Source organism: Pleurodeles waltl, chromosome 8 (assembly GCF_031143425.1).
Source record: "Pleurodeles waltl isolate 20211129_DDA chromosome 8, aPleWal1.hap1.20221129, whole genome shotgun sequence".
Taxonomy (NCBI): Eukaryota; Metazoa; Chordata; class Amphibia; order Caudata; family Salamandridae; genus Pleurodeles; species Pleurodeles waltl.
The window spans coordinates 1,360,034,039-1,360,106,127 of record NC_090447.1 but is presented as its reverse complement, the minus strand read 5'-3'; positions in this window follow the sequence as shown (position 1 = coordinate 1,360,106,127).

The following is a 72,089-nucleotide window of genomic DNA, read 5'->3' as shown; positions in this document are numbered from 1 at the left end:
GTTTTTGATCACTCTGCAATGATGGTGCTATTAGAGTATCCACCCCTCAGGGAGTCCTAGATAAACAGATAACCGTGCCCTCCTCTCAAATATAGAAATTGAGCCTCCTGGGAGAAGGTCACTCAGGATTTTTTTCTTGATGATTTTGTGAATCTACCTGTGTGTGTGTCTATGGTGGGCATATGGCCAACTTTGAATGAGAGGCGTGGATCTCAGAGTAGAAAGAAGAGGATCTGTCCTGTGTTTCATCTGCCACCATGTTAAAGTCTCCTCCCATTATCAGTATTGCCCAGAGGAACTGTAAAAGCAGCACCCCTAAAGAGTTACATATTAGACATAAAACAATATAATTAATGTGAATGCATAACCCTTAGCAACAAGTGCACCAAGACAGATTGATCAAGGCAGATTCTTACAGTGAAACGTCTCATTTTGGTGCCAATAACATAGGGTCCGAAGTGGTGCTTCATCTTCATCTCACTTTCCATTACAATTTCTTACTCTGCCACATTTTATCCCTACAATAATTAATTTCCAGGGGTGCAATCCTTTGCCTATGCTTGCAGTAAAATACCCAGCCCCAATTTGACCAAGAAAGTCATGTACATTGAAAAAGGTGTCACTTCTAGGCTTTTCTTGTAGAAGTTAATAGGATGCATATTCTTGCAATCAGTGCTTGATATTTTCATCAATAAGAAATATCATTTGATATTCAAGTAGCTCAACCACACTATTAGTGATCCATAGAAAATATAGTCACCCAAGAAGAGGATGCTATGTATTAGCTAAACACGTTTTGCATAGCTGTAACCGGTTGCACATTTTAAGTGTGTGCAGTTTAGCCAGATATTTGCTCTCTATTGTTCATAGTATTTTTTTTAGTGTTTAGAACCTCAGCACCTAATCCATAGGGCTTAATTCACAAAGATAAACTTACACTTTTGTGCAAGTTTACAATGGTTTGGTATTCATAAAGGGATTTAAAGTAGTATCTTTATAGCACTGACCTATATTTTTATGTGCAGAGGCTCTACACTCATAAAGATACTACTGATAAATTTCCTTTGTGAATATCAAAGTGTAAGTGTACCTTTGTGAATCAGGCCCTTAGTTCTGAACACAATATTAAAAAAAGAGTCTAACACTGTTATACACCTCTGTATGTGGCAGCCAGTATCATTATGTCCTTGTAGCTGAATGTTCTTTCCAAGCCAATATATCCCACTTTTATAACAAAGGTAAATACACACCATCATGACCAAAGATTGTTCCTTGCACAGAATAATTTATTATGTAGTCCGTGTCACTTGATGTGAGTAATGTAACACCTTGGCTGAAGATAAATAGGGCTTTGCAGTTGCCAACAGGGAGAAAAAGATTGTAGATTCCATTGATTTGAGTTGTGAAGTCAGCCCTAAGGCTTTGGCCTTGACTCCAACTTACTAAAAAGAGAAATATGATGGTAGTGAAAACTGGATAACATCAAGTCCTAGAAGCTAAATGAAAGTATGGATCTTTCAATATTTTTTGGTAATGGTTAATTGAATTGTAATGTCACCAATATTATGTGGTAGGTGAACTTTTGAGCCCAGCAAGTTTAATGCTACTTTCGTTTGATTTGGATTTTTAAAAATATATTAGCCGTTTTATTTCTCTCCTTTATCTCTCTAATACTGTATTCGACTCATAACACAAGTGAAGCCTTGTGTTAGCTGATATTTTATCTGTTAAAAATGTGGTTCTGACAAAGATAATATATTCTACTAGTTATGTATAGGACGCATTGCCATATCGTCTAAGGATATAAATGTGATTGTATTCACCTGCCCTGACTTTTGTTTGTATCAAGCTTAGGAAATTAACTGCATACCTTTACTTTCAAATAAGATTATTGCTGGAGTTTTTACTCTCCTTTCGGACTTCTGCCACTGAACGCGGACTGTCATACTTTGTCCATCAGGAGTTGTTTCCATCAGCCACAGACCCTGATGTTTATGCAATGTAGTTATTTTACCTGCAATTCAGATTATTCTAGAATTTGATTTTTTTTTTAAAGGTTTGCTTACACCACTGCAGACCTTATTTTGTAAAGGTACTGGAACTCAAACTTAGAAGGAACAGTTTAAGTGGTAACTTGGCACAATAGTACTGTACCATGTAATAGCACAAAGAGGCAATTAGCTGAGCTCCCTATGCATCTAAGTCAAGATTGCAAACCAGGCATTGTGTTTTTGCACACTGATTGGTGTGACCTGGCTTTTATATTACAAGGCAACCGACTAACCAATTGCATCATAAAATTCACATCCGCTGCAGGTCACAAAGTCTCCTGCCTCATTAATAAGTCAGGAGATAATTTTGAGGCCTCTCGTGAATGTCTATTTAAACAGTTATGGAGACTTACCAGGAACAGCAGACTACAATCCCTGCACTGGCTTTCTGTGCATACAAATATCTTTTAAAGCATCTCCTGTCCATAAATGCCCTGAGACTGTCTTTATTTTTAGATAAAGTCACCATGTAGGCATGGATTTCAGAGGAAGAATTCAGTGGTCTACATTTTGGTCACTGGAGGCTGCCTGCGATCATCACAAGATGGAAGCTGTCGCAGAAGTAAAGCTTCCAATTTCTGAATGAGCTGGCCACCTTATGTTGGTGTTGGTACCTCTTTATGTTTTATGAGTGCATACCCCATCATTTTTGCATTTCAGATTGAGTCACAAAATGCACCTTGTGAGTTGGTGTGAAGTACTGAAAAAAGCCTGGTGAGTAAACTATTGTTCTGCTCTTTTTTCTGATAAAGAGAAATATTTATCTGAAACCTCTGTTTCCATAATATATCTTGGCAGTAAGAATACTCTCTCACAGCGGTGATGGAGTATGCTTATCACCAAGATTACGGTCCCTCCACCCGATTTAGATGAAGGCGGAAGATGGGTTTAATCACGTCAGAGACTACTTCCTCTCTGTAGTGATTAAACTCCTCCCATAGCTCAATAGAGTTTGGAACATCAGAGCCAGACTTGTAATTCCACCCACCTGATTTAGATGGGCAGAATTAGAGGTCTCTTTCTGTCAGTGCTTTATAAATGACCACAAGTTTGTCTGTCATTTATAAATCTGGAGGGCAGTCCATCCACAGGGACCACAGAGTAGTCTACTCCATTACCCTGAAGGAACAACGGGCTGTCTACCAAAAAATAAATCAGGCCCCAAGTTTGAAGAATGCTTTCTTTTTAATAATGCTTATGTTCTGTCCACTATTAAGCTTTACCACTAGGCTTTTTCTACAATCCTTTAGGTCCCGTTAATAGGCCCTCAATCCAGGCACAGGGAGGGCCCGGAGGATCACTGAGAACTATTACTATTCCCACTCAAAATGGCTTCGAGCCCCTTACTGACCTGAATAACATAGATTGACAATTCAGGAGAAAGGCACCATCAATTACTGGAGGGTGGGGGGGTGTTGATTTGACAATGTGAATTAGACACCCAGGGGAAAAGAAATGGTAACACCGTGATAGTAACGGTTGATCGTACGGGAGGTTTGAAGACTTTTAGGGGGTATTAGTAGAGTTTTATCTTGGAACGGAAAGTTGAATAACCCTGATTGGCTTACTTATGTTCGTGAACATGAAACGTGGATGATAAACCCCTTTCATATCAATGGATTTTGCATGTATTGTAGCTCCGCGACCCTGTCGCTTAGGGGTTGGGCTACACGGGGGTGGCTGTTTTGTGTTGTGTAAAATTTCCATTGGTACCAGAGATTTGTGAATCTCATGGTTCCAGATTTTGTGGTTGTCAGTCAGAGGATTTAAGAATTTGGCAATAGCTAATTACTATCACAATATATTTGATAATAGTATGACTGAGGTAGTGGAAGACTTAGATAAGGCTCTATCAAAAGTATTTTTTCAAACAAATAAGCAAATTCAACTTTTATGGTCAGTGGATTTTATCGTAAAACTTTGTGAATTCATCCACAGCCCTGTATGCGGTTTCACTGCCCCAACTGGGGAACAAATCACACACTTTTACATGCCACTTATGGGGAGGCTCTAAATAAGATTCTGGTAAAACATGATTTGCTTTTGAATTCAGATTTTTTCTTCAACCCACCCCTGACTTTTCATGGCCAGGGTGAGCCCAGCTCGATTGACCAAATTATTGTCAGGGAGCTCTCGATTGTGGGAAATTGTATGAGTGATCCTAGCCTGTTAGCAAAGTGTTGGGAGTAGATCTTGAAAAAGCTCCACTAAAATGGAAGGCAGATTAACTTTTTGTAGAAGGCTGGTCTGGTTTGTATTGAGTACCACAGTATTTACACTTTATACCAGGTCCAGTTATCCCTTATTAGTGAAACATAGTCAGTGTCTAGAAGTCAGACTCTCTAGGGGTAGTGTGGATGAGCAGCCAAGGCCTAACTAGGAGGCATGCAAAGCTCATGCAATAGCACTGTAGTCACACAGTACTCTCACACATGAAAGAAAATACTCAGTGTTACAAGAATAAAGGTACTTTATTTTGGTGACACAAATGCCAAGATACCTTAGATACTATGGGCCAGATGTATGAAAAGTTTTTGCACTCGCAAACGGTGCGAATCGCAAAAATCGGCTGTTTGCGAGTGCAAAAACGTGGTCTGCGATGCATGAAAGGCATTCGCAAACCAAATATAAGAAATCGCAAAATTTGCGTTTTTTTGCGGTGCGACCTGGTTTTGCGAGTCGCATTTTGCGATTCGGTATTTCCAGTAGGAAATTGTGAGGTGCAAAATGCGAATCGCAAAATCCAAATCGCAAATAGATGCATCAAAAAATCGCAATTAGCGATTTTTCGCAGAATGGCATTTTGCACATGCAAAATACCACTAAGTGAAAGCAGGTGGTAACCAGGTGCAACCTATATAAAGAGGCCCAGAATGCCTCAGACTCTCTACCACAATGGCTGCACTCTACGTCATGGCGAGGAGGATGAGGATCTTGGCAGGTTTGAGGAGAGGGAGGAGGAGACAGGAGCGCATTTTTAGAGTGCGCATTACACTTTTTGACCTGACAGAGGAGGAAATATTTGAGAGGTATAGGTTGAACTCAGCCATGATACTTGACCTGATAGCTGAGCTAGAACCCCTACTGTAGCGCAGAACACTAAGGACACATAGTATCCCCACCCATGTTCAGGTATTATGCTCCTTACACCTACTCGCCTCAGGGAGCTATCAAGGGGTCATAGCAGCGGCTGGGGGGGTGTCACAGAGCACCCTCTCCAGATTCTTCAATGCATGCATCAACACCATGCTAAGCAAACTCCAACAGTACATCAGATTCCCCCACACCCCACAGGAAATACAGCAGACAAAAATTGAGTTTTATCAGATAGCACAGTTCCCACACGTCCTAGGTGCCATAGATGGCACACATGTGGCAATATGTCCACCATCTGTCACAGAGTATGTGTACCGAAACCGTAAACAACAACATTCCATGAATATACAGGTGATATGCAATGCCTCCTACATCATAACTGATCTTGTGGCCAGGTACCCAGGGAGCACACATGATTCGTACATCTTTCGCCACAGCGGCATTCACACAAGACTGCTAGCTGGGGAGTTTGGTGAAGGATATCTACTAGGTAATGTCACTCATTACACTGGCGCATAGATAACAAACCCTTGTCAGATGGCTGAGGTACTCATCACACTTTCCTGTCCCTCCAGGAGACAGTGCCTACGCAGTGCGCACCTACATGATGACGCCCTACCTCAATCCCACAACACCAGCAGAATGGAGATACAATGCAGCACACAGGGCAACCCGCAACGTGGTGGAGCGCACATTTGGCCTCCTCAAGAGTCGCTTCCGTTGCCTCCACAAGAGTGGAGGGGCACTACAGTACAGTCCAGAAACCAAATGTAGAATAGTGGCTACTTGTGCAATCTTGCACAATATAGCTACAACCAGGGACATACCTTAGAAATCAGTGACACTGAATCAGATGAGGATGACGATCCCATACCACCTCTACAGCCAGCAGACAGGACCAGTGCAGCAGAGGGACGGCAAAGGCGTGCTGACATCACACACAACCATTTCAGACGTGAGTATGTATAACAAAACTACACTGACAACTGTACCTGTAGAGATAGGAATTTATTACCTTACGTCAGGTAATTAATTTTGAAAAATGAAGTAAACAGGTGAATAAGAAAACCAAAAATAAACAAAAGAACTGAGTCCCACACTATTACATCATAGTGGGAACACCAGTGTCAATGCGGCAAGAGTCACTTCCTCCTCCCTCGCACACCACTGGGGTGCACAGTTGACTCACTGACACCCTGAATGTCACCCTCAGTGGCAGTGCTGCGCCTGGCACTGCGCCATCTGGTGTCTGAAGCAGGTACTTGCACACTACTGAGGCTCGACGTGTCCTCCGTGTCCCCCAAGGCAACCTCACTGGGAGTGGCCGACCTCTGTCCCATGACTAGTTCAATCACATTGGTGATTTGGACAAGGCCCTATCCCTGCTGGTGTGTGCAGCCTCCACCTGGGCCGCCACAGCACGACGGGCGATGAGTGCGGTGGAGTTGGGCATCCTTTTTGAGGACCTGCAGTAATTCGCAAACATGGTTCTGAAGCAGTGTTCATGTCTGCGTCGACTCACCCTTTCGTGGCGCAGCTCCTCACACAGGTCACGCACTGCACTGGTAAGCTCCCTAGTGTCCTGAGAGGCCTGCACCTGTCCCTCACGCAGCTGGGTGATATTGTTGTTCAGGCTGTCAATTCGCCAATGCAGGCCAATCATATGTCTGTTGTGGACTCTAAGGTTTCTGTCCAGACTCAAAATACTCCTGTTTTGCAGGTGCTGGTGCTGCAACATAGCAGCCTCAAGTCCACCGAACAAGGATGTACCCTCAGCTGCCTCCTGCGGTTGCTGCTGGGACACTGTGGCACTTCTGCGATGTGCTGAATGACCCCTGTCCTCTGGCATCTGGCTGCGCCTATCGGGTGCAGATGGTGTGCTTGGCCCCTCCTGCTGCACATCGGAGTCACCACTGAGGTCTGGAAGTGGCAATGGCCTGGGCCTGCGGCGCACAGTGGAGACATTGACGGACCCACTGGTGTTGGTGTCAGAGGGCTGCTGTGTGTCCGTCTCCCCTACACACGGAATTTCTGTGGCTGCTGTGCCAGGCCCACCTGCAACAACAATATGCAGCATGTCAGTTCGGTATGTTACATTATCTGTCCAGAAATGGCAATAAAGCTATAGGTACTGCTCTACATGGTGTAGTGTGTGTTGTGTTACCTTCGGTGTCACTATGCTTGCTTACATTGTCATGGTACTGTCTGTACTAGTTTGTGGACCACGACTCCCATAATGCATTGTTGTGCTGCTACTAAGATGTGGACTGGACTACTTCACACACTACTTCACCTTACATGCTAATTCCTAAGGGGCTTTTATGCATGCACATATTGGGTTCACACGACAACATTGCACTTACCTTGGCTGGTACTTGGTTGAGCGGAGGTGTCTATATCTGTGACCCCTGTCACTGCTTCCGGTAGGAGTGTCGATTCCACCAGGTCCTCCAGTGGTGTGGCAGGTGGCTCGGTTGGTGGTCCTCCTCCTGTGCCCCTGGCCTCTGCAAGTCTTCTTGCCACCCTCTCCTTTGCCCGGGACCACAGGTCATACCAGCGTTTCTTGATCTCCTCAATGGAGCGCTGTGCCACTCCAATAGCGCAGATTTTACCTTGGATCTCAAGCTAGAGTCTTCTCTTCTCACTCTCAGGCACCTGGAGGGATGATTTGCCAAACAGGCGGTCATGGCTCCTCATCACCTCTTCTGTTAATACCTCCAGCTCCTGTTCACTGAACTTGAGTTTGCGCTTCCTCTCCTGCTTCTCCTGTGCTGCACCTTGGGGCTCCATTGTGGCTCAGGTGATGCTGCTCCTTCAGAATGCTGCTCAATGTGGCTGGGCTGCTCTCCCTCAGGATGCTGGTTTGGGTGTGGCACCTGAAACTGCCTGGGATGACTCATTTCCTGCTGGTGATGTCATCAGGCTCCTCCAGGTGTGCTTTCTCGAACTTTCTCGCATTTTGCAATTTTTTACCGAATCGCAAAAAAATCGCAAATTGCGAGAATGCGATTCGGAATATGGGCCTCGCAAAACACAAATAGCGAATTTTAAGAAATCGCTAATTCCGAATCGCAATTTTGTTACATGGCCAATTGCGACTCGGAAATAGCGATTTATTAAAAATGGGAGTATTAGAAAACAGAAAAGGTAAGTAATAGGTAAGTAATACAACCCACTCCAGAGCCAAGGAAAGCAGGAGTAAAACACAGTAACCTTCCTAGAATACACAAGAACAGGAGAAAGATTATGCAAGAACCAGAAGAGACTGCAAGACACCAACAATGGATTCCTGTACCTGAAGACCAGTGGAAGAAGGGGGCCAAGTCCAAGAAGCACTGAAGAGCCCAGGGAGAACAGGAGCCCCTGCTAACCACGATGAAGGTGCAAAAGAAGAACCACCGATGAGGAACAAGTCAGTATTGCACCCAAGAAGCCAGATGCGGGTCCTAGTTGGTGCAGATGTCCCATGCCGGATGATTGAATGCAGTCTGGTTTGCGTCACTGGATTCCGCCAACAAGCCTTGGCACACGCAAAGCTCACGGTTAGCTGAAAATGGCACTGCCCAGGATCAGGAGGGACCTGGTGGCCTCTACCCGGAAGAGGGAGACAAAGGGTGCTCTCAGCAACTCAAGGAGCCCTCAGAAGACCAGGCAGCATGCACAGGAGTCCCACAGCACGGGGACAAAGAAGGTGCAAAAGGAGGCCCATGCAGCACTACACAAAGGGAGAGTTCTGGGGGCCGGAGCTGCACGGTGCATGAAGAACTTTATGGAAGGATCCCAACAAGCCTTGGCAACTGCAAAACACACAGTGCATGGGGGTACTGTCTTACGTTGGGAGGAAAGCTCTTACCTCCACCAAAGTTGAACAGTTGGTCGTCTGGACCATCTGGACCACTCAGTCCACCACCTGTGTTGCTGGATCCACGCAGTTCTTCAGCAGAGGGGACCCAGGCCACCTGTTGTCATTGCAGAGCGGTGCCTGCTGAAGCAGGGAAGTGACTCCTTCACTTCAAGGAAGATTTCTTCCTTCTTCTGATGAAGACTGAAGACAGGCATGACCTGGAAACAGTTGTAGTTGCTTGCAGGAGCTGAAGTTACAATGTTGCACAAGTCAGCTTTGCTCCTTTGTTGCAGTTTGTAGAATTCTTGAATACTCCAGATGCAGTTCCGTCGGTAAGAAGTGAAGTAAAGAATGCAGAGGATTCCTGCTGGAGTCTTGCAATCCAAATCGGAAGCAGCACCCAAGAGAAAGACCCCAAATAGCTTTGAAAGGGGGATTGGTCAGCTACACAGGTAAGGACCTATCAGGGGAGGGCTCTAACGTCACCTGCTGGCACTGGTCACTCAGATGCTCCCAGAGTGCCCTGCCAACTTGGAATCCAAGATGTCAAAACCCAGGGACACTCTGGAGGAGCTCCGAGCACCACCTGGGGGTGGTAATGGACAGAGGATCACTCCCGTTTCCTTTGTCCAGTTTTGCACCAGAGCAGGGTGGCAGCAGTTAGGGCTGCCTGGAAAACCTCAGAAGGCTGTGATGGCAGTACCTGGGGTCCTCTAAGGAGTCCCCCAGAGTGCATTGAATCATACAACTAATGCTTGCAAAAGCCTTGGGGTATGATTCCAACATGTTTGATACCAAACATGGCCATATTCGGAGTTACGCGTAAAATGGCATCCCCACACTCACGAGGTCCGGGGAAATGGTCCTGGATGATGTGGGGGCACCTCTGCTAGTGCAGGGGTGCCCTCACACACAGGTACTCTGCACCTAGCCTCCAGGGTTGGAAAGCCTGACATATGGGTGACTTATAAGTGACCTAGTGCAGTGTACATGGCAGTGAAAGGGTGCATGCACCATTTCACACAGGCTGCAATGGCGGTCCTGTAGAAGCCTTTGCATGGGCTCCCTATGGGTGGCAAAAGAAACCCATAGGGATCCCCTGGAACCTTAATGCCCTGGGTACCTAAGTACCATGTACTAGGGACTTATAAGGGGTGACCAGTATGCCAATTCTGGATGAAATACTGGATTACCAGTATGCAGTGACAAAATTTAAAGGAGAGAGAGTATAAGCACTGGGGTCCTGGTTAGCAGGATCCCAGTGATACAGTCAAACACACTGACATCAGGCAGAAATTGGGGGTAAAATGCCAAAAAGAGGGTACTTTCTTATACGTTTGCACCCAACTCTGGAGGAAGAAGGAAGTAGGAACAGGTAACTGGTGAGAATCATTTATGCCATTTGTTTAATGAGGAGTGTCAGGCAATTTCCTTTTGTCTGACCCCAAAGGCCGAGCCGGAACAAATCATCTCTGGGTTTTCCATCATCTCTGTTAAGGTATCCACATTATTAGTGGTAAAACAGGGTAAGAGGGCAATTATGGCTGTAGTTGGTTTGGTAAGGCATGCAGTGCCGCGCACCGAAAATTACAGAGGGCAATTAAGTCTTCTCCGAGCATTAAGGCGCAGGTTTTGCATGTCAGGAATTCATATAAGGAAACCCTAGCTAAATGAAAGGGGATATTCGGAAAGCAGCTTGAGATGACCTACAAATGGCGTTCAATCAGAGGGATCAGCACCGTTTTTGGGAAATAGTAAATCGTCCTTTGTTTTCTTCCCGAAGTTCAGTTAAACTTGAGTCTGTGATCCTAGCAGAAACCTCAATAGCGCACTATGATGATTTATTTGGACATGGAGATGAAGTGCGGAGAAATGATATGGATGATCCTGGGCTGAATACTTAAGAACAAATTTTCAGGACAGCACTGAGCAATACTATCACCCTTAGGGAGGTAGAGCTTGCTACAATAAAAAACCCTTGCCCTAAAGCACCAGACCCAGATGGAGTGCCTATGGACTTCTTTATGGTTAATATAGAACTATGGGCTCCCCTTGTCACAAATATTCTTCATGCTGCATTGAGGGAATATTAGCCCCCCCTTCTCGGCAAGAGTCTATAATTGTTCCTATTTTTAAAAAGGGCAATAGGGCTGACTCGGGCTGTTATAGACCGATTTCCTTGTTGGACACTACTTCCAAAATTTTAGACCAGGTTCTCCTTGCACTCCTAGAGGTAAAGGCAGATTCAATTAACATTCTCTCACCCACACAATATGGTTTCCGGTGAGGAGAAGGCACAGTAGAACAGAGTTTAAATTTGGCACTCCTGGCAGGGAATTATGTTAATGCCAGGGGAGGGGCCCTACACTTAGGACCTTATTTCGAGTTTAGTGGTCGGAATAGCCTCTCCGCTAGACCCCAGACAGAGTGGGCGCCACCTATGCGGCGACCTCCCCATCGGTGTTATTAACAGTTTTCTACTAGGTCAGTGGCAGAAAACTGAGTTTCGGCCCACCGGCCTAGCAGGAAACAGGCTACAGCATTGTCTTCAAGGCTCGGAATCTAGCTGGTGGCAATGCTGTAGCCTGCAGGGTGCACAGCACCTTTGCAATATTCAATGCAGACAATTAATACTGTGATGGTGCTGGCCAGGGGGGCCCTGGACTGCACATGCCAAAGAAGTGGCGGAGAAGGGGGTCTAATCCCCAGGTCAGCACCACCGCCAGACATGTGGGATCCATGATCCTGGTGGAGCTGGTGGTTTCTTGGGGGCCCGACCACCAGGGTTGTAATGTGGTGATCAGGCAGCTGCATTGGCAGTGGTCTGACCACCACTGCAAGTCTTGCAGTCTAGTGACCGCCAGACTCGTAATGAGGCCCTTAGTGTTTATGGACCTCTCGTGTGCCTTTGACAAGGTAAATTGTGCAAAATTGTGGTCCATGTTGGATACCATGGGGGTAGAGCCATCTTTACTAGATCTGCTGAAGAGAATTCATGCAAACACCAATATTAGAGTTTTCTTTGACAAGAGGGGTCAGTCAGGGTTGCATTTTGGCCCCATTTCTCTTCCTGTTATATATTAATACGCTGGATAATTACTTAATTAAGGAAGGCAAAGACCTACCTGGGGTAGGGGGCTTCAGGTTTTGTGTCTGCTTTATGCAGATGATGCGGTACTCATAGCTCAGACAGTAAACAGGCTACACTGACTCTTGGAATCTTTCACTGAACTTATGGGAAATTTGGACCTCAAGGTAAATTTTGCAAAATCATTCAGGGTGATTGTGGGTCCAAGAACAACCAAATCAGGGCTGCATATAGAAGAAGGGGTGGCCATTAACAGAGTTCTGAATTTTAATTATTTGGGTTTTCCGTTAGATGTCACCCTTAACTGGACACATCTACTCAAGACCAGGATGCACCAATTCCAGGGTGCTGTGGAAGCAATTCTTTGCTTCACATTCTGGCTGGGTGCTAAATTGGTTAAAGAAACACTTCCCATATACAAGAGCAAATTTTCCCAGGTGGGGCTAAATGGATCAAGGGCGTGGGGATATGTAAAAAATAAATAGCTTACAGACCATTGAAAATAGATTTATCAGTCGTCCTTCATTAGCTGCCTCCATTGGTCACCAGGAACTGGGCTTAGGCTTTTTGACAGATGTGATTCGATAGGCAACTTTACTTTGTGGACCAAGGTTTGGTCCACGCCAGAAGCAGCCTTTTCTAGACTGATTCTGACAGATTGCTTTTGATTAGACGGTATGGAGAGACCCCCTGGCTGTGGTCCATTAAATAGTGTCTGGAGGGAATAGGTTTGGGAGATTTGTTTGCTAACCCTCCAATATGTACACCTTACTCTAAATAGAGGGTTAAGACACTTTTCCAAGAAAGTGTAGAAACACAAAGATTCTCAACCGAAATAAATATGTGCACTGTAAGGGCTTATCAAGAGCGAGCCCCATCTGGTGGCGTGGAGCCGTATCTTGTGTTCATTAGGAACCCACAATACAGATTTTATTTGACCAGGTTTAGGTTGAGCACTATTAATTTTCTATGTGCTTTTCCCAACCCAGGAACCTGGTTTAAATCAATGTCCAAATGCCCCTGTGATAGTTGTACTGTACAGAGCACTATGCACTTTACTATTTTTTGTCCATTATATACCAACCCGAAAAGGAGGTTTTTATTACCAGTGTTGAAAAAAGGAACACTAGGCAATTCCAAAATGCCCCTATTTTCCTGCAACACTTGGAATTGCCAGAGGCATGTTTTGCAGTATTAAATTTTACCAAAACCGCTCGGGCATTAGAGCCAGATATGCGCTGCAATTATAAAATTGTTACTATAGGGTCATTTGAGAAAATTGTGATTATTGAGTAGCCCTATCCATGTAAACATCGTAAAATAACAAGTGATTATTTTAATTTTAGATGTGTGGGGGGACATAACACTCGTGGAAAAGAGAATACTAATATCGTGCCTCTTTTTTAGAGCTATCATGAAGATTTCTTGCTGTCCTTTAGTATGTTTAGCTTGTGTATTGAGTGAATGAGCTCTTTCTTACTATGTTTTTAACCTTTTTATTGATATTGTGTTTTGACTGTATTTTTATGGTCACACAAGGCAACCGAAACAAAGTTATTTGTTATTGCGTATAGTCTGTCCAATATTCAAGTTAGATATGTTTACAACTGCCACATTTTTCCTAATAGAATTTTGTAAGACATGTATTTATACTCACATTCTATCATACAAAATGTAATAGATACACAATATAAAATAGTGACAACTTCCACATTGCTCAAATACCAACAGAGCTGAAAAACAATCATAGTGATTGTGCTAATGCATGTGTATTACACTCAGTGCATGTGATGAACAATCCATGAAATTGGGTTGTCCAATCAGGAAAAATTGCAAAACATTGACAAGCATGTCCATGTCACCTCTTTAGGTACATAGTAAAATAGGGTTGATGCACAAGATTGCAACTGTCTGAATCTTTATAGGATTTATTCCAAGGTTAATAAACAAACCTTTGTGAGACAAGATTCCAAGTTAAACCCTAAAAGGCTTACTCAAAAGCATGGTGATTACAGAAAGTCACAAGTGCAGTCAGAATGTAATTTTTACAGTCAATTAAAACCATAAAATTACACACAAAAAAATCAACCAAAACCCTTAAAAACAAACAGAACATAGAAAACATTAAAAACATTAAAAATAAAAAAAAAGCACCTACGGAATAATTTATTTGACTAAACACAGAAAAAGACCTAATGTAAAGTCTGGCAAAACAGTATAAAATGTATTTCAACTAAAAGCTAATCTGTGATAATAATCCTACCACCCACACCTTTTCCTGTATCTAGTGGCAGTTACCTATAAACTAGCCACATGAAAGCAATTCAGGGGTCTAAATCGCATCTGAAGATACATCAGGGCCAGTTTAGCTTGTACTAAAGCCCTTCCCTTTTAGGAATGGCAACATAAAGTGTCATCATGGTAAGCAAAATTGATTGCAAAACAACAGAAAATGGAGGGTGTCCTTGGTGGCAAAGTTATTGCAGGTGCAGGGGACCAAAGTCTCCACCTGCTGCCTCCCCCAGGGTACCACAAGCAGTCAATGCACAAGATTTAAACTGAACCTAGTTAACTTGAAGCTAAGAAAAGCCTCCAGTAGATATGATTCTGTCAGAGGTCAAGTTTTTAACAGAATATACACCCTTGCAGTGCGTTTAGTAAGCTCCCTTACTTGCTGCTCTGCATACATAATAAATACATAGTAGATAAACATTGCCTTGACCCAGTTCAGGTCAATCTTGGTAAGCTTCTCAGGAAATGCAAAGAAATCAGGGCAACCCAATTTCTGTGTCAAGGTCTCAATGTGGCACAACCAGGAGATACTATTTACAAAATCTAAAGATCTTTGACAACTTTCGTGTTTAGGTCCATGCCTGCTGTAATCCAGGTCCTAATTCAAAGCAAAAGGGAAAAAAACTGCCACCAGGTCCATGATACACCCCACCCCCAGGTCCTCATGTACAATATAAGCAGCTATGAATTGAGGGACTGAAAGTGAATTCCGAAGGAACTTATTTGTGGGTCACCAGGATCCTTACATCCCCAGATCTCACTCCCATTGCAGGCAATAGAGATATATTTAGCCCTATATAGCTTCAGCAGGGCCTGAACTGGTTTGGCCCCCAGTCTTTTAGCAAAGTCAAGAACTGCTGCCGTAGTTCTTGACATGGAGTTTCTTTTTGTTTTTCCTAAAGGGACCCGTGAACCACTAATCTAACAGTATTTTCCATATAGGAAAATGTTGGGACCGTAGTATTTCAATTGCCTTCTTTGGGTTCTTTTCCTATGGTCCGGCACAATTATATGGGACTAAGCAAAGTTGGTACTCGGGTCAGGGGAGTTCATAAACTCTACAAAGGAATTCCATAGACTTTGGAGCTTGACTGCTGTCCTGGCAAGCAGGACAGCATTTTCCGCATAGAGGAGCACAGGTATAAGCTGTGGCCCTGCCCGGGGAACATCTCTACGGGCAGAACTTATGTTGAGATGGGCCCAAGTCATTAATATATATATAGAGGAATTGTTAAATGATGAAGAGAGGCTCCCCTTATGGTTATATCTTACTTTAGCAGAAAGATCCAAGTGAAGCTCATGAACAGAATAAATAATATTATGATCCATCCCTATACTGATCAACAATGGCCACAGTTTAGTTCTGTTTACTATATTAAATGCAGACGTTAAGTCCATGAAGGCCAGATGTAGTATGGCTCACTTGAATACAATGGAGAGACAGGGTGATTTCAAAATGGTCCAGTGCACATCCTCCAAAAGTTAGAATACAAATAAATAAGGAGCACTGATCCAAAGGGATGACCACAGGTCGAAAAGGCACTACTAAAAGTGGAAGTCTAAATACAATGAGCTTGGTATCTTACCCTCCTATTTTAGGGACTGGGACCCTTGAGATAATGCGTGCTACGGTAGTCCCTCGGCTCGCATTATCCTAAGGGGCCCATTCCCTAATATAGGAGGGTACGGTACTGAGCTCATTGTATTTAAACTTTCAAGTTTTTAAGTCAATAGGATTATTTACACATGGCGTGGTAGGTCTATGAAGAGTCAAAACAGTACTTTGACTCACAACATATGTGCATGCTATCACTGACTGTCATTGCACTACTTGGATGTCAGTATTTTTGATACATGTAACTGTATGTTTTTATCTCCTTCTTTACTTCTGTTTCCCCAGGTCCATACCTATTCAGATCCTTGTGTATCTTTTCATGTAAGTTGTACATTCACTCTCATTCATTTTACGCACCATATACTCACTTGAGTTCCCTAGTGAGACTTAGGAGTTTTTTTGAAATTGCTTTTGGTCCTGAAGAAACGCCGACTGATCCGTAGAGACAATGTAGGCGTGAAACATGTCGACAATCAATTAGGGCTAAATAATACATTTTCCTTTTCCCCACTTCTCTTTTATTCCCTGGTAGAGTGGAGGAACATTATTTCCTTGATCACTCCCCTTGTTTTTAACCTTGGCCTAGACCCCTCGCCAAGAATAAACACACTGATAGTAGGGTCTAGAGCCAATTTTAGTATACCCTCTCCAGCTTTTCACTTCCTCGTGGTCTGAATCTACTCCTACGTCTAAACACAGCATGCATTTAAAAGAACTCTGGCAAAGAGCCCCCTAGAGGAGCCCGTCGGACATTGCAGCACCAGCCTGACAAGGAGTAGGCCCTATGATGAAGCATGACACCTATTGGGTATGTGAGGTTCCTGACTTCTAATTTTAGTAGTGCTTTTTCGACCTGTGGTCATCCCTTTGGAACAGTGCACCTAATTTATTTATATGCCTCTCTGGGCCACCACATATTTCCCTATAATCAACTGTAGGTTTAGGCATTGATAAGGCATTGATCAATAGTACTTTTCCTAGGCCTAAACCCAAATTGCAGGTTAGAGATGATATTGTGTTGCGCTAACCACTCAGTCAATCTGGACAGGACCGCTCTCCCTAGGACTTTAACCGCCAAGTCAATAAGGGATATGGGTCTGTAGCATCTTGGATTTGTACACGCCCATTTCTTTAATACTGGTACAATAACAGATTGGGACCACAAGGTTGGATCTCCTGCTTTGCAGGCTGCATTAAACACATGAGTAAGAATGTTTGCCCATAAAGATGGATTTGACTTATATAGGTCTGCTGGCACTCCATCCAGGCCTGGCGCTTTATCCTTTGACATTTAATTCATTTAATATTAGGAAATAACTAGCATGATGATAATAGATGATTTTAACTTTTTTACCGGCATTTTATATTCAAATTGGTGGAGGATGTATGTAGAGTATTATATTGATTTATATTTTATTTGTTTATATAGTTTTATAGCCCTAAAAAAGTCCGTGAGGACGAAACGCGTTGGCTATGGCTATGGCTATGGATTAGTTATTGTCATTGTGGATGAAGAAAGAACAAAAAGTTTTCATAAGAACTTTATTGAATTATGGGATTTGTGGAGAAATGGGACAATAGTTCTGTGGACATTAATGGACACTTGGATGTGCTGGGTCTTCCTTTCAAAGTTATGAGCCCTTGGCTATTTGAGGTCTAGGGGGTTGGCCCTCACGACCCGTGCACCAAAAAGTGTCATAAATCGTGCGTATAGAATAAAAGAAGAAGGTGTAGTATCAATTCACCTTGACCCCCAATTTTTTCATTTTTAAGAATTTCATCATTGGGTGTTTACCGCTCTTCTGTTTGTGATTCTTGCAATATAGTGCAAACAAAATGGAGTTTGATGATAATCGTGAAGAATTATTGGGTGATCTTTTTTCAAAGAATACAACTAGATCTAAAACGCAGCTTACAAATATAACCAATAAGGATGGACTAAAAGTTAAATTCATGACTTTTGAAAAAGCAAGAGTTAGCAAAGTGGTGGGATGGAGCCACCCTTAAGAAATATATGGAGAATAAACGTATACCAAGAGGTTTGCACATTTTTATTTTTCTGAATTTTGAGGATTTGGAGGCAGATTTGTTACAGGAATGGGAAGAAGGTTTGCATGAGGCATCCTATAAAATGATGAATATTCTGATAACAAATTCAGAAAGGAAAGTGAAGAAGTTGAGAGAAGAGATCAACTGTTTAGAGAAAGAAATTAAAGAACTTAATTTGGTGGATGCTACACAGAAAAACTATGAGATTCTGAAGAAAGAATGATCATGTTATCAGTTATATTTGAAGGATAAAAAACAGAAGAAAATCAATCGGGACGACAGTGACTATGCCAGAGGACGAATTTTTACTTTTGCCCGACGTTATGATGATGTATTTGTTAATAAGGATCCTGAACAAAATGATTGTATAAGAAATACAAGTACTTCTTCAAGTAGTATATTATCTCGCTCTTCATGTGATAGTGATCCAGGAGAAGCCACAAGCAATAACTTCAATACGAATTCAAGTTTTTTATGCGAAGTACAAAGATTCAGGTTAGGAAACAAAAAGAGAGCGATCAGGACAAAGGACATCGGACCAGAAGAGGCGGAAAAAAACATAAAAACAGGTGTACAAACAAGACTACAGGCCAAAAGCTCAAACGGGGTGAAAATGTAAATACGGAAGTTACAAATAATAACGAAGGAAATCTGTTGAAATGTTCTGATGAAAATTTAAGCGATCTAAAGATTATTAGTTTATCCTCCAGGGTATTGAGTCAGGAAGAAATGCAGGTGTTAAATAAAGGATTAAGAGAATTGTAAACACAACAGAGGTATCCAGTACATCAAATCTGAGTATTGCAGATTTGAGAGATATTCACACGATTGTGACTATTGATAATACCGAGGAGATAAGAGACTTAATTCATATGGCAATTGACTTAGATATTCAAGAGCATTTAAGAACACATAGGTGGTCATTACAACCCTGGCGGAAGGTGTTAAAGCGGCGGTAAGACTGGCAACAGGGCGGCGGTAAAAAAATTGGAATTACGACCGTGGCGGAAACCGCCGACAAAGACAGCCACTTTAACACTCCGACCACCACAGCGGTACAAACAAACAGCACGGCGGCCACCGCAACCAGACAGGCGGAAGACAAAGTACCGCCCACAGTATCACAACCTACCAATCCGCCACCTTTTCCGGGGCGGATTCACCGCGGACAAAAACACGGCAAAAACAGGACTTCGAAGGGAAAACGCTCACCTCTACACACCCCACGAGGAATCCGGACGGCATGGAACCAGAGCTGCAGATCCTGCCAGCCCTTATCTTCTTGCTCCTCTACCAGGAGCACAAACGCCAGCAGCGAAGACAATGGTGAGTACTGCACCTACGACACAGGGGTGGGGGGAGGGAAAAAACAGGGATACAGACACACAACACGCAACACCCCCACCCTTATCCACGACAACACACACACCAATACAGCATGATACATTACAGTTACACCCCCCCAATCCCCCCGGAAGAATGCAAAGACAAAAGAAAATGAGTGTAACCATTGTAATATATTAAAAGCAAGTACGCAAAAATATATATATACACTATAAACAAAATATACACCAAGCTTAGTAGTCCAGGTAGTGCTCCAATGAAGTCCGTGGAACACTGGGCCCACACGGTATGGGCGAGGCCCACACAATATCCCCGACCATGACGGAGAGAACATTGCAGGGGCATCAGATACCAATAAAACAGGCACCTCAGGGGGAGGGAAAGGGGGGGCACCTCAGCCGGTTAAGTGCACAACGCCAAATACGCGAGAGGGCCACATGCCCACTGTACCATCCTAGGGAGTGCAAAGCCACAGTCTCTCAAGTCTCTCCAGTGGGTGGGTTGCCCACTGTTCCATCCTGGGGAGTGCAAAGCCACAGTCTCTCAAGTCTCTCCAGTGGGTGGGTTGCCCACTGTTCCATCCTGGGGAGTGCAAAGCCACAGTCTCTCAAGTCTCTACAGTGGGTGGGATGCCCACTGTTCCATCCTGGGGAGTGCAAAGCCACAGTCTCTCAAGTGGATAACAGTCTCCACTGGTTCTGGAGGGGGCATGGTGCCCAGAGTGATTAATCCTGCTAAGGACAGAGGTAGTGGATGATAGTCTCCACTGGTTCAGGAGGGGGCATTGTGCCCAGAGTGCTTCATCTTGCTAAGGACAGAGGTAGTGGATGATAGTCTCCACTGGTTCTGGAGGGGGCATGGTGCCCAGAGTGCTTCATCCTGCTCGTGATGGACTCAGTAGCGTCAGTGCCCTTGGCGCTCATGGGCCACCGGTGCTTGTGGCAGCGGTGCCCTGTTCAGTGGGACTTGTAGCAGCGGTGCCCTGTTCAGCGGTGCTTGAGGCGGCGGTGCCCTGTTCAGCGGTGCTTGGGGCAGCGGTGCCCTGTTCAGCGGTGCTTGAGGCGGCGGTGCCCTGTTTAGCGGTGCTTGAGGCGGTGGTGCCGTGTTCAGCGGTGCTTGAGGCGGTGGTGCCCTGTTCAGTGGTGCTTGAGGCGGCGGTGCCCTGTTCAGCAGTGCTTGTGGCGGCGGTGCCCTGTTCAGTGGTGCTTGTGGCGGCGGGTTCCTCTGCAATGACTCAGCTGCTGGCGGTCCTCTCTAGCCCAGAGGGGCTTGTGCTGGCGGTCCTCTCTAGCTCAACGGGGCTTGTGCTGGCGGTCCTCTCAAGCCCAGCGGGGCTTGTGCTGGCGGTCCTCTCTAGCCCAGTGGGGCTTGTGTTGGCAGTCCTCTCTAGCCCAGCGGGGCTTGTGCTGGCGGTCCTCTCTAGCTCAGCGGGACTTGTGCTGGCGGTCCTCTCTAGCCAAGCAGGGCTTGTGCTGGCGGTGGCCTCTTGGGCAGCAGGGCAGGTGCTGGCGGTGGCCTCCTGGGCAGCAGGGATGATGGTGGTTGCCTCCTGGGCAGCGGGGATGATGGCGGTGGCCTCCTGGGCAGCGGGGATGATGGCGGTCTCCTCGCCGTGCTGCTCTTCCCAGACTTTCCGGGTTTCTTGTGGCCCTTCCCCACCTTGGAAGGTGTTGCAGCTGACTCCACAATCCCACCGGGACCCCTGGGAGCGGCTTTGGTGGCTGGAGTCTTCCCCCTCTCCCGCCGGGCACTGGACAACTTTTGATGTTTGACAGGTGGGGGACTGTCCGTGCTGTGGCTCCGTGCCACACTGGCTGCCTGGTGGCCGGTACACTCCAGATTCCGGTGACTACAGGCACCACTGGTCCCAGAGATGTTGTGGCTGAGGTGCTAGGTTGGGACCTTCGGGACCTAGGAGACGGTCAGGGTGGGGGAGGTGTGGGAAAGAGGTCAAGGTTGGACAGGAAAAGTTTTTGGGAGACACTGGGATGGGTAGCTGGAGGGGGTTTGGGAGTTGAGGAAGAGGTTGTGGTTGTAGGAGGTGTTTGTTTGGTGACTTTGGGTGAAGGTGCATGCGCTGGATGCTGTCGTGAGGTGGATGGCTGTTGGGTGGGTGTGTGCCTGCGTTTGTGTATCTTGGGAGGTGGACTCACAGACACACTGGAAGAGGACACAGGGGACGTGTGAATGGTAGTGGGGGTGGTGACTGCACGTGAGCGGGGTGTGGTGGTGTGTGTGCTGGTGATGGCAGTAGTGGCTGTAGATGTAGTGCATGCAGGTGTGAGTGTAGATGAGACTGGGAGGGAGGATGGAGACGAGGAGGAGGGGACACAGTGGAGGCAGTGGATGTTGGTGTGTCTGCATGTGTGTGATGCTTGCGTGAGGGCCTGTGGGATGTGTGGTGCTTATGTTTGCCTGAGCTTCCCTAGTGTGTTGACGTGTGCGCATGCTGGTCTGAAGGTGTGCTTGGGATAGGCTGGGGTACAGGGGATTGGGTCTGGGTGGAGGAAGTTGGAGGAGGGAGGCTAGAGACGGGGACAATGGCTGCCATCAGTGCTATGGCCAGAGTCTGAAAGCTTGCTGAAGGGCCGCCTGACCAGAATGAATGCCCTCCAGGAATGCATTTGTTTGTTGCAACTGCCTTTCTACACCCTGGATGGCATTCAAAATGGTAGACTGCCCAACAGTGAGGGACCTGAGGAGGTCAATGGCCTCCTCACTGAGGGCAGCAGGGGTGACTGGGGCAGGGCCTGAGGTGCCTGGGGCGAAGGTGATGCCCACCCTCCTGGGTGAGCGGGTACGGGGAAAAGGCTGAGGGGCTGCTAGGAGGGCGGTTCTGGTAGGGGGGGTGGCGGCTTTACCTGTAGATGCGGGGGGCACAGATGTTACCGCCACCACAAGGGAGCTCCCATCAGAGGACGAGTCTATGTCACTGGTGTCAGCTCCTGATCCCGCCATGGAGCTCTCCTCACCCTCCGTCCCACTGGTGAACTCCGAGTCCGTAGTGTCGCTCTCCAGGGCCATGTGGGATGCAGCTCCCTCCTGCTCCGGTGCCACTGCTCCTCCGCCTGATGATGCTAATGCACACAAGAACAGGGAGACCACAAAAAGGGGGGGGGGCGACAGAAGATAGACATGTTGAGTGCATGCATTACCACTACAGTTGGCGGACACGACAGACACAAAAGCCCACTGCCCTACGCCGCGCTCTTGGGCTCCACTGTTCAATCCCTGGGACATGGCCTACAAGGCTATGGACGACATCTGCACACATGGATGACACAGGGGCATGACTAGGTGTATTCAAAGAAAGAATGGAGCACACAGATAGCAATGTTATTCTATAAGTGATGTTTGGATGGTTATGGCTCATTGAGTATGTGAAAGAAACATGGTGTACAATCCCATCAAGGTGGTATCAGTGTAATGAGTATTCATTTAAAAATTGCAAAAGAGAATCATAGTTAAGTAATTGAATAGTTCATAAACATAGGATTTAATGTGGACATAGAAAATTGTCATACAATGATTTCTAAAAAAAAGGTCTTGAACAATAGAACTCTAATTCCATAACAACAGCCTATTTGTAAATGAAATAGATGCACCAACACAAATAGATGTCACATCACCCATCGGGTGATTATCCCCTAAAAAGGGAACATATACAGTCCCATAGATTGATGAAATAAATGAAATTGTCCACTTGGAAGATTGAAAAACTGAAAGATAGTGTCTTCATCCAATTGAAGGAGAATAGTTCAGTTCATCCGAGTTCAGCCGACACGTGTTCCGTCCTCTAAGGGACTTTATCAAGGCTGATAAGAGACAAAAATTCAAACAGTTTGTTTCTACCCCTAATATCATTAGAGTCAAAGATGGTATAAATATACATATAAGAAGTGTCTCAAAATAGATAGAAATAGTAGTGACAGTATTTATGTCTTAAGAGTGTGAGAACCACCATGATATTATCCATAGATATTTTCAAATCCTGGGTGTGTGACACAAACAGAAACCGAGATTCCAAAGATTAGTATTTAGTGTCTTAAAGTTTGTATACGTCAAAAGGAATGATGGAGGAAAATGAGAAACAGTGAGAATCCCAAGTTTATGATGAGGGAGACACCAATAAGCAGATGAAGGTTAGTATATGTCGTTTGTACTATATTGTAAAAAGCCGAGAATAGGTGATAGTTACCCCAATATATTCGTGATAGTGCCTAATAGTTCATTAAATTTCAAACTATGTGCCCAGATACATATATTGACGACTGAAAAGATATACTGGATTCTATACCTTATGGTTTCCAATGGTTTTTCAATGTCTTAATAGCCTTCATAGTTTGAGGTAGGGAATGTAGGTCAAAGGTTGTTGAGAAATCACCGAGAATCTGTGAAGGGGGAAATCAAAAATGTTCCTAAATTCAAAAAACAAGTGAAAGTCCTATAGGAAATGAGTTACTGAAAAGTAGTGTGTCCAATCAATGACTGACCTGTGATAAAATTCTCTTACGTTGAGAGTCATATGGTATGGTTTCAAGGTAGTCCCGGCATCCTAGAATGTGGTGCCTAGCGCAAAACGAAGAAAAGAAGGGTTTCACTAAATATTTCGTAGAGAAGAGAAATGAAAAAAAGACTCCACAAAAGTGTGGCTATAAGTGGAGTCTCTAAGTAGGGACGACGGATGAGAGTCCTAAATATCATGGGAACTGGCAGTATCTATGGGAGAATTCCCATGTGGCGCCTAGCCCCCCTCGTTGTTTATAGATATTGTTTGCTGTCCCATAATGATCATTCCGTAGTGCTTAAAACCAAAGCCCAGCTACTTGTTATATTGTTGTTACGACGTGAGGGAAAAATAAAACAAGAGGACTCTTATCTTTAAGTCAGCATCCCCATGTATAAAAAAAGAAAGTCAAGTGAAAGTTTCATAGGTAAGTTTGTACGATTGTGACAGCCGATATAAGTCGTAAAACTCCTATAGTAGTGCCCGGAGGGTGCCTGTATAACGTCAACCCCCCTCGTTACCTGTATAAACGGTGCGCTGTCCTGCAGTTAGTCCTTCGGTGGCAGTAATCACAGATCCGTTATCTGTGAGAGTCGTTTTTAAACGTAAAGGAAAGCAAAGAAGGACTCATCTTTTTAAAACAGCACTTCCACGTATGGATAGCCATCGTGAAGGAGACGGCCATCTTAGAATCAGCAATTGCTTAAGTAAGTCAATAAAGTGGTTTACAAAGTATTGGTTGCAATCCTTCTATGGAGCCCAGAATGCATAAAGAACGGAGTAATTTGTAAATTGTCTATCTTAAGAGGAGTTGTCACAGGCAAAAACAATACGTGCCAAAAGGCTCGTACGCTACCCCGCGGCAAGAGAGTAATAGCGAAATCAGGCGATTTGTTCAAACCCAAACTCCCCAATGGACAATGTGGTTATTAGTTAGAGAAGGAGTCTGTGCTCCTATAAAGGGCGATGTATGCCCAAAGTCAGTAAAACTAGGGAAGTGTGGAAGGAAAGAATAGAACGCGCTCACTAAGACATGGAATAAGTAGATGCCATCTTGAATGCTTTATAGAGAACGATCGTCGTAGGGATTGCCAAAAAGTATAATATGGCTAGAAAAAGTATGATCACGGAAGGGTTCTTAAAAATACCTCTCAAGTCATGGTAAAAAAAGAAAAAAATGTCATAAAATATCATGACATGAATCACTAATCATTGAGGGGAAAGGAGTTTAGTATCCAATGTATCTAGTCCTAGTCGTCAATAAGACATAATCATATAGTATGTGCGTGGAGAAATCAGGGATTCATGTAGTGTAATGTTGTCCCCTGATTTAATGAGGGGTTGGTTTTGATTTCCTGTGTGATAAGGAGAATATCATATGTAACCAAGATCATGCAGCATTGGGTGACGCATTGTATACGTGAAGTAATGTATGTGGATATTTAGAGAGAATCAATCAAATGATTATTTACAAGTATATCCATAAATACGTAGAACATTTAGCAACACAGTTTTGACAAAAATCATTTTTGGAAGCATAAACAGTCATAGAAAATAGTGCAATTCATGATCAATATTTATCCCCATTCTTATGCTCTTAAGCCTAAGTAGCCATTTAGCCTCGTTTCTTCTGAGTTCCAACTCCCTGTTTCCTCCTCTCGGATGTAGCTGTGTTTGACTAATACCCATGTATTTAAGCAACGGAATTTCTGTGCCAGAGTGTTCTTTGTTAACATGACGTACTATGGGTGACAAAGGATCATTATTTCTTAGGGCACGTACGTGTTCTTGAATCCTTTCTTTAAGGGGTCTAATCGTACTCCCGACATAGATTTTTTCACAGTCGCATATAAGTATATAGACTACGTATTTGGAATTACAGTTAATGAACTCTTATATTTTGTATACTTTGCTGCCATTAAAATTGAAGCTACAAGTCCTGTGCAAGGCAAGATTGAATACATTGCATCTACTACAACTGAAGAATCCCTTAGGTTTGTTGGGTAACCAGGTAGTGGGTTTGTCCGTAGACGGTGGTAGATAGCTCTTACATACAAGATCTCGAATTGTGGTCCCCCTTTTGTGAATCATTGTGGGTTTGGTCAATAGTAGATGTTTGAGAGTATTGTCAGTGTGTAATATCCCCAGTTCCTGCAGAGGATTTTGTAAATGTCCTGGCTGTTTTGACTGAAAGGGGTACAGAATGTCACCGATCCTTTTGGTGATCGATTCTTGTTCTCACTCTTTTTGAGGAGAGAAGATCTTTGAATTTTGTTTACTTTCTTTCTGGCATTGTTTATAGTTTGTGCAGAGTATCCTCTCTGAAGAAATCTGTTTTCTAGTTTGTTAAGTTCATGTTCACATAGTTTGTTATCACTACAGTTTCTTTTGACCCGAATCATTTCTCCAAAAGGGATGGCATTCTTTTGAGAAGTGGGGTGAGAGCTTCCTGCATGTAGTAATGCATTGCAGGCAGTGGATTTACGGTAAAGGTTAGAATGTACATAATTATTTTTAACATATATCTCCAGATCTAAGAATTGGATGCGATCCTTATTATGTTCATAGGTCATCCTGATGTTAAAATCATTTGTATTATTGTGATCTATGAATTCCAGTAAGTGTGGCTCGTCGCCAGTCCAAATCATGAGTACATCGTCAATGTACCGTCCCCAAAAGAGTATGTGTTCTGTCAAATGGGGGGGACCATTTAACCACACATGTGTTTTTTCAAATAAGCCCATGTATAGATTAGCATAGGAAGGCGAAAAACGTGAGCCCATTGCAACTCCCTGTGCCTGTCTGTACCATTTGCCTTCAGGTATAGAATCCAATATATCTTTTCAGTCGTCAATATATGTATCTGGGCACATAGTTTGAAATTTAATGAACTATTAGGCACTATCACGAATATATTGGGGTAACTATCACCTATTCTCGGCTTTTTACAATATAGTACAACGGACATATACTAACCTTCATCTGCTTATTGGTGTCTCCCTCATCATAAACTTGGGATTCTCACTGTTTCTCATTTTCCTCCATCATTCCTTTTGACGTATACAAACTTTAAGACACTAAATACTAATCTTTGGAATCTCGGTTTCTGTTTGTGTCACACACCCAGGATTTGAAAATATCTATGGATAATATCATGGTGGTTCTCACACTCTTAAGACATAAATACTGTCACTACTATTTCTATCTATTTTGAGACACTTCTTATATGTATAGTTATACCATCTTTGACTCTAATGATATTAGGGGTAGAAACAAACTGTTTGAATTTTTGTCTCTTATCAGCCTTGATAAAGTCCCTTAGAGGACGAAACACGTGTCGGCTGAACTCGGATGAACTGAACTATTCTCCTTCAATTGGATGAAGACACTATCTTTCAGTTTTTCAATCTTCCAAGTGGACAATTTCATTTATTTCATCAATCTATGGGACTGTATATGTTCCCTTTTTAGGGGATAATCACCCGATGGTTGATGTGACATCTATTTGTGTTGGTGCATCTATTTCATTTACAAATAGGCTGTTGTTATGGAATTAGAGTGCTATTGTTCAAGACCTTTTTTTTAGAAATCATTGTATGACAATTTTCTATGTCCACATTAAATCCTATGTTTATGAACTATTCAATTACTTAACTATGATTCTCTTTTGCAATTTTTAAATGAATACTCATTACACTGATACCACCTTGATGGGATTGTACACCATGTTTCTTTCACATACTCAATGAGCCATAACCATCCAAACATCACTTATAGAATAACATTACTATCTGTGTGCTCCATTCTTTCTTTGAATAGAACTAACTTGCTGGTACAAGGTTTCTTGTTCCAATACACATGCATGACAACGGACATGTTTTGAATGTTTGAGCACCCCAACAATACTCTAAAATATAGGAATGTGTGGTAGTCTTTTGGTTTTTCTGTTGTCAGCTTATTCAAAAAGATTAATTTCACAAAACCAACCGGCACTTCCTAAATAGATCTTAATAAAATCAAAAACTGAGGACCAACAATTTTTAGAAAAATTCCGAAATGGCCCAATTTAACAATGATAGAGAACAAATATTTTCAATGATGTTTAATCAGCAAACAGAACCAACTTCGAGTGCAGTAATTAGAAATAACCAATCTGAAGGAATGAGGAGAAAATATATCAGACTAGAGAGACTACGCAAACAGGAACTATCTCGTTGGTGGGATGCCACAGTGCTAAAGAAATACATCTCGGACAAAAGGGTACCACGAGGGCTCAGAATAGTGATTTTCCCTTCCTTCGATGACCTGTCTTTACATTTACAGGAATGGGAACAACTATTATTTGAAGCTTCAAAGGGGATGATGATGATACTTATAGAACATGCCGAACAGAAAAGGGAGATGCTACTCAAGGAAATCCAAGAGTTAGAATTGGAAATACTCAACTTAAACTTACCTGAGGCTAAAGAAAAAAATGCCAAGATATTAAAAGACATACTAGATAGACACCAATCTTACATCAAGGACAAAAAAATGATAAAAATCAAGAGAGATGAAAGGGACTACAGAGAAGGCCGTATCTATACATTTGCAAAGAAGTTCGATGACATCTCGGTAAAATCAACAACAAAGGATACCAGTAGGCAAATATCGGAAAGCGAATCCGAAGTCTCCATTACATCTGGAGAACAGGAAAGGGAAACACCGAGTGACAGTTCGAGCTTAGCTTCAGACATAGATCACACCACTGACTCAGGTTTTTTAAGGGAGGCCAGAAGATATCGACTGGGCAACAGAAGAAAATTTCCCCAAATAGTACAACCAAACGCAAGACACGTAGAGGCAAAAGAAAGAGAGCCAGTAGGGCCCTCCAATACAACAGGAGTACAGACCAGGGCAGCAAGGAACAAACATCCAAACACCTAAAAATTTCAGAAACAAATGTTGCCAACACACACAATGATGGTATTTCAATCATTAATTTGTCTGACTATGTGCTGTCTGAAGAACAAATAAATGCATTAAGTAAAGGTTTGGGCTTCTGCCTGGCTAATTATTGTAACATGACGGAGGTACACATAGATCTATACAAATTCACTAGACAACTTAAACTCAAAAAACATTTTGCAGAAAAGGTCCATAGTAAACCAACAATGGAACCGGAGACGCTACCCAGCGCTCACACAATAAAAGACTTAGAGGACATTCAAACTCTACTTTCACTAAATACTGTGGAGGATGACACCACGGATATGCGACAAGTTCTAACTGACTTGAATATCATACAAGATCTGTCGCTTAACAGTGGATTCAAACCCAAATCCATTTTTACTCCAACGTTACCAGGCGACAATGTCATAGACACTTTTCATAGGTTAGTTGTAGATGAATTGGATAAATTAGATAAAAAGATTCATGAAGGAAAATCACACATTTCTTACAACTTGACCAAAATGGAAAGGCAGGCCTTAAAAAATCTAGGTGAAAACCTGGATATAATCATAAAGGAGGCAGACAAAGGCGGCAATATAGTCATTCTTAACAGACTGGACTATATCCATGAAATCGATCGCCAATTGGCAGACAATATGTCATACATGCCCCTAAAAGACAATCCCTTACCTCGAATTGTCCAGGATCTTGATACATTACTACGTGTGGTTGGACCAATGTCTTATTTCTGATTTGGAGTACAAATATATTTTCAACACACATCCAAGGGCTCCGTGCATATATACACTTCCCAAAATTCACAAACACAAGACTTCGCCACCGGGAAGACCTATCATATCAGGCATAGGCTCACCCACTGAAACACTTTCGGAATACATAGATAGTTTCTTACAATCCTTTGTTAAAAATCTTCCTGCATATGTACAAGATACACGGGATGTTCTGACGAAACTAGAAGACATTGTATGGTCCTCCGATATGAGCTGGGTAACCTTAGACGTTAGTTCCCTATATACTTGCATACCTAAAAACAAAGGTCTAGAAGCAATTCGACATTTTCTTGCAAACAGATGAACTTCATACACAGAACATACTAATATGCTAGTGGATATGATCGAGTTTATACTGGACAACAATGTATTTACCCATGAAGGCAAATGGTACAGACAGGCACAGGGAGTTGCAATGGGCTCACGTTTTTCGCCTTCCTATGCTAATCTAAACATGGGCTTATTTGAAAAAACACATGTGTGGTTAAATGGTCCCCCCCATTTGACAGAACACATACTCTTTTGGGGACGGTACATTGACGATGTACTCATGATTTGGACTGGCGACGAGCCACACTTACTGTAATTCATAGATCACATTAATACAAATGATTTTAACATCAGGATGACCTATGAACATAATAAGGATCGCATCCAATTCTTAGATCTGGAAATATATGTTAAAAATAATTATGTACATTCTAACCTTTACCGTAAATCCACTGCCTGCAATGCATTACTACATGCAGGAAGCTCTCACCCCACTTCTCAAAAGAATGCCATCCCTTTTGGAGAAATGATTCGGGTCAAAAGAAACTGTAGTGATAACAAACTATGTGAACATGAACTTAACAAACTAGAAAACAGATTTCTTCAGAGAGGATACTCTGCACAAACTATAAACAATGCCAGAAAGAAAGTAAACAAAATTCAAAGATCTTCTCTCCTCAAAAAGAGTGAGAACAAGAATCGATCACCAAAAGGATCGGTGACATTCTGTACCCCTTTCAGTCAAAACAGCCAGGACATTTACAAAATCCTCTGCAGGAACTGGGGCATATTACACACTGACAATACTCTCAAACATCTACTATTGACCAAACCCACAATGATTCACAAAAGGGGGACCACAATTCGAGATCTTGTATGTAAGAGCTATCTACCACCGTCTAAGGACAAACCCACTACCTGGTTACCCAACAAACCTAAGGGATTCTTCAGTTGTAGTAGATGCAATGTATGCAATCTTGCCTTGCACAGGACTTGTAGCTTCAATTTTAATGGCAGCAAAGTATACAAAATACAAGAGTTCATTAACTGTAATTCCAAATACGTAGTCTATATACTTATATGCGACTGTGAAAAAATCTATGTCGGGAGTACGATTAGACCCCTTAAAGAAAGGATTCAAGAACACGTACGTGCCCTAAGAAATAATGATCCTTTGTCACCCATAGTACGTCATGTTAACAAAGAACACTCTGGCACAGAAATTCCGTTGCTTAAATACATGGGTATTAGTCAAACACAGCTACATCCGAGAGGAGGAAACAGGGAGTTGGAACTCAGAAGAAACGAGGCTAAATGGATACTTAGGCTTAAGAGCATAAGAATGGGGATAAATATTGATCATGAATTCCACTATTTTCTATGACTGTTTATGCTTCCAAAAATGATTTTTGTCAAAACTGTGTTGCTAAATGTTCTAGGTATTTATGGATATACTTGTAAATAATCATTTGATTGATTCTCTCTAAATATCCACATACATTACTTCACGTATACAATGCGTCACCCAATGCTGCATGATCTTGGTTACATATGATATTCTCCTTATCACACAGGGAATCAAAACCAACCCCTCATTAAATCAGGGGACAACATTACACTACATGAATCCCTGATTTCTCCACTCACATACTATATGATTATGTCTTATTGACGACTAGGACTAGATACATTGGATACTAAACTCCTTTCCCCTCAATGATTAGTGATTCATGTCATGATATTTTATGACATTTTTTTCTTTTTTTACCATTACTTGAGAGGTATTTTTAAGAACCCTTCTGTGATCATACTTTTTCTAGCCATATTATACTTTTTGGCAATCCCTACGATGATCGTTCTCTATAAAGCATTCAAGATGGCTTCTACTTATTCCATGACTTAGTGAGCGCGTTCTATTCTTTCCTTCCACACTTCCCTAGTTTTACTGACTTTGGGCATACATCGCCCTTTATAGGAGCACAGACTCCTTCTCTAACTAATAACCACATTGTCCATTGGGGAGTTTGGGTTTAAACAAATCGCCTGATTTCGCTATTACTCTCTTGCCGCGGGGTAGCGTATGAGCCTTTTGGCAAGTATTGTTTTTGCCTGTGACAACTCCTCTTAAGATAGACAATTTACAAATTACTCCATTCTTCATGCATTCTGGGCTCCATAGAAGGATTGCAACCAATACTTTGTAAACCACTTTATTGACTTACTTAAGCAATTGCTGATTCTAAGATGGCCGTCTCCTTCACGATGGCTATCCATACGTGGAAGTGCCGTTTTAAAAAGATGAGTCCTTCTTTGCTTTCCTTTACGTTTAAAAACGACACTCACAGATAACGGATCTGTGATTACTGCCACCGAAGGACTAACTGCAGGACAGCGCACCGTTTATACAGGTAACGAGGGGGGTTGACGTTATACAGGCACCCTCCGGGCACTACTATAGGAGTTTTACGACTTATATCGGCTGTCACAATCGTACAAACTTACCTATGAAACTTTCACTTGACTTTCTTTTTTTATACATGGGGACGCTGACTTAAAGATAAGAGTCCAATTGTTTTATTTTTCTCTCACGTCGTAACAACAATATAACAAGTAGCTGGGCTTTGGTTTTAAGCACTACGGAATGATCATTATGGGACAGCAAACAATATCTATAAACAACGAGGGGGGCTAGGCGCCACATGGGAATTCTCCCATAGATACTGCCAGTTCCCATGATATTTAGGACTCTCATCCGTCGTCCCTACTTAGAGACTCCACTTATTGCCACATTTTTGTGGAGTCTTTTTTTCATTTCTCTTCTCTACGAAATATTTAGTGAAACCCTTCTTTTCTTCATTTTGCGCTAGGCACCACATTCTAGGATGCCGGGACTACCTTGAAACCTTACCATATGACTCTCAACGTAAGAGAATTTTATCACAGGTCAGTCATTGATTGGACACACTACTTTTCAGTAACTCATTTCCTATAGGACTTTCACTTGTTTTTTGAATTTAGGAACATTTTTGATTTCCCCCTTCACAGATTCTCGGTGATTTCTCAACAACCTTTGACCTACATTCTCTACCTCAAACTATGAAGGCTATTAAGACATTGAAAAACCATTGGAAACCATAAGGTATAGAATCCAATATATATTTTCAGTCGTCAATATATGTATCTGGGCACATAGTTTGAAATTTAATGAACTATTAGGCACTATCACGAATATATTGGGGTAACTATCACCTATTCTCGGCTTTTTACAATATAGTACAAAGGACATATACTAACCTTTATCTGCTTATTGGTGTCTCCCTCATCATAAACTTGGGATTCTCACTGTTTCTCATTTTCCTCCATCATTCCTTTTGACGTATACAAACTTTAAGACACTAAATACTAATCTTTGGAATCTCGGTTTCTGTTTGTGTCACACACCCAGGATTTGAAAATATCTATGGTTAATATCATGGTGGTTCTCACACTCTTAAGACATAAATACTGTCACTACTATTTCTATCTATTTTGAGACACTTCTTATATGTATAGTTATACCATCTTTGACTCTAATGATATTAGGGGTAGAAACAAACTGTTTGAATTTTTGTCTCTTATCAGCCTTGATAAAGTCCCTTAGAGGACGAAACATGTGTCGGCTGAACTCGGATGAACTGAACTATTCTCCTTCAATTGGATGAAGACACTATCTTTCAGTTTTTCAATCTTCCAAGTGTACAATTTCATTTATTTCATCAATCTATGGGACTGTATATGTTCCCTTTTTAGGGGATAATCACCCGATGGTTGATGTGACATCTATTTGTGTTGGTGCATCTATTTCATTTACAAATAGGCTGTTGTTATGGAATTAGAGTTCTATTGTTCAAGACCTTTTTTTTAGAAATCATTGTATGACAATTTTCTATGTCCACATTAAATCCTATGTTTATGAACTATTCAATTACTTAACTATGATTCTCTTTTGCAATTTTTAAATGAATACTCATTACACTGATACCACCTTGATGGGATTGTACACCATGTTTCTTTCACATACTCAATGAGCCATAACCATCCAAACATCACTTATAGAATAACATTACTATCTGTGTGCTCCATTCTTTCTTTGAATAGAACTAACTTGCTGGTACAAGGTTTCTTGTTCCAATACACATGCCTGACAACGGACATGTTTTGAATGTTTGAGCACCCCAACAATACTCTAAAATATAGGAATGTGCGGTAGTCTTTTGGTTTTTCTGTTGTCAGCTTATTCAAAAAGCATGATTAGGTGTACTTGGCACTCTACAGAGGTGGGGTGGGGTGCCACTTGGCCTGCCTTACGGAGGGACCTTGCCTACTAAACTCGCCCTGGCCTATGGAAACCCACAGCCCACCGCCCCCACCCAGACACCTCCACTGCGTGCAAAATCAGCAGGATGAGAGTGTACTCACCCCCTTGTGGCTGCTGTGATGTCCTCAAGTGCCCATTCAACTCCGGGTACGCCACCGCCAGGATCCTGAACATCAGGGGTGTCATGGTGCGATGGGCACCCCTCCCACATTGGGAGGCCATTCCCAGCTGAGCCTCCGCCGTCTTCTTGCTCCAGCGGCGAATGTGCTCCCATCTTTTCCGGCAGTGGGTGCTCTGACTGTGGTAGACCCCAAGGGTCCGGACGTCATTGGCGATGGCACGCCAAATATCTTTTTTCTGGTGGATGCTGACCTACATGAATTGTACAGGGGGAAGAGAAATGTTATTACCAACTGCACCGTCACAGTCATTGGCCCCCATCCCTACCCTTGCCATGTGGCACATGCATTCTTCGTCGTTTCATGCACGCCTCTATCTCCCCCCCCCCCATCTTTCATCCACCCCACTCCACACAGGCATGGCCCATACAGCATGCTCCCAGTGTACTTACTTGTTTGTCTGGAGGACTGTACAGTAGCATGTACTGGGGGAGGACCCCATCCACGAGTTTCTCCAACTCCTCCAATGTGAAGGCAGGGGCCCTTTCCCCAGACCCTCGAGCCATTGTCTCTTCCAGACCGAGGTCACAGCAGCACTTGCAGTGTAGGTCCTCTCCTGTCGAAGATTAGGTATCGAGTGATTGAACAGATAGAAAATGGCGGTCACGTCCGCAGCGGTGCGTACCGTCACCGCCGGCGTACATCGTCTTTGTCTCCTGGGACCCATAGGGTCCAATGTTAACCAATACAGCATTGCGCCGCAGTCTTCGACCGCCTACCGCGACGGTGTACAACGCCAGCGGTTACCTCACATCCCATTGTCTCACTTTAGAGGTCAGGCAGCCGCCATTTCAGGGGCCCACATGGCTTAATTTTTAACTGCGTCACACATACCTAGGCCTAGCCTCAACACACACAGAGGCCACTTTTCTGATTATGATTCGTGTTCTGTGTAAGCTGTGGGTACGTACCTCTAAGTTGGTTGACTCTGTGCTCGCTGTTGTCCTTCATAGGCACCGTCTGCTGGGACATGTGAGGGGATGGTGGCATCCTCCGGTGTACAGACTGCTGGTGGACCTGTCGACAATGGAGGAAAGACATGTGATCATCACCTACAGGCTTGACCGTGCCACAATCCATGAACTGTATACCCAGCTGGAGCCAGACCTGATGTAAGCTATCCGCCATCCCACAGGAATCGCCCCTCAAGTGCAGGTGCTGTCAGTACTCCATTTCCTTGTAAGTGGGTCATTTCAAACAACAGTGGCCATAGCATCAGGGATGTCCCAGCCTATGTTTTCCAACGTGTTGTCCAGAGTGTTGTCTGCCCTGCTGAAACACATGCGGAGCTACATCATTTTCCCTCAGGTGGAGGATTTGCCTACAGTGAAAGGTGATTTCTATGACCTGGAACATATCCCCAACATCATAGCTGCCATTGATGGGAAACATGTGGCTTTGGTCCCCCCCGCAGGAGTGAACAGGTGTACAGAAACCGGAAGAGTTATCATTCCATGAATGTGCAGATGGTGTGTTTGGCAGACCAGTACATCTCCCATGTGAATGCCAAGTTCCCTGGCTCAGTGCATGACGCCTACATCCGGCGCAATAGCAACATCCCTTATGTGATGGGTCAACTCCAGAGGCACTGGGTGTGGTTATTAGGTGAGCACCTGGAAGCAAGACAGTGGGAATGGTTGTCTGGGTCTGGGGATATCCCTACAGGTTAGTGTGTGCCTAACAGTTGTCCCTCGCCATTTGCAGGTGACTCTGGTTACCCCAACCTGTCATGGCTACTGACCCCAGTGAGGAATCCCAGGACAAGGGCAGAGAATGCTACAATGAGGCCCATGGGCGAATTCGGCGGATTATAGAATGGACTTTCAGCCTCTTGAAGGCCAGGTTCCGGTGCCTCCATATGACAGGTGGATCCCTATTCTATTCACCAAAGAAGGTGTGCCAGATCATCGTGGCCTGCTGTATGTTTCACAACTTAGCTTTGCGACAACAGGTGCCTTTTCTGCAGGAGGATGGTCCAGATGGCGGTGTTGTTGCAGCTGTGGAGCCTGTGGATAGTGAAGACGAGGAAGCAGAAGAAGAGGACATGGACAACAGGAACTCGGTGATCCTGCAATATTTCCAGTGAGACACAGGTAAGAGTACAGACCTGCCTACTACATGTACTTTAGCACTACTACCTCTCTACTGTCTGTCCTTTTCACCCAGTGTATGGTCACTGAGTTGTCACTTTCCCTTACGATTTCACAGATGTGGGTCCCACTGTGTGACATCTGCTTTGTTTCCTCATGGACTAGAGCTGTGTGACCTAGGTATGTTGCCATTACAATTAAAAGAGCATTTTGTCACTGTAATTGCTAATACACAATTTTGAAATCACAGACTGACTCCAGATTGTTTTGTGCTTCAAGGCTGTTTATTTAAGTGCTCAATATTGGAGGGGGTCGTAAAATGGTGAGGGGGGATGGTGGAGGAATGTCCATGGCAGAGTCCAGTCTATTAGTCTCACAGGTGCATTGCACAAATGGGCATAGGAAGTGGAGCTGGGGCAGTTTGAGGATGGACAGGGCGACAAAGTGGGACAGAAAGATGACATTCAGGGTGGTCTCATTTCTTGGCGGGGGTCTTGGCATCTTTCTCTGTCTTTATCCTGGAACTCAGGGACCGTTTGCGGGGTGGTTTTACCTCTGCAAGGGGTGGGGTGCTGGTGTGGTGGTCCTGTTGTGGGGCGTCCTGTCCACTAGCGCCGGCGTAGGTCTTGGGCAGTTCATCGTCCATGCTAGTGTCAGTGGCCCCTTGTTGTGCCACAGTGTCCCTCCTGGTGTTGAGGACTTCCTTCAGCACCCCTACAATGGTGCACAGGGTGGAATTGATGGTTCTGAGTTCCTCCCTGAAGCCCAAATACTATGCCTCCTGCAGCCTCTGGGTCTCCTGAAACTTGGCCAGTACCGTTGCCATCGTCTCCTGGGAGTGGTGGTAGGCTCCCATGATGGAGGAGAGGGCCTCATGGAGAGTGGGTTCCCTTGGCCTGTCCTCCCACTGTCGCACAGCAGCCATCCCAGTTTCCCTGTGTTCCTGGGCTTCCGTCCCCTGGACTGTGTGCGCACTGCCACTGCCACAGGTCCCTGTTGTTGTTGGGGTGGTGGGTTAGCCTGGATTCCCTGTAGTGGTGGACATAATAATGAAATTCACTATTAATATTCAACCCTTCCTTCAGTGTTCGTAATCTACTTATCCATTTTGCCTCAGCTTTTCTTAATGACAATTCCCTGTTACCTCCCCTTTCATCATGAGGTACATGTTCTAAGCCATGAAACCAAATCTGAGTGTTGGTAGGATGAGAAGACTGTACATGTGTAGCCACAGGATATCTTATATCTCTGTTTTTATAGCTCTTATATGTTCCATCACTCTTATCTTTAAACTCCGTATACTGCTACCAATATACAATTTGCCACATGAGCATCCCAAAACGTAAACCACAAATGTTGTATTACAATTAATGAACAAATAGATGGTATATTCCTTCGGAGTATTGTATTTGAACTTTTTTATTTTATTAACTCCTATTTTACATACGGAGCAACCCCCACATGTATTATAATTAATAACTGTTTAGCCTTTTTCCCTCTATGTTTGTTTCTATGATTAAATCACTAGTTCATTTAATATTAAGAAATAACTATGATGATGATAATAGATGATTTTAACTTTTTTCACGGCATTTTATATTCAAATTGGTGGAGGATGTATGTAGAGTATTATATTGATTTATATTGTATATGTTTATATATTTTTATAGCCCTGAAGAAGTCCGTGAGGACGAAACGCGTTGGCTATGGCTATGGATTAGTTATTGTCATTGTGGATGAATAAAGAACAAAACATTTTCATAAGAACTTTATTGAATTATGTGATTGTGGAGAAATGGGACAATAGTTCTGTGGACATTAATGGACACTTGGATGTGCTGGGTCTTCCTTTCAATGTTATGAGCCCTTGGCTATTTGAGTTCTAGGGGGTTGGCCCTCACGACCCGTGCACCAAAAAGTGCCATAAATCATGCGTATAGAATAAAAGAAGAAGGTGTGGTATCAATTCCCCAATTTTTTCATTTTTAAGAATTTCATCGTTGGGTGTTTACCGCTCTTCTGTTTGTGATTCTTGCAATATAGTGCAAACAAAATGGAGTTTGATGATAATCGTGAAGCATTATTGGGTGATCTTTTATTGAAGAATACAACTAGATCTAAAACGCAGCCTACAAATATAACCAATAAGGATGGACTAAAAGTTAAATTCATGACTTTGGAAAAATTGAAAAAGCAAGAGTTAGCAAAGTGGTGGGATGGAGCCACCCTTAAGAAATATATGGAGAATAAACGTATACCAAGAGGTTTGCACATTTTTATTTTTCCGAATTTTGAGGATTTGGAGGCAGATTTGTTACAGGAATCGGAAGAAGGTTTGCATGAGGCATCCTATAAAATGATGAATATTCTGGTAACAAATTCAGAAAGGAAAGTGAAGAAGTTGAGAGAAGAGATCAACCGTTTAGAGAAGGAGATTAAAGAACTTAATTTGGTGGAGGCTACACAGAAAAACTATGATATTCTGAAGAAAGAATTATCATGTTATCAGTTATATTTGGATAAAAAACAGAAAAAAATCAATCAGGACGACAATGACTATGCCAGAGGACGAATTTTTACTTTTGCGAGACGTTATGATGATGTATTTGTTAATAAGGATCCTGTACAAAATGATCGTATTTGAAATACAAGTACTTCTTCAAGTAGTATATTTCTCTCTTCATGTGATAGTGATCCAGGAGAAGGCACAAGCAATACCTTCAATACGAATTCAAGTTTTTTATGCAAAGTACAAAGATTCAGGTTAGGCAACAAAAAGAGAGCGATCAGGACAAAGGACATCGGACCAGAAGAAGAAGAAAAAAACATAAAAACAGGTGGACAAACAAGACTACAGTCCAAAAGCTCAAACGGGGTGAAAATGTAAATACGGAAGTTCCAAATAATAACAAAGGAAATCTGTTAAAATGTTCTGATGAAAATGTAAGCAATCTAAAGATTATTAATTTATCCTCAAGGGTATTGAGTCAAGAAGAAATACAGGTGTTAAATAAAGGATTAAGAGAATTGTAAACACAACAGAGGTATCCAGTACATCAAATCTGAGTATTGCAGATTTGAGAGATATTCACACAATTGTGACTATTGATAATACGGAGGAGATAAGAGACTTAGGCCCTCATTCTGACCCTGGCGGTCGGCGGAGAGACGGCGGTCGGACCGCGAACAGACCGGCGGTATTAAAAATGGCATTCTGACCGCGGCGGTCCCCGCCGCGACCGACCGCTACTTCTCCGCTCCGACCGCCGCGGCGGTCATGACCGCGGGGCTGGAGTTTGCGCACTCCGGCCCCGCGGTCGTCCCAAGACCGCCAAGGGTATTATGACCCTGCCTACCGCCGCGGTTTCTTGCGGGCGGGAACCGCCGTGCGAACCATGGCGGTAAGCACTATCGGGGCCAGGGAATTCCTTCCCTGGCACTGATAGGGGTCTCCCCCACCCCCCACTACCCACCCGAGTCCTCCCCCCACACCCTCCACCCCCCTGCCACCCCCCAGAGGTGGTACGAACCCCCTCCCCACCCCCACCCCGACATGTACATACATGTACCCCGACATGCACACACCCCCAACATGCACATATACACACCCCCTACACACACATACACAACGGGGACACATACCCGCACACATACATGCCGACATGCGCACCTGCCGAACAGCACACATTACCCATAGACACAACAGCACCCCTCTACACACTCACACGCACACCCCCATGCACGCACACATCACACAACACCCCCCTACCCCCTCCCCTCACGGACGATCAACTTACCTTGTGCGTTGGTCCTCCGGGAGGCGACGGGAGCCATAGGGACGTGACCGCCAACAGAAGACCGCCAACAGAAGACCGCCACACAGAAATGTGGGTCGTAATTCTGGGGGCGGTGTTCTGCTGGCGTGGCGGTGGAGGTTGACCAGTCTCCACTTTTCCGCCGACCGCCAGTGTGGCTGCTGGCGGTTTTCCGGCGGAACGCTCCCAGCGGTCAGAATGCGCACAGCGGCACACCGCCGCGGTCGGCGGTCTTCACCGCGGCGGTAACTCGGCGGTCTTGCGAAAAGACCGCCAAGGTCAGAATGAGGGCCTTAATTCATTGGCGATTGACTTAGATATTCAAGAGCATTTAAGAACACATAGGTGGTCATTACAACTCTGGCGGACGGTGTTAAACCGGCGGTAAGACCGCCAACAGGCCGGCAGTAAAAAAAATTGAATTACGACTGTGGTGGAAACCGCCAACAAAGACAGCCACTTTAACACTCCGACCGCCACGGCGGCACAAACAAACAGCGCGGCGGTCACCGCCAACAGACAGGCGGAAGACAAAGTACCGCCCACAGTATCACAACCTACCAATCCTCCACCTTTTCCGGGGCGGATTCACCGCAGAAAAAAACACAGTGGAAACAGGACTTTGAGGGGAAAACACTCACCTCTACACACCCCACGAGGAATCCTGACGCCCTGGAACCAGAGCTGCAGATCCTGCCAGACCTTATCTTCTTGCTCCTCTACCAGGAGCACGAGCGCCGGCGGCAAAGACAATGGTGAGTACTGCACCTACGACACAGGGGAGGGCAAAAACAGGAACACACACACGCAACACGCAACACCCCCACCCTCATCCACGACAACACACACACCAATACAGCATGATACATTACAGTTACACCCCCCAACCTCCCCGGAAGAATGCAAAGACAAAAGAAAATGAGTGTAACCATTGTAATATATTAAAAGCAAGCACGCAAAAATATATATATACACTATAAACAAAATATACACCAAGCTTAGTAGTCCAGGTAGTGCTCCAATGAAGTCCGTGGAACACTGGGCCCATACGGTATGGGCGAGGCCCACACAAGATCCCCGACCATGACGGAGAGAACACTGCAGGGGCATCAGATACCAATAAAACAGGCACCTCAGGGGGAGGGAAAGGGGGGGCACCTCAGCCGGTTGAGTGCATGATGCCAAATCCAGGAGAGGGCCACATGCCCACTGTACCATCCTGGGGAGTGCAAAGCCACAGTCTCTCAAGTCTCTCCAGTGGGTGGGTTGCCCACTGTTCCATCCTGGGGAGTGCAAAGCCACAGTCTCTCAAGTCTCTACAGTGGGTGGGTTGCCCACTGTTCCATCCTGGGGAGTGCAAAGCCACAGTCTCTCAAGTGGATAACAGTCTCCACTGGTTCTGGAGGGGGCATTGTGCCCAGAGTGCTTCATCCTGCTAAGGACAGAGGTAGTTGATGATAGTCTCCACTGGTTCTGGAGGGGGCATTGTGCCCAGAGTGCTTCATCCTGCTAAGGACAGAGGTAATGGATGATAGTCTCCACTGGTTCTGGAGGGGGCATGGTGCCCACAGTGCTTGATCCTGCTAAGGACAGAGGTAGTGGATGATAGTCTCCACTGGTTCTGGAGGGGGCATGGTGCCCAGAGTGCTTCATCCTGCTCGTAACGGACTCAGTAAAGTCAGTGCCCTTGGTGCTCATGGGCCAGCGGTGCTTGAGGCGGTGGTGCCCTGTTCAGCGGTGCTTGTGGCGGCGGTGCCCTGTTCAGCGGTGCTTGAGGTGGCGGTGCCCTGTTCAGTGGTGCTTGAGGCGGCAGTGCCCTGTTCAGCGGTGCTTGAGGCGGCGGTGCCCTGTTCAGCGGTGCTTGAGGCGGTGGTGCCCTGTTCAGCGGTGCTTGAGGTGGCGGTGCCCTGTTCAGCGGGGCTTGAGGCGGCGGTGCCCTATTCAGTGGTGCTTGTGGCGGCGGTGCCCTGTTCAGCGGTGCTTGTGGCGGCGGGTTCCTCTGCAATGACTCGGCTGCTGGTGGTCCTCTCTAGCCCAGCGGGGCTTGTGCTGGCGGTCCTCTCTAGCTCAGCGGGGCTCGTGCTGGCAGTCCTCTCTAGCCCAGCGGGGCTTGTGCTGGTGGTCCTCTCTAGCTCAGCGGGGCTTGTGCTGGCGGTCCTCTCTAGCTCAGAGGGGCTTGTCCTGGCGGTCCTCTCTAGCTCAGCGGGGCTTGTGCTGGCGGTCCTCTCTAGCTCAGCAGAGCTTGTGCTGGCGGTCCTCTCTAGCCCAGCGGGAGAGCTAGAGCTTGTGCTGGTGGTCCTCTCTAGCTCAGCGATGCTTGTGCTGGCAGTTCTCTCTAGCCCAGCGGGGCTTGTGCTGGCAGTCCTCTGTAGCTCAGCCGGGCTTGTGCTGGCGGTCCTCTCTAGCCCAGCGGGGCGTGTGCTGGCGGTGGCCTCTTGGGCAGCAGGGCAGGTGCTGGCGGTGGCCTCCTGGGCAGCGGGGATGATGGCGGTGGCCTCCTGGGCAGCGGGGATGATGGTGTTGACCTCCTGGGCAGTGGGGATGATGGCGGTGGCCTCCTGGACAGCGGGGATGATGGCGGTCTTCTCCGCCGTGCTGCTCTTCCCAGACTTGGAGGGTTTCTTGTGGCCCTTCCCCACCTTGGAAGGTATTGCAGCTGACTCCACACTCCCACCGGGACCCCTGGGAGCGGCTTTGGTGGCAGGAGTCTTCCCCCTCTCCCGCTGGGCACTGGCCAACTTCTGATGCTTGACAGGTGGGGGACTGTCCGTGCTGTGGCTCCGTGCCACACTGGCTGCCCTGGTGGCCGGTGCACTCCAGATTCCGGTGACTACAGGCACCACTGGTCCCAGAGATGTTGTGGCTGAGGTGCTAGGTTGGGACCTGGAGAGTCGGGACCTAGGAGACGGACGGGGTGGGGGAGGTGTGGGAAAGAGGTCAAGGTTGGACAGGAAAAGTTTTTGGGAGACACTGGGATGGGTAGCTGGAGGGGGTTTGGCAGTGGAGGAAGAGGTTGTGGTTGTAGGAGGTGTTCGTTTGCTGACTTTGGGTGAAGGTGCATGCGCTGGAGGCTGTCATGAGGTGGATGGCTGTTGGGTGGGTGTGTGCCTGCGTTTGTGTATCTTCGGATGGGGTGTCACAGACACACTGGGAGAGGACACAGGGGACGAGTGAATGGTAGTGGGGGTGGTTACTGCACGTGAGTGGGGTGTGGTGGTGGGTGTGCTGGAGAGGGACGTAGTGGCTGTAGAGGTAGTGCATGCAGGTGTGAGTGTATGCGAGACAGGGAGGGAGGAGGGAGACGAGGAGGAGGGGCACACAGTGGAGGCAGTGGATGTTGGTGTGCCTGCATGTGTGTGATGCTTGCGTGAGTGCCTGTGGGATGTGTGGTGCTTATGTTTGCCTGAGCTTCCCTTGTGTGATGACGTGTGTGCATGCTGGTCTGAAGGTGTGCTTGGGATAGGCTGGGGTACAGGGGATTGGGTCTGGGTGGAGGAGGTTGGAGGGGGGAGGCTAGAGACGGGGAAAATGGCTGAAAAACTTGCTGAAGGGCCGCCGGACCAGAATGAATGCCCTCCAGGAATGCATTTGTTTGTTGCAACTGCCTTTCTACACCCTGGATGGCATTCAAAATGGTAGACTGCCCAACAGTGAGGGACCTGAGGAGGTCAATGGCCTCCTCACTGAGGGCAGCAGGGGTGACTGGGGCAGGGCCTGAGGTGCCTGGGGCGAAGGTGATGCCCACCCTCCTGGGTGAGCGGGCACACGGCAAAGGCTGAGGGGCTGCTAGGAGGGCGGTTCTGGTAGGGTGGCGGCTGTACCTGTAGATGCGGGGGCACAGGTGGAGCTCCCATCAGAGGACGAGTCTGTGTCACTGGTGTCAGCTACTGTCCCCGCCATGGAGCTCCCCTGACCCTCTGTCCCACTGGTGAACTTCGAGTCCGTAGTGTCGCCCTCCAGGGCCATGTGGGATGCAGCTCCCTCCTGCTCCTGTGCCACTGCTCCTCCACCTGATGATGCTAATGCACACAAGAAAAGGGAGACCACAAAAAGGGGGGGGGCACCAGAAGAAAGACATGTTGAGTGCATTCAATACCGCTACCGTTGACGGACACGACAGACACAGAAGTCCCCTGCACTACGCCGCGCTCTTGGGCTCCACTGTTCAATCCCTGGGACATGGCCTACAAGGCTTTGGACGACATCTGCACACATGGATGACACAGGGGCATGACTAGGTGTACTTGGCACTCTACAGAGGTGGGGTGGGGTGCCACATGGCCTGCCTTACGGAGGGACCTTGCCTACTGAACTCGCCCTGGCCTATGGAAACCCACAGCCCACCTCCCCCACCCAGACACCTCCACTACGCGCAAAATCAGCAGGATGAGAGTGTACTCACCCCCTTGTGGCTGCTGTGATGCCCTCAAGCGCCCATCCAACTCCGGGTACGCCACCGCCAGGATCCTGAACATCAGGGGGGTCATGGTGAGACAGGCACCCCTCCCACATTGGGAGGCCATCCCCAGCTGAGCCTCCGCCGTCTTCTTGCTCCAGTGGCGAATGTCCTCCCATCTTTTCCGGCAGTGGGTGCTCTGTCTGTGGTAGACCCCAAGGGTCCGGACGTCCTTGGCGATGGCACGCCAATTATCTTTTCTCTGGTGGGCGCTGACCTACATGAATTGTACAGGGGGAAGATACATTTTATTACCAACTGCACCATCACAGTCATTGGCCCCCATCCCTACCCTTGCCATGTGGCACATGCATTCTTCGTCGTTTCATGCACGCCTCTATCTCCCCCCCCCATCTTTCATCCACCCCACTCCACACAGGCATAGCCCATACAGCATGCTCCCAGTGTACTTACCTTTTTGTCTGGAGGACCGTAGAGTAGCGTGTACTGGGGGAGGACCCCATCCACGAGTTTCTCCAACTCCTCTGATGTGAAGGCAGGGGCCCTTTCCCCAGACACTCGAGCCACTGTCTCTTCCAGACCGAGGTCACAGCAGCACTTGCAGTGTAGGTCCTCTCCTGTCGAAGATTAGGTATCGAGTGATTGAACAGATAGAAAATGGCGGTCACGTCCGCGGCGGTGCGTACCATCACCGCCGGCGTACATCGTCATTGGCTCCTGGAACCCATAGGGTCCAATGTTAACCAATGCAGCAATGCGCGCGGTCTTCGACTGCCTACCACGACGGTGTAAAACACCAGCGGTTACCTCACATCCCATTGTCCCACTTTAGAGGTCAGGCAGCCGCCATTTCAGGGGCCCAAATGGCTTAATTTTGAACTGTGTCACACATACCGAGGCCTAGCCTCAACACACATACAGGCCACTTTTCTGATTATGATTTGTGTTCTGTGTAAGCTGTGGGTACGTACCTCTAAGTTGGTTGACTCTGTGCTCGCTGTTGTACTTCATAGGCACAGTCCGTTGGGACATGTGAGGAGATGGCGGCATCCTCCGGTGTACAGACCGCTGGTGGACCTGTCGACAATGGAGGAAAGACATGTGATCATCACCTACAGGCTTCACCGTGCCACAATCCATGAACTATGTACCCAGCTGGAGCCAGACCTGATGTCAGCTATCCGCCATCCCACAGGAATCCCCCCTCAAGTGCAGGTGCTGTCAGTACTCCATTTCCTTGCAAGTGGGTCATTTCAAACAACAGTGGCCATAGCATCAGGGATGTCCCAGCCTATGTTTTCCAATGTGTTCTCCAAAGTGTTGTCTTCCCTGATGAAACACATGCAGAGCTAAATCGTTTTCCCTCAGGTGGAGAATTTGCCTACAGTGAAAAGTGATTTCTACGCCCTGGGACATATCCCCAACATCATAGGTGCCATTGATGGGACACATGTGGCTTTGGTCCCCCCGCAGGAGTGAACAGGTGTACAGAAACCGGAAGAGATATCATTCCATGAATGTGCAGATGGTGTGTTTGGCAGACCAGTACATCTCCCATGTGAATGCCAAGTTCCCTGGCTCAGTGCATGACACCTACATTCGGCGGAATAGCAGCATACCTTATGTGATGGGTCAACTCCAGAGGCACCGAGTGTGGCTATTAGGTGAGCACCTGGAAGCAAGACAGTGGGAATGGTTGTCTGGGTCTGGGGATATCCCTACAGGTTAGTGTCTGCCTAACAGTTGTCCCTCGCCATTTGCAGGTGACTCTGGTTACCCCAACCTGTCATGGCTACTGACCCCAGTGAGGAATCCCAGGACAAGGGCAGAGGAACGCTACAATGAGGCCCATGGGTGAACTTGGTGGATTATAGAACGGACCTTCGGCCTCTTGAAGGCCAGGTTCCGGTGTCTCCATATGACAGGTGGATCCCTATTCTACTCACCAAAGAAGGGGTGCCAGATCATCGTGGCCTGCTGTATGCTTCACAACTTAGCTTTGCGACGACAGGTGCCTTTTCTGCAGGAGGATGGTCCAGATGGCGGTGTTGTGGCAGCTGTGGAGCCTGTGGACAGTGAAGACGAGGAAGCAGAAGAAGAGGACATGGACAACAGGAACTCGGTGATCCTGCAATATTTCCAATGAGACACAGGTAAGAGTACAGACCTGACTACTACATGTACTTTAGCACTACTACCTCTCTACTGTCTGTCCTTTTCACCCAGTGTATGGTCACTGAGTTGTCACTTTCCCTTACGATTTCACAGATGTGGGTCCCACTGTGTGACATCTGCTTTGTTTCCTCATGGACTAGAGCTGTGTGACCTAGGTATGTTGCCATTACAATTGAAAGAGCATTTTGTCACTGCAATTGCTAAAACGCAATTTCGAAATCACAGACTGACTCCAGATTGTTTTCTGCTTCAAGGGTGTTTATTGAAGTGCTCAATATTGGAGGGGGTTGTAAAATGGTGAGGGGGGATAGTGTAGGAATGTCCATGGCAGAGTCCAGTCTATTAGTCTCACAGGTGCTTTGCCCAAATGGGCATAGGAAGTGGAGCTGGGGCAGTTTGAGGATGGACAGGGCGACAAAGTGAGACAGAAAGATGACATTCAGGGTGGTCTCATTTCTTGGCGGGGGTCTTGGCATCGTTCTCTGTCTTTGTCCTGGATCTCAGGGACCGTTTGTGGGGTGGTTCTCCCTTTGCATGGGGTGGGGTGCTGGTGTGGTGGTCATGTGGCGTGGTGTCCTGTCCACTTCCGCCGGCAGTGGTGGTGGGCAGATCATCGTCCATGCTAGTGTCAGTGGCCCCTTGTTGTTCCACAGTGTCCCTGCTGGTGTTGAGGACTTCCTTCAGCACCCCCACAATGGTGCCCAGGGTGGAATTGATGGTTCTGAGTTCCTCCCTGAAGCCCAAATACTGTGCCTCCTGCAGCCGCTGGGTCTCCTGAAACTTGGCCAGTACCGTTGCCATCGTCTCCCGGGAGTGGTGGTGGGCTCCTATGATGGAGGAGAGGGCCTCGTGGAGAGTGGGTTGCCTTGGCCTGTCCTCCCACTGTCGCACAGCAGCCCTCCCAGTTCCCCTGTGTTCCTGGGCCTCCGTCCCCTGGACTGTGTGCCCACTGCCACTGCCCCCAGGTCCCTGTTGTTGTTGGGGTGGTGGGTTAGCCTGGGTTCCCTGTAGTGGTGGACTCACTGCTGCTTGACGTGTCCTGGGGACAGAGGCATGGGCCTGCAGGGTGGGTGCTGTGCTGGTGTTTCCAGAGGGAGGAAGCTCTGTAGTGGCATGTGACTGTGTGAGGGGAACCGACTGTCCAGAGGTCCCCGATGGGCCGGGCTGGTCATCTAGATCCAGACGGACAGAGGTGCTGTCATCACTGTGGGCCTCTTCTGTAGGTGGTGTGGACATGTGTGGACCCTCCTGTCCTGTGACATTGGGTAGGGGTCTTGGAGGGGTATAAAAGGATGTTTATTACATCTGTGTGTGGCATGGTGTGCAATGAGTGGGTGACGGTGTACCCCAGTGCTTGCATTCCTGTGCGGGACCTTGGGTGATGATGGTTTAGGGGGGTGTATGGGTATGTGCAGTGGCCATGCTTTGGTGATGGGTGTCCATGCTTTGTTGTTGCATGCAGGGCTTGGTGTTGGATGGGTGGTTTGTGATATTGGGACATTTGTGAGGAGTTGGAGTGATGGGGTGAGGGTGAGGGTGGAGGTATGTGATGGCATGCAGGTAGGGTGGGGGATGTAATGGTAAAGCTTTGACTTACCAGAGTCCATTCCTCCATCTACTCCTGCGAGGCCCTCAGGATGCAGAATCACCAAGACCTGCTCCTCCCATGTTGTTATTTGTGGGGGAGGAGGTGGGGGTCCGCCGCCAGTCCGCTGAACCGCAAGGTGGTGTCTTGAGACCACGGAATGCACCTTCCCCTGTAGGTCGTTCCACCTCTTCCTGATGTCATCCCGATTTCTTGGGTGCTGTCCCACTGCGTTGACCCTGTCCACTATTCTTCGCAATAGCTCCATCTTCATAGCTATGGAGGTGTGCTGCACCTGTGCTCCGAATAGCTGTGGCGCTACCTGTACAATTTCCTCCACCATGACTCTGGGCTCCTCCTCAGAGAACCTGGGGTGTCTTTGCTGTACCATGGGGTGGCGTTGGTGATGTGTGGGGTGGTGTGTGTGGTGATAGGTGTGATGATATGTAGTGGTGTGTTGTGTGAGGTGCATGGAAGTTCTGTTGGTGATGGTATATTGTGCCTGTGGATGCTTGGTTGTGGATTGTAGTGTCTCTCTCTGGCCTTCTCTCGGTAATGTTGTCGTAAGGGTTTGTGGGTGATGTGGGTGTGTGTTTTATATTGTATTGGGTGTGTGGGAGTGGTGTGTGTATGTGTATCAGGTGTGTGTATTTCGATTTGTCCAATGTGATAGTGTTTTGTAAATGTGTGTGTATTTTGAGCGCGGCAGTGTGTACCGCCAATGGAATACCGCGGTTGAAAGACCGCCGTGTGGATTAGTGTGTTGTGATAGTGTGGGCGTATTTCTGTTGGCATGACGGTGGAGGATTTGTTTTCGCCAGTTTATCACTGACCTTTGGTGTGGCTGGACTTGTGTGTGTGTCTGAATTTTGGCGGATTCCGTGCTGTGGGTCATAATAGCTGTGGTGCATTTCCGTGGCTGCGGCGGTGTGTTGGCAGTCTTCTGCACGGCGGTAAGCAGCTTTTACCACCAATGTTGTATTGACCGCCATAGTCACCTAAAGTTACCATCGAAATTTATACCACCCAGTACACAAGACAGTTTGATAGATGAATTTCATCGTAAAATGACCATGGATCTGTATAAAATGGAAGATCTACATCATACAAATAGGAAGTGTACACACAAGTTTAATCTAACCATTGAAGAAAAGGGTATCTTGACAAATTTAAAAAATGACCATGATTTGGTCATACGTGAAGCAGATAAAGGTGGTAATATTGTTCTGATGAACAAGGTGGATTATTTGAAAGAGATCGAAAGACAACTATCTGATAAAAATTGTTATGAAAGATTGGACAATAATCCAACTGCCGAGATACAACAGCAGATCAATGCTCAAATATCCATGTATTTACATTTTACCTAAAATACATTAACAAGGTAATTTTCCACCTGGAAGACCTATTATTTCTAGTATAGGATCCCCTACTGAACATGTGTCAGAATATGTAGATGTTTTTTTACAGCCTTTTGTAGAAAATTTACCTTCCTGTTTAAGAGATACTAAGGATTTGTTAAACAAATTAGAAGATTTTGTTTGGGACAATACAGATCTTACTTTTGTGACTATGGATGTGGAGAGTTTATATACCATATACAAACAGATTGTGGTTTGGAAGCACTAAAGTTTTTTCTTTTTAAACGTAATGCTAGTTTTTTAGTACACACATTCATGCTATTAGACATGGCTAAGATAATCATAACTAACAATGCGTTTCTTTATAATGGAACTTGGTTCATACAGAAACAGGGGACGGCAATGGGCTCCAGATTTGCTCCATCCTACGCAAACCTATTCATGGGCTTGTTTGAGGTGGAGCATGCCTGGGGCCTTCAAGCGCATCAATGGATTAACAACATCATTTTTTATGGGTGCTATATAGACGACATCTTGATTATATGGAATGGGAACTTGACTGATCTTGAGGATTATCATGCATTTTTGAATAAAAATAGATTTAATGTTAAATTGACCCTTAAACATGATAAAGACAGAATTGATTTTCTAGATCTCCAATTGTATGTACACAACAATGCCATACACAGTTACATCTTCAAAAAGCCCACTTCTTGTAATAGTGTACTCCATGCCACCAGTGCTCACCCAAAAAAAACTATTGAATCAATAACATATGGTGAGATGGTGAGAGTTAGACGTAATTGTAGCCAACAAAAAGATGTTGAGAAAAGGTTGTTGGCAATAGAGTGTGACTTTCGGAAGAGAGGATAAAATGAGGATGTCCTGAGAAAGACAAAAATTAAAATTGAAAAAGTGAATAGGAAAGATACATTACAGGAAAATCTAAAGGAAAAAGTAGTTAATACTGATGTAAAGGATAAAAAACGGGAAGTCAGTTTCATTACTAAATATGACCTGTACAGTAGTCATGTTTATAATGCACTTAGAAAAAATTGGCATACACTGAATTCAGTTACACTGCCAGAAGGTGCCATATCTAAGAGACCGAAAATGGTTTACCGAAGAGGCAATACTTTAAAAAACATATTGGGGGTCATTCTGACCCCCGCGGGCGGCGGGAGCCGCTCGCCTGGAGGGAGCCGCCATATGGCCGCTCCGCGGTCGAAAGACCGCGGAGGCCATTCTGGCTTTCCCGCTGGGCTGGCGGGTGACCTCCAGAAGGCCGCCCGCCAGCCCAGCGGGAAACCCCTCCCCACGAGGAAGCCGGCTCCGAATGGAGCCGGCGGAGTGGGTATGTGCGACGGGTGCAGTGGCACCTGTCGTGTATTTCAGTGTCTGCAAAGCAGACACTGAAATACAAAGTGGGGCCCTCTTAGGGGGGCCCCTGCAGTGCCCATGCCATTGGCATGGGCACTGCAGGGGCCCCCAGGGGCCCCACAACACCCCATACCGCCATCCTGTTCCTGGCGGGCGACCCGCCAGGAACAGGATGGCGGTATGGGGTGTCAGAATCCCCATGGCGGCGCAGCAAGCTGCGCCGCCATGGAGGATTCTGCAGGACAGCGGAAAACCGGCAGGAGACCACCGGTTTTCCTATTCTGACCGCGGCTGAACCGCCGCGGTCAGAATGTCCTGAGGAGCACCGCCAGCCTGTTGGTGGTGCTCCCGCATCCCCGGCCCCGGCGGTCCTTGACCGCCGGGGTCGGAATGACCCCCATTATGTCCTAGTTACGTTAAACACAATCACAATAAATCTGACGAAGGAATTTGGTTGGATGGGAAACCAGAAGGTTTTTATACATGTGGGGGTTGCTCCGTATGTTAAATAGGAGTTAATAAAATAAAAAAGTTAAAATACAATACTCCAAAGGAATATACCATCAATTTGTTCATTAATTGTAATACAACATTTGTGGTTTACGTTTTGGGATGCACATGTGGCAAATTGTATATTGGTAGCAGTATCCGGAGTTTATAGATAAGAGTGATGGAACATACAAGAGCTATAAAAAACAGAGATATAAGATATCCTGTGGCTACACATGTACAGTCTTCCCATCCTACCAACACTCAGATTTGGTTTCATGGCTTAGAACATGTACCTCATGATGAAAGGGGAGGTAACAGGGAATTGTCATTAAGAAAAGCTGAGGCAAAATGGATAAGTAGATTACGAACAGTGCAGGAAGGATTGAATATTAATAGTGAATTTCATTATTTTTTGGGGACTTAATGATGATAAAGATCAGTCATGTAAAGAAGTTGGAATGTCAACAGTGAATTCTTTTTAAAAAAGTGAGCACTTTATAGGTGGCTAGAAGCTATACATTGGAGTTACATGGTCTAAAATGAAAAAAAAATGTGTGGTAGGTCGGTGTAAAGGACAACACGAGGCCTAGGAGTATAGTTTGAATGTGATTTATTGAAGGAAAATAGTGAAGTAACGAATAGGCTTTTCTCTGGGATTCTGGTAGTGTTTTCTTGGGCAGCTTCGGTCTTGTTTCCCTGAATCCATACTTCTTCGTTGTTCTTTCTTCTCTTTCAGGGCTCCCAGGAAGCACATGCGTGAAGAAGAACAAGAGAAATATTGGTAAGTGTTTGTATTCTTTACCTGCCTCTTATTCTTTTCTACCTCTTCTTTTCCTTCCTCCTCTGTCTCACGCACGTCTTGCTCTCTTTCTTTCTTCCTTTTCTCTGTACTGGTTATTACTGGGTCCTTTTCTCTCTCTCTCTTTTGTCTCTGTCCTATCTAGGACTCTGTGCCTCTGTTCTTCCATTCCTGTTGCTTTTTATGGGTTTTCCCTTTCTGTGCGTATCTTTTCTGCTGGTTTTCCTACCCTTTCTGGGTGTTCTTTTCTCTTATAGCACCTTCCCCTTATATTACTGTACCTTCGGTGGTTTCCAGGAAAAATCCCTTTCTGCCAGTGATATTACTACTTTAGGTTCTCAATTCGTTGGTGGGTTTATAACGCGGTGCAGCTATTTAGTGAAGTAGTGCCCTGGAGGTGCCCGGATTCCCTCCCCTTTGTTGTCTTTTCCCACCTCCCACTCCCCCTTGATTAGCTTTTCCCGTCCTCCCGTCCTCCCGTCCTCCCGTCCTCCCGTCCCCTGGTTATTTATAGTGGGGTGGGGACACGCACCTGAGAATGCCACGCTTCTCCAGAAGCGTGGTGCGGTTCTTTGCTAAGTTTCCTGGAGCCGCCGCGGTATTCGGTCCTCCGAATGTTCCTTCCTCGTCTTCTTCTTTCTTTCTGGTCACACGCTGCTCTTCGTCGTCTCCGTTTTCTTCCTCCTCCTTACGTTTTCTCCTCTCCCGATTTCCTGTTTCCGCCTCGGCCCCTCCACGTCACCGACTCAGATGACTCCTGATTGGTTCCTGCCCCAGGCCGTTCCGGAGCACCTGCGGCAGGGTCAGCACCAGATACGGTTGTGCACGGGCTGTCTCCGAACGGCCCGTCACAAAATTTTTTAATGTATTTTCCAGGTGAGGTGTCCTTTTTGAATTTAAGATCTATGTTAGGGAACAGAAACTGTTTTGCTGGTAGTGTTCCTGATGGTATTATTCCGAGGAGCATTATCGCGAAAAAATATTGGAAATCGTTTGTGTAGAGTTCATACAAATGTGGGGTTAAAAGTGCCACTTCAAAATGGCCGCCACTGTTACATGCTTCAAAACAAGGTTTTCAAGTTTGCTCCAGGTGGAAGCGTTTAGTACAAGCAAAAAAAACGATGTGTCAGAATACAATCGGTTTCACTGGTATGTTGCCAGATGGCATTCGGCCATGGAGCGTGTTACATGCCATAACCATGAGGTATGGATTGATGTTTTTACTGTAATAATTTGCATTACTGTCATATGCTGTAGCAGGTATATTTTATGTTCTAGTAGACGATAAAACAACAATATATATTGAAATTGTTTGTGGAGAATTCATATAAATGTGTGGTAAAAAGTGGCATTTCAAAATGGCTGCCACTGTTATATGCTTCAAAACGAGGTTTTTCAGTTTACCCCAGGTGGAAGTGATTGGCACAAATGTAAAAACGGTGTGTAAGAATACAATCGGTTTTACTGGCACGTTGCCAGATGGCGTTCGGCTGTGGAGTGTGTTACATGCTGTAACCGTGAGGTATGGATCAATGTTTCTGCTGTAATAATTTGCATTACTGTTATATGCTGTACAAGGCACATTTTATGTTGTACGAGTAGACGATAAAACAACAATATATATTGAAATCGTTTGCGTAGAGTTCATATAACTGTGTGGTAAAAAGTGCCACTTCAAAATGGCCACCACCATTACATGCTTCAAAATGAGGTTTTACTGGCATGTTGCCAGATGACGTTCGGCCGCGGAGCGCGTTACATGCCGTAACCATGAGGTATGGATCGATGTTTCTGCTGTAATAATTGGCATTACTGTTATATACTGTAGGAGGCACATTTTATTTTGTTCTAGTAGACGATAAAACAACAATATATAATGAAAGTGTCTGCGTAGAGTTCAAATAAATGTGTGTTAAAAAGTACCACTTCAAAATGGCCTCCACCGTTACATGCTTCAAAATGAGATTTTTCAGTTTGCTCCAGGTGGGAACGTTTTAGTACAAGTATAACAACGATGTGTGAGAATACAATCGGTTTCATTGGCAGGTGGCCAGGTGGCGTTCTGCCGTGGAGCGCGTTACATGCTGTAACCGTGAGGTATGGATTGATGTTTCTGCTGTAACAGTTTGTATTATTTTTACTCTGTCTTAGTAGACGATAAATTAACAATATAGATTGACATGTAGCTTTATTCTGAATTGAAGTGTAGTAGTTTGTAAACATTGAATGATGAGAATTAGAATAATGTAAAATAATTCTCTAAAATTTAGAGTTAGTTGTAATCACATGTCAAAATAATTGATAAACAAAATTAAGTTACATGTGGAGGATAACGTTTTTTAACTGCAAGAAGCTACGTATATGTAATTATTGTGCTAAGAAACCATCTTTTTTCCAACACTGGATGTCTCTAAAAAATAAAAATAAAAAATATAAAATAAAAGATCAAAAATAAAATAAAAAATAAAAATAAAAAATATAAAATAAAAGATCAAAAATAAAATAAAAAATAAATGTACAATAAGATGACATAAGTGGCTTTGAAACAAGTGATAGAAATGAAGAAATAAATAAAAACTGATAATGATGGAAATTATTATAATTAATAACTATTTAGCCTTTTTCCCTCTATGTTTGTTTCTATGAATAAATCACTAGTTCATTTAATATTAAGAAATAACTATGATGATGATAATAGATGATTTTAACTTTTTTCACAGTATTTTATATTTAAATTAGTGGAGGATGTATGCAGAGTATTATATTGATTTATATTTGATATGTTTATATATTTTTATAGCCCGGAAGAAGTCCGTGAGGATGAAACGCGTTGGCTATGGCTATGGATTAGTTATTGTTATTGTGAATGAATAAAGAACAAAACGTTTTCATAAGAACTTTATTGAATTATGTGATTTGTGGAGAAATGGGACAATAGTTCTGTGGACAATAATGGACACTTGGATGTGCTGGGTCTTCCTTTCAATGTTATGAGCCCTTGGCTATTTGAGGTCTAGTGGGTTGGCCCTCACGACCCGTGCACCAAAAAGTGCCATAAATCGTACGTATAGAATAAAAGAAGAAGGTGTGGTATCAATTCACCTTGACCCCCAATTTTTTCATTTTTAAGAATCTCACATGAAGCATATCAATCCATCTTCCAAACTCATACTTCTGCACACTCCAAAAATACATACATCATCCACAAATCAATTCACCGTATTCATGTATACCTTCCAAATCATTCAGGAATGGTATTGCAAATCACTTCTCAGGAAACTCTAGCACCAGATTCTCTGAAGGAGTTCGAGGAAAATCCACTAGTCTCTTGGACTGGACATTAGGGACTTGGAAACCATTTTGGGCCCCCTATAAAAAGAAGAGGAGCACTTTAAAATGCAATCATTATCTGATACAAATTTATGGAAGCAGAACCCTGTACCCCAATATTTGGATACCCTAAAATTCAGATTACCCCAAAATGTACCTTTTGTGTTTCTGCTTCAGGTTGATCTTGTGCAAAAAGGCACCCACTTCAACATCACTTTAACAGAGAAGCAAAATAATTTACTGGAACCACTCATTGATTGAGTTCTACATCAGAGGAAAGTCAAAGGATTTTATTACAGAATTCTCAAAATCAAGTAGTATGCCATGAAAGCTAAAATGTAGAGTTTTACAGAGTAGTCAAAACCAGAAATGATTCTAAGTCCCACGCAAGCATCAAAAATCAGAAAATAAATAGACGTCACCTCTAGTAGCAAGGAAAAGTCTTCGAGCTCACCCCTACATCCAGGGGTTTTTATAGACAATTCTTGCATATCAAAATAGTAAAATATCAACTCATTATGGCATGTTTGCGTGTAACAACTCTCTCGTCAAATCAGAATAGTTTACATCACTACCTATGTTCATAAGCACTATCTATAGCCATATTAGCGTTAGTCGGACATGTTCAAACTAATATGAAGCATTCAGACAGTGAACATCTACATTGATGAATAGGCTCAGCAACAAAACTACAGTGGAAGGGCCTTGAGAAAGGAAATGCTAGATAGTTCACTCGAAGAACAAGAGGAAAATTACATCAACTTTTCTTCATTTTGCAGAGCGGTGGGGAGAGACAATGTGCAGGGGGACCAGAAGGGTGGGGAATACAGGAGTAAAAACAGAATCAGAACAACATCCATTTTATCCAAGATAGAGTATCATGTAAAATTTGACACAACTAAATCATGCTGATTAAAACACTTCTATACATTCTATTAAACTTGTTTCAGCTGCAATCATATTAATTCAGCATTTGCCTATTGGGTCTCACACAAAAATCATTCTTTATCATTATAATTTTTCTTTGAAGCTATAAACCCAGCAAAAACTACTTCAACATTTAGCACCACAATATTTGTCCCACAGTATTTGTTTACCACAGTGTTTTTCCTGTTGATGTTATGACATATAAGTGGTTGAAGGGCTGGGACAGTGCACATTTACGCATCGAAAGTGGTAATTGGTTGCTCATCACAGAAGCTTTTTCCTGGAAATGTAGCAACATTTGTTAATACATCCAAAGGAAACAAGAGCACATGACATATTACCATATGTTAAACAACATAATGACACAATTAAAACATAACAGGACACATCACATCAAGACAGTTAAAACACAATGCAAAGCAGCAGCTGCAGTACTATATAAAAGAATCACAGTAACAGCAGCACGTAACAGAGCACTATATGAATATATTGACCACGTCATCACCACAGGAAAATGCCAAACAACAAATATGCACAAATATTCTTGTAACTCATTACCCCCACCTGATTCCTGTTTCCATAAAGTAGTGGTAAAATGTGTTTTAAAGCAAGCACTGCCTTAAATCAAGGTACTTTTTATCACATGGTTTGAGATTGCCCAATATTGCAAGCCTTCTGGGTGATGGTAGTTGACGGTTTGAGTGAAGTATGTGGGTCCTCTCTCACCCCGTCAGTGAAGTGGTGTCTCCTAAATGTTTGGGGGAAAACAGATTTGGTCTGTATGGAACGTATATGATTAATGCTGGGGTTGGCAGTAGCCAATGAAATATCACTAAAATGTGGGGAGCGGCACAAGTGCCACAGCTGAAAGAATTGAAATGTGATATGGACAGGTGCTTGTTGTGGGCAGTGGATTAAATATAGAGGTATATCTGGAGTTCAAGAAACTGTTGCTTTAAGTGAGCATGTAACCTTGACAGAAACATCAAGAAATACTGAGGATTGCATTGAGGAGGGGGAGGGTTAGATAGGGGTAAGCTTTAAAGTGTACATGTGCATGGTGGCTGGGTATTTAGCAGTGCTCTATTTTACATTTTAACTGAAAATGTCAATGAAAAGATTGGGGAAAAACGTTTTGTGATGTGTCCCTAAATCTTGAAGGTGGTGCTGAATCACCAACTTGCTACTAGTTTTATAAAGAAGCACTTCTCCAGACTTGTTAATGCTTCTCTATTGATTGTAGAGAAACTGGAACCAATATTCAAATAGAGAGGGTTTTTTTCTGTCCTGAAGAAGGTCTAGTTCAATATATGTATGGCCAAAGTTTTCCTTTGGACAAATGTAGAAAATTCTTGATTTCACCCAAGTTTAATGAGACAAGGTTTATCTTTTCTGGCTGTTATTCCCTACACAAAACACAAAAGAGCAAATAAGGCACACTAGGGATATCCAAGGATTATTACCTAAAATTTCTGGGAATCCCAAAAACCTAGAAAATTGCAATGAGTCAACACTGGATCCCCTTAACAATTATCAATTCTGCATGATCAAACCAACTTCAGAAATTTCTAAATTTTAAAAAAGTTGAAAGGTATTCATTCCCTCCAGCATGATTTACTGTCAAAGAATAGGAGGCAGAGGGTGGCAGAGAATTGGAGTCGCAGTTTCTCTACCACCACCCTGGCCTGTCAGTAGGCCTGACTGTCAGTGGGTTAATTGCCAGTCCCACACAATTCCATGCTCTTTGGAAGTCATTTGCTAAGGAGAGAATGTTCTGGTAAATGAGGAGTTCAGGCGTGTGCTGTGTGAAATGCAAAAGGTGAACAGCAGCAGTTCTAGAGATAGCTCTCAACCTGAGTGGTAGTGAGGATGCTCCATTTACAACAAAATAACCAATGCTCGTCATTTCTCTAGATCTTTCTCATCACAGTCATGACATCATGAGCAAATGTTCTTGTGGCCAAAGTATCCAGGCTAAATAAGTACTTGTTTCCCATCACTTCAACGTCGGCAATGTCCCTATCTGTCACATGATTAGCATAAAAAGGAAGTCATCCCACTTTTTAATTCTCCCTTATTTAGTGGTTCAAACAAGGGTCCCTGTGAAACCTACAACATGAAAGGCAGAACCCGGGATGCAGTCGAGCAATGCTTTATTTGACTTTATGTGTAACCTTGACAACAAAGGTTCTATATTTTCTAGTTGTGGATTTCTGAAGGCCCTCAATGTTGCCCATTGGAAGCCAAGAGTAGTGTTTGACCTGTCGCCCTTGATGTGGTTTCCCCTGTCTTGAAGACTTCTGACCTCTTTTATTGATCCTGTGCTGAATTTCATTTTTCCTGGCTTCAGGACTCTGGGCACTTTACCACTGCTGACCAGTGCTAAACTGCAAGCACTCTCTGTCTAAATGGTATTGGTGATTGGTTTATCATTGATTGGCTCATTTGATTTACTAGTAAGTCCCAAGTATAGTGCACCATGTGTGCCCAGGGTCTGTTAATCAAATGCTACTAGTGGATCTGCAGCACTGATTGTGCCACCCACATGAGTAGCATTGTTACCATGTCTCAGACTTGCCACTGCAGTGTCTGTGTGTGCAGTTTTTACCTGCCACTTCAACCTGGCATGTGCACCCACTTGACAGTCCCAAGACTTTCCTTTTACTATGTGTAAGTCACTGCTAAGGTAGAATAAGGCAGCCCCATCGGCAGAAAGAATTGTATTTGAAAGGTAGGACACGTACTGTTTTTTTTTTTACATGCCCTGATAGTGAAATAGTGCTAAATTTGTTTTTCACTATTGCGAGGCCTATCTCTCCCATAGGATAACATAGGAGTTGCCTTGGAATATCTTTTAAGTGTAATTTCCCATTAGGAGCAGATAGAGATATGGAGTATGAGGTCTCTGAACTCACAATTTGAAAAATACATCTTTTGGTGAAGTTGGTTTTTAAAGTGTAAGTGTGAAAATGGCACTTTTAGAAATTGGGCATTTTCTTGCTTAACCATTCTGTGCCTCTGTCTGTCTGTGCAATACACGTCTGGTTCAGGATGACAGTTGGGCTATTTGTAAATTCACTCGAGTCACAAATGGAGCGGGTGTCTGCCCTGCATATCCTGATGGGTCTTCCTGGGGTAGAGTGGTGGGAGGAGCTGACACTTGCACCTAAATAGGGCTGTGCCTGTCCTTACATAAAGCAGTCTGCAGCCCCCAGAGTGTATCTGAGGACAGGGCAGGAAAAGAAGGGTCTTGTGCACTATAAAGACTTTCCTTTGAAGACTGCCTACTTCAAAGGCAGACATGAGTATAAATACTAGACCTCTGAGACCAACACTTTAGAATTCTTCTGGATTGAGGACATTCTGACAGGAAGACAAGCTAGATACCATAGGAAGGACTGCCTGTTACTTTGTTGTGCTGGCCTACTGCTTGCTGCTTCTGTCCTGGGAGTGAAAGGACTGAACTTTGCTTTCTACATCTAAAGGTTCTCAGAAAGCTTGGACTGAGTTTGCCTCCTGTTAGAAATCTCAGGGACATCAAAGACTTCATCTGCCAGTGCCTGGGCTCTTCTGCTGAGAGTCCGGACTTCCAAAGTAGTGCCAATACCAGTCCCTGGGCCCTTGGAAGTGTATGTTGGCATCCTGAAGAAGAAAATCCATGCATTGATGCATTGCAGCAGAACAATTGACACAGCGCCTGTCTCATGGCTTCAGAATTGATTACAGCACATGTTTTACCGTGACTCCATCAACACAGCGCATCTAGATTTTTCATGCATTGTCCCTGGGGCATCAATTTCTCAGTGATGCTGCACTGCAGTAAGGAACTGAGGCTGTGTGTCTGGAAATCAACAAATCACCTTTGTTGCGAGGAAAGAATTGATGCATCACCGCATTGCTTTGCTTTTCAAAGCCTCACCTCCCCTGCAGCCTGGATCGTCTTTGTTTTTGGTGCATCCCAGGCACTTTGTGATAAAAAGATACAATCATAGATTCCTATGGATTAAGACTCATTTCAGTTTTGGAAAAGTGATATCTTTACTCGTGTATGTTGGATTTTTGTCATTTTGATCTTGTTTAATTCAGATAAATATTGGCTAAACTGGTGTGAGGTACTTTTGAGATGTTTTCACAGTCTTACTGTGTGTGTGTACAAATACTTTACACATTGCCTCTTAAAGAAGCTTGACTGATTGTGCCAAGCTACCAAGGGGGTGAGCAGGCATTATCTTAGCTGTGTGACTCCTTTACACTGACTAGCGTGAGGGTTCCTTCTTGGACAAAGTGCAAACCACTACCAACTAGAGACCTCATTTCTAACAAGGAGGTTTTCCTAAGCCCAGCTTGAATCCATTTGCAAGAAATCAAGACCTCAATGGGCTTTATTGTCAAACCAGAAGAATCTCTATCTCTATACAACTTATCAAATGAAGCCCAGTGGCACAAATAGGGTTTTAATGTAGAGGGAGGCCTAGATTGTTGAATCAAATCTGCCATCACTAAAGAACAATCCTTAGTTAACAAAGCATAGGGGGTCATCTCCGCCGCCCGCCAAAGTAACCCTGTCAGAACACCGCACCGCGGTCGAAAGACCGCTGCAGTGATTCTGAGATTTGCCCTGGGCTGGCGGGCGGCCGCCCGCCAGCCCAGGGCAAATCAACCTTCCCACGAGGACGCCGGCTCAGAATTGAGCCGGCGTAGTGGGAAGGTGCGGCGGGTGCAGTGGCACCCGTTGCGTATTTCAGTGTCTGCATAGCAGACACTGAAATACTTTGCGGGGCCCTCTTACGGGGGCCCCTGCAGTGCCCATGCCATTGGCATGGGCACTGCAGGGGCCCCCAGGGGCCCCGCGGCACTCCCTACCGCCATCCTGTTCATGGCGGGTTTCCCGCCATGAACAGGATGGCGGTAGGGGGTGTCTGAATCCCCATGGCGGCGGAGCGCGCTCCGCCGCCATGGAGGATTCAGAAGGGCAGCGGTAAACCGGCGGGTGACCGCCGGTTTACCCTTTCTGACCGCGGCTGAACCGCCGCGGTCAGAATGCCCTTCGGAGCACCGCCAGCCTGTCGGCGGTGCTCCCGTGGCCGGTGACCCTGGCTGTCACCGGCCGCCAGGGTCAGAATGAGGCCCATAGTCTTGTAATAGCCATTACCACATTGTAGATGAGATAACATTTTCGGTGGGAGTCCGGATCATTTCAGAGGCAGGAATCATTGGGAATTACTAAATTTGACTGGACTGACCTTCTTTTATTTGCTGCCCGGAACAAACAGGGACTCCCGGTCCCAGGACACACCATGCCTGCCGAGGGCTGCTGGGGGCGTGGTGACAACGCGCGGATGCTATTAAGCGCGCCGCAGTGCCCCGCAGCTTTCTTCTATTTGCTGCCCGGAACAAACAGGGACTCCCAGTCCCAGGACACACCATGCCTGCTGAGGGCTGCTGGGGGCATGGTGACAATGCGCGGGTGCTATTAAGCACGCCGCAGTGCCCCGCAGTGCCCCGCAGCGCGGGACGCAAGCAGGCCACGCCCAGGCAAAGCCCAGGCCAAGGGCCGGCCCATCTGTGCCCGTCAGAGACCGACAGGAGGCCGGGCTGGGCAACACCTCGTGGTCTTGAGGTAGGGGTTTTCCAATCAACATATTGAAATTTTATGCAATTCTTTTTTTCTTTCTTCCTATTGACGATAGATATATAGTTTCTTGCAAGTTGCAGCATTTCGTTTTCAATGGGGAAGCGTAAGGCTAGGAGCAGCCTGCAAGGGGGCATTGCCCAGACCAAAATACCCAAATTACACCAAGCATCTCAGTCCTCAACTAGTTGTGTGATGGATGAAATTGATAACTTAATTGAGGAAGTGGAGACCTTGTTGTCAAAAAAAGATAAAGACCCACAGAAGCGATTGAAAAATGGTTCTCTTACATCTTTTCTTCAACCTTGTGACAAGGGAATGAACCCCATTAGCACCGCTGGTGTTGTCACCACGAGGTCTTTGCCTTCTCAGGCAGAGGGACCGAATACTAGTATTAGGGTTCTATGTGGAGGGCAGGCAAGAGCAGAGAAAACCTTACTAGGAAATGTGATTATACAGGACATTTCCTGCTCAAGTCGCTTTTCCCCTTTGGAGTCCCAGCGTCAACCTGAAGAACTGGTCCATCTTGATGTAAATGTAAATGAGCACTTGTATAGCGCACTACTCACCCGTTAGGGTCTCAAGGCGCTGTACTCATACCGCTATGGAACCCCTCCTGGCTTTTCCCTGTGAGGCGCCCACTCCTGAGCACCCCCAGGGTGAAGCCAGGCATCCAAGCGCTGTTGGGGCCGTTGTGGAGATTAAGCAAGCTATTGCCCAGAGTTACAGAGTGGGACCCATGAATTATATTAGGCACCGAGGCAAGAATTACCTGGTCAAGGGGAATTGAGCCCAAGACCTGCCGAAGCAGGACTTGAACCCTGGTCTTGAGCCAGATCTCTGCTTCAGGGTCTGCCGCTCTAACCATTGAGCCACACTTCTCCACTCCTCTGATGCACAACATATAAAAAGCCACCCCAATATACCTTGCTCTCAGGCCCTTTGTCTTAGAGTTAAAGGAAGAAGGAAAAGACTTAAAAGCATCATTAGCGGAGGTCTTGACCCTACTTCGCTCTAAAAGTACTCTTAGGGAATCTTCTTCCACGAACAAGCCAGAAACTGATGTCAACATTATTCCCACAAAGAACCCGTATGTAGGAAAAGGACTTTATCCTGTGCACACAGCATCCCTGACCGGGTTAGCATAGTTCCCCTGACTGGTCCAAACGGCTCCCTTCATGCAAGGGAACCACTGACTGCTCAAACCCAATACCAGCCCAGGGGTAGCGGGTACTCAATTCTTATGTGGAGAGTCCCACCTCTAGCGCCAAATGTCCAGGAAAATAGGGCGTCTCTTATAAATAAAGTTATACACTGGATTTGGCATACCAGACAATGTGGCTCTGTAATACACTCACATATATTATCTGCACAGCGCTATTCAGAGTCTGAGGGCCATTTGGATACAATAAAGCTAGTATTATCCTCCCCAGAGCTGGTAAAGGGCCTCTTGTCTTTGGAAATGCGGAATCCCTTGCAAAATGGATCAAATACAGCACAGAGACTGCACTCCTCGCTGCCACAGATTACATCAGACTACAAATGGACAATGGCGAAACCTCAGCCCTGATCCTCCTAGACCTATCAGCCGCCTTCGATACAGTCTGCCACCGCACCCTACTAACCCGCTTACACGAAGCCGGCATCCAAGAAAAGGCCCTCAAATGGATCTCCTCCTTTCTCTCCGGCAGAACCCAGAGGGTCCGACTCTCACCTTTCCGCTCCAATGCCACCAACCTCATCTGCGGCGTACCCCAAGGCTCCTCACTAAGCCCAACGCTGTTCAACGTCTACATGGCCCCCCTCGCACAACTGGCCCGCCAGCACAACCTCAGCATCCTCACCTACGCCGACGACACCCAACTCGTCCTCTCCCTGACCAAAGATCCTCTCACCGCCAAAGCCAACCTCCATGAGGGACTGAAATCCATCGCCGAGTGGATGAACAACAGCCGCCTGAAACTCAACTCCGACAAGACGGAAGTCCTCATCCTCGGGCGCACCCCCTCGGCCTGGAACGACTCGTGGTGGCCCACCGCCCTGGGCCCCCCACCCACCCCAGCCAGCCACGCACAAAATCTCGGCTTCATCCTCGACTCCACCCTCACCATGTCCAAACAGGTCAACGCAGTCTCATCCTCCTGTTTTAACACCCTCCGAATGCTCCGCAGGATCTTCAAGTGGATTCCAACAGGAACCAGAAAGACAGTGACCCAAGCCCTCGTCAGTAGCAGACTCGACTACGGCAACGCACTCTACACAGGCATCCCAACAAAAGACATCAAACGACTCCAACGCATCCAGAACGCATCCGCCCGCCTGATCCTCGACATACCCCGCCGATGTCACATCTCCCCTCACCTGAAGGACCTCCACTGGCTCCCCGTGGACAAGAGGATCACCTTTAAACTCCTCACCCACGCACACAAGGCTCTACACGACACCGGACCCGCCTACCTGAACACCAAACTCAACTTCTACGTTCCCTCACGACAACTACGCTCTGCCAACCTTGCCCTCGCCATCGTCCCCCGAATCCAGCGTAAGACCTCTGGCGGCAGATCCTTCTCCTACCTCTCCGCCAAAACCTGGAACTCACTCCCGACCTCACTGCGCCAGACCCAGGACCTCCTCACCTTCAGGAGACTCCTCAAGACATGGCTCTTCGAACAATAGCAGCACACCCCCGCCCCCATAGCGCCTCGAAACCCTAACGGGTACATAGCGCGCTTTATAAATTATTGATTGATTGATTGATTGAATATTTGTTTTAAAAACTGTCCGGTAGGGGACTCCTCGTCAAGATCATATCCACCTGTCACAAAGGAAACCCCGGATGTGCTTAACAATCAGGAGTGTGCTCCCCAGAACGTGTTGTCTATGTGAAGGAGTCATGCACAAGCGCCTGTGGTTGCAGGCATTGATTGACTCTCCCCTGATTGGGTCAGCAGGGGATCCTCTTGTATCACATCTTTGAGGGCAGAAGGGGTGCTGGATCGAGCGCCTTCCTCCTGTGGGATGGAGGGATCCCCGTTGACTGTTATAGATATATCACCGGTCAACTCTCCCCCTAGAAATATTAATGGCAGTTTGTATAGTCTGACTTTTCTGACGAAGACCTCTACAACGCAGGAGTCTTTAAGTCCAAAACTCTTGTCATGGAATCTGGCTGGAATTCGTAATAAACTAGCCGATCCAATTTGGGGGGAGTTCATTGACTAATTTGATATATGTTTTTTCCAGGAAACGTGGTCAACTACCAATGTTTTTAGGCAAGAGTTTAATTCCAATTGCAAAGAAGCTAGACCATCTGTGGCGGGGAGAGCAGCCGGGGGGCTGGTGACATGGGTAAGGACTTCAGTTTTGGGAAAGATTAGAGAACTGGACTCAGAGGACATATTGGCTTTATCTATTCAACAAAAGGGTGGTTTTTCATTGCTGTGTGTTAATGTATATAATAGACCAGGTCCACCGAACCAATTGTCTAAAACTTTTCAGGTGCTGAATGCCTTGGTGCTAGATCATATATCATCGCATTTCATTTTTGTTGTGGGGGACTTAAATGTGACGTTAGAACCAAATTGTGCATTTTCAGAGGTAATACAGCAAAAAGACACATCGTGGAATATTCCTTCCATTTCTTCTTTCAAGAAACAGGTTAAACTTAACACTAGGGTGCTCCAGATTACAGATTTTATGATAATGCAGGGTCTTCGTCTAGGGAACGGATGCCCCTGCAAACCTAAGTTTTTTAGAAAGTTTTATAGTAGTCCATTGGATTACATGGTAATAGATGTGAGGATATGGAATACTATTCAAGATATTTGTGTAGGGAATCAGTATATTAATGATCATGCTCCAATCCTAGGTACGTATGATGGCCTTACTGTTAAAAGAAGAGTTGTGCAAACTAGTAAGGGAATTTCCTTACCCTTAGTAGTTTCCTCTAATAAGCGCGCCCTGAAATGGGAGCGTTTTAAAAACTCAAGGAAATTATGGGGGATAATGCATGTTTTAGCATCAACCCACCAATTAGTGGAAGAGCCTTGTTTACATCCCCCAAACAAGGTCATGAGTTTGCACATGGATCTTTTTTCCACATTGAGGGATCTTTTTCTTAGAACAGTCAAACAACCCAAATGCCCAGTAATGGGCTCCTGTCATAGGTGGTTTGATAAAGCGTGCAGGAAGGCCAAGTGCGATTTGATCAAGGCAATTAAATCCAATGATAGATCCCTGAGAACTAGCGCTAGACGCAAGTATACTCTAACAACAAAGACATGTAAAAATAACTGGGAAGCAGAGTCCTGGCAGGACCTGCTGACAGCGGCTAAGGAAAAGCAAACAAAACTTTTCTGGTCCCTGGTGTCATCTAATGGGCGAAATCAAAACTCTAGACCTGACTGTCACATTTCACCAGATAACTGGGAGGCCCACTTTATGAAGTTGTATGAAGTTGAAGCCGCTGACAGTGCGGCTCCTAGAATCAATTTCTCTCCTAATGATAGCCTCACTCCGTTTACCTTGAATGAAACTAAAATGGCCATTATGGCCCAAAAACCTGGAAAAGCCCCTGGCCTAGACGGCATACCGGCCGACCTATATAGATCTGATATAGATATATGGGGTCCATATGTTAACAATGTATCAAATGCCGTCCTGGCCAGTGGAATTTTTCCTCGATCTTGGCATGGTGCAATCATTGTTCCCATTTATAAAAAGGGGAGTAGGGCCGTACCGGCAAACTATAGGCCAATTAGCCTCTTGGATAACCTCCAAAAAATACTTTGTCACCAGGTCTTGATAAGGATTAAGGAATGGTTAGCCGATTCTCAGGTCCTTAGTGACTTACAAGCAGGATTCAGGCAGAAAATTAGCACAACTGACCAGATCTTCAGATTCCTTACGATCAAATGGAAGTCTGTGGACCTGGATGGAGGGAATCTTTTTGTGGCCTTTGTGGATCTCAAATCCGCATTTGACCTGGTTCCCCGTTATAAGTTGTGGGAGGTATTGGATGGAGTTGGACTTCCGAGTCCCTTATTAAATATAATCAAAAGCCTATATAGCGAGAGCTTTGCAAAAATTAGATGGGGAGTAAATGGTGAGGTATCAAGTGAAATCCCGATTAAAAGGGGGGTGAGACAGGGGTGTGTATTGGCTTCAACATTGTTTTTAATATTCATTAATGCATGCATTCCTTACTTACTTGCTTGCGATAATGATGCACCTAAGCTAGGTGGGGTAAAGATCCCTTGTTTACTTTTTGCCGACGATACCTTATTATTATCTCAAACTGCTTCTGGCCTCACAAATTTACTTGCAAAGTTTATGGCCTTCTGCAAACATTATGGTCTTGAAGTTAATTCCATGAAAACTAAATACATGATCTTTGGTGATAAAAAATGTACATTAAGGAAGCCAATTGTAATGTAAAGCGAAGCATTAGAGAGAGTCGCTGATTTTGATTACTTGGGGGTTAGACTTAAGGATATGCATAGATGGCATGCCCACTTGTTAAAGGCTCTTATGATATTGAAACAGAACTCGGGAGGCGTTCTGAGATTTGCCAATATGTCCCATAGATTTGCAATCTCTCCTGCAATAGAAATATATAAGATACAAGCAAGAGGGAGTGCCTTGTATGGAGCGGAGCTATGGGGACATGGCAACTTGAGGGACCTAGAGCTCACAGAAAATTCATTTATAAAGGCCTTGCTTAAAATACCCGTTAGCTCTCCTACGTTGTCTGTCCATATGGACTTGAACATAGACTCTATTGCGCATATAGCCGCTTTAAAACCAATATTGTATTGGATTAGGATTTGGTCCTCTGACATTTTTAGCCCCTATAGGATATGGTTGAATGCCTTGTTAAGCAAAAATGCCACGAGAAAAATTTCATGGTGCAATCATGTTGAAGGCACCTTGACCAAGTTAAGACTGGCCCATTTTTGGACTGCCACTCATGGCCTTCCCAAAATAGCGGCGCAAATCGTTAAGGAGGCATATTGGCTAAAAGTGAGAATAGGCAAATTGGCTGAGGTGTCTCCGCTTAGTTTGACAGACAAGTTTACATCAGTCAAATGCCATTATGAATTTGAAAATGATATGGACCTGATCCTATCTCCTCGAGCACGTGCACTTTATATCAGGTTTAGACTGGGATCGTTACCTTTACGCACTTTTACATGTAAATGGTCCCAAAGGGATTCCCTACCTAATTCCTGCCCTATCGGTTGTGGTTTACCAGAATGTATTGCGCACGTTTTATTTCATTGCCCAGCCTATAATAAGCAGCGGATTAAATGGATTATACCACTTTGTAGATGCATTGGGTTTAACAATCGCTTTTTAGCCCTAAGGATTTGTAAAACCAACACCCATGGTATAGTGGTATGTGCGTTGGCTAAATTTTTAGATGCAATTTGGCATGTTAGAAAGAAGTGTTTGAGGTATTATGCGAATAAGTGTTGTTTATGGATGATAATGAAAATGCTTTTCTTTTATTTGTCTCTACGGAGGGAATCTGACATTAATTGCCAATACAGTTGTATTTTTATTCTTAAATAATATTGTACTTTTCGTTTTAAACATTTGATAGGTAGCATGTTTTTAATGTATAGTGCTTTAACTTCTGATTTTATCTATGTGGACATGCGCACTGTGGGATGTGCTTTTATGGTGTTTTTTATCACCGAAATAAAGCTAATGAATGACTGGACTGACCACTGTATGAGAAGTGGAAACCAGGGATGTTGCTTCCTACCTGGAAATAGCAATAGGACAGAAACATCATCCTCCATGATCTTTCATAATATACTCAGCATCATGGAAATTAGAGCAGAAGCAGATACCAGGACTTTGGGACACTTGAATTACATTGTATCCACCTCCATGGTTCTAGGCAGGATGTCATCGTACCAAAAACAAAGGAGCAGAACATTCTCCTTTGAGGCAAAGTGGCCTATCTCTGTTATACCAAATCTCCTCAGTATCTGTTACTGAATACACTCTGTGTCAATAATAATTAGCTCATCAGAGGCAATACTTTGCTCAAATCATCTGCTGGCCAGTAAAGGTTGGTCGTCCCTTGAAGGTTTTGTTCTAAAAACAGAATTGTGTACACTCCCTTTCCCCTTTAATGAAATGGAACTGGTATTATTACTTACTTTTCTGGTGTGGGGTGGGACAGTGGCAGAAATCCACTAGACACCAGAGATTACTTTTATTTGTAAGGACCCCTCAAAATAGTCTTTCTGCTCCCCTGCGGACTGAAGCATTTTACTCCAATGACAAGCTAGAAGATATTTGATTTTGTTGGGTATAATTTTTACAATTTAGGCCAGGAGTGTTTGGCTACTTCCAGTATCATCCCACTTGCAATGGTGAACAACTCCCCTTTTTGTGCTTGAGTAGGCTACCTCCTGGAAAAACCTCCAGACCCAGACAATTCTGAAAACTAGACAAGTGAGAAATATGAGGAAAATGTGTTTTTTTTACCAAGTCTGAGGTTTGCAAGGGATTATGGGTATAACAATGTGGTGAAAGCCACAGAAGTCACCCGATTCTGGATTTCTCTAGGTGTCTAGTTTTAAAAAATGTATGAGTTTGTCACATTTCCCTGCGTGCCAGCTGAGGTTGGACCCAAAAACCACAGCTACTCGCTTTGCAAAAAACAGGTCAGTTTTGGTTGGAAAAATTTGATGTATCCATGTTGGATTTTGGGCTGTTTCCTGTCGCGGGCATCTCAGGCCTACCCACACACATGATGTGCCATTTTTATTGGGAGAGTAGTTTTGAGAAACACCCTCTAATTCACATGCTAGTTTGGGTACCCACAAATTTAGAGATTTACAAATAACCCCTTCTTCTAAACTCCATCTCTTGTGCACATTTCGAAAATACATTGATACCTACTTTTCACTATTTATATTTTACCATATGAATTGCTGTATACTGGGCAGACAATGAAAAATCATTGCAAGGTGCAGCTCAGGTATTGGCTTTGGGTACCTCGGGTTCTTAGTGAACCTACAAACCTTATATATTCCTCCAACCAGGAGCATCCAGCAGACATAACGGTATATTGCTTTCGAAAATCTTCCATAGTTAGAAAAAGTTACAGATGAAAACGTAGACACAAATGGCTGTTTTTACAACTCAATTTCAATATTTTATTTATTTCAACTAGTACTTTCTATAGGACAACCTTGAAGAATCTGCACAAGTGACCTCTTGCTGAATTTAGAACTGTATCTACTCTTTAGAAATGCATAGCCTTCTGGGATCCACCATTGGTTTCACACCCATTTCTGCCACTAACTGGAAGGAGGTTGATAGCACAAATAGTAGGAAAAATTGACTATGTCCCAGTAAAATGCCAAAACTGTGTTGAGAAATGTGTTTTTCAGATTCAAGTCTGCCTGTTCCTGAAAGCAGGGAAGATGGTGATTTTAGCACTCCAAACCCTTTGTTGATGCGATTTGCAGGGAAATAAAACAAATGCTTTCTTCTGCTGCACTTTTTCCGCATCTTTCCTATTTAGCTATATTTTATCAATTTTCTCGGTCCCCTATAGGGGATCCACAAACTCTGTTTATCTTTAGAAGTACCAGGATGTTGGGGAAAAAAGACAAAAATTTGGCTTAGATAGCTTATGTAGAAAAAAATTCATAGAGGCCTAAACGCGAACTACCCCAAATAGCCAAGAAAACACGTTTTTCAGTTGGGGGGGATGGGGGTGCTATTTCTATCATGTGTTGTGTGTCTGCTGTGGATGAAAAAACTTCGGAGACCTCCTCTCTATCAGAACCAGTATGAACTTGATACCCTTCTCGCCACACTTCTTGTGCTGCTCCATTGCTTCAGGTGAATCAGCATAAGCATCTGCCAATCACTTTGCTCTATTTAACTTTGAACTATATCTTGCTTCCCATGTTAGACCCATTACACCTCCAGTGTTGCAGTAAATGGGCCTTTGCTTTGGTTGTATTCCGTTGCCTTATCTGCACAATGGGGGTGAACTCAAATTCAGGAAGCAAGGCTGTTTATGGAAGCTTTGTAGTTATCATGGTGGTATATTTTATATCTTCCCTGCAAGATGCCTATTCACAGGTGAATTTCTGACTTAAGAAAGGGTTTTCAAATGGCTGGGTTTTAGTAGCAGTGTAGAAATCAGAGATGAGCGCTTAGCTTTCAAGGACATCACAAAGACTATTCGGATGTTTCCAAATCTCATTATGCTTTAGGCTAAGCAGAAATTAAAAAAACACTCATTTGCTCACAGTGTAGGTTTGTGTTGAGACCACCTGGATTTTTAATATCTGCAGGAATTCGAGACTGTGCACATTGGTCACTCAGATCTAGTATTCACATTTAAAGACAGCTTTTAATTTTTCTGTAAGCCAATCTATGTTATGTGCTTGCACTGGCGATGTTTTTTAACAAAGATGTCAGCAATATTATAACAAAGTAAGCACTGGCAAAGCTAATAGGATTGAAACCAAGACTAGAACTACTGGCTTTCCCAAAACTATTTTGGCATTAGGGTCCGTCCTGTCCCTTCATTCCCCCAGTTACCTGTCACACTCTGGCCCATATTTATACTTTTTGACGCTAAACTGCGCTAACGCAGTTTAGCGTCAAAAAGTTTTGCGCCGTCTAACGCC